Source organism: Hyperoodon ampullatus (genome assembly GCF_949752795.1).
Source record: "Hyperoodon ampullatus genome assembly, chromosome: 4".
Classification (NCBI taxonomy): Eukaryota; Metazoa; Chordata; class Mammalia; order Artiodactyla; family Ziphiidae; genus Hyperoodon; species Hyperoodon ampullatus.
In genome coordinates this window covers 65,465,354-65,537,104 of record NC_136917.1, presented here as the reverse complement: position 1 = coordinate 65,537,104, position 71,751 = coordinate 65,465,354, and the positions used below count along the sequence as shown (strand labels likewise).

At 46.8% G+C, this 71,751-nt stretch overlaps 2 protein-coding genes across 4 annotated transcripts in view; both read left to right on the top strand.

The window, feature by feature from the left end:
- PDLIM4 (PDZ and LIM domain 4) overlaps positions 1-7,224 on the top strand; it is a gene marked incomplete at its 5' end in the record, with an annotated part of 14,721 nt that extends 7,497 nt beyond the window's left edge. Inside the window, 5 exons of one of the 3 annotated variants that reach the window (XM_079702966.1) lie at positions 986-1,067; positions 5,771-5,952; positions 6,169-6,332; positions 6,657-6,774; positions 6,906-7,224. In XM_079702966.1, the coding sequence (XP_079559092.1) occupies positions 986-1,067; positions 5,771-5,952; positions 6,169-6,332; positions 6,657-6,774; positions 6,906-7,110 (751 nt within the window). In that variant the 3' untranslated portion in view covers positions 7,111-7,224. Of the gene's footprint in view, positions 1-985; positions 1,068-5,770; positions 5,956-6,168; positions 6,333-6,656; positions 6,775-6,905 lie in introns of all 3 variants that reach the window. The other 2 variants (XM_079702967.1, XM_079702968.1) reach the window with 2 other exon arrangements.
- Positions 7,225-23,430: 16,206 nt separating this feature from the next.
- SLC22A4 (solute carrier family 22 member 4) lies at positions 23,431-71,114 on the top strand (the record flags this gene model as incomplete). Its single annotated transcript, XM_079701867.1, has 10 exons — positions 23,431-23,823; positions 39,329-39,432; positions 40,855-41,009; positions 48,708-48,879; positions 52,713-52,839; positions 56,308-56,402; positions 65,105-65,319; positions 66,228-66,410; positions 68,060-68,195; positions 70,844-71,114. 10 exons carry the CDS (start codon positions 23,431-23,433, stop codon positions 70,917-70,919), a joined length of 1,656 nt encoding a protein of 551 aa, XP_079557993.1. The 3' UTR covers positions 70,920-71,114.
- Between the last annotated feature and the right edge of the window lie 637 nt (positions 71,115-71,751).

The following is a 71,751-nucleotide window of genomic DNA, read 5'->3' as shown; positions in this document are numbered from 1 at the left end:
AAGGCTGTGGAGAAGAGAGGTAGCCTGCAGGGGACCAAGGAATGGGCAATGGTGAGGAAGAGCAGAGTGAGTGTGGACTACACGGGTAATCAGATTGTTAAAATCCTCTGCTGAGTTGGGGGACGGGGGCAGGGTTGAGCTGCTAGCCCAGTGGTAAGACCCCTGAGAAGACCCAGGAGGCCCTGTGGGGCAGAGTGGGGACATTATTCCCCTTCGGTGTAACCAGCCTCACTCACACCCACCTGCCAGTCCGGGGTCCACACACCCTCCTGGCCTGCCTTCTCACTCAGTGGCAGGACTGGGCCCCAGGCCTGTAGCCTCTCGGCCCCCCCTGCCCCCACTTATGGCAGGTTTATGATGTTTTTCTCCCTCCTGAGTGGTGTTTGGCTTTTGGTTTCTATGGCGAAGCAGGAATTTCCTAATGGCCTGTTTCCCATCTGGGCTGGGCAGACATTGATGATGACTCTGCCAGCGGCAGCAGTAAGGGAGGTACACCCCTCAGAGCCTCCATTCCACTTTTCCTAGGCCCACGGATGCCTGACTCCCAGGCCCCGTCAGAGGCTGTGAATGGAAGCGGGATGAGTGGATGGGCTCCTAGCTGATCAACGTGTAAGGCCTGGCTTGCTCCGCCATGAGCTTGGCCCTCTTTATGCTGAGCTTCCATAGGCCACATTAAGGGTGAAAAGGGGGGGAAGCTTCAGGGCTTCCTTTCTAGGAACCAGACCAGAGGGGGAAGGAGCAGCTGGTGGAGAAGGGGCACACAGCCTACCCCAGGTGAGTGGCAGATCTAGAGTTGTGTCTCCTTGCCACGAAGGCCAGCATTCTAGCGCAGGGGAAAGAGTTGGGGTAGTATCCTTATCCATGCAGGGTACCTAGCCTGGTCCTGGGTGGCCCTGGGCCCAGACCCCAGCGCTTCTTGGTCCTAGTTCCCAGGCATGGTGGGCTAGTAAGCAGAGATTTCTGACCATCCTAATTCCTGCCACAGGCCTGAAGGCAGGAGCTGGCCCAATACCCCAGAGGACAGCAAGGCTCAGGCACACAGGATCCACATCGATCCCGAGGCCCAGGTATGTACATATACCACCTGGCCTGGCCTGGCCTGGCCTAGCTCAGAGCAAGCCCAGGGCAGAGAGGCCGGGCCTTGTCCACGGGTTTAACTGCATTGGATATCCTCACTGTGGTTCTCAGACGCCCAGGGCAGAGAGGCCGGGCCTTGTCCGCGGGTTTAACTGCATTGGATGTCCTCACTGTGGTTCTCAGATGCCCAGGGCAGAGAGGCCGGGCCTTGTCCGCGGGTTTAACTGCATTGGATGTCCTCACTGTGGTTCTCAGATGCCCAGGGCAGAGAGGCCGGGCCTTGTCCGCGGGTTTAACTGCATTGGATGTCCTCACTGTGGTTCTCAGATGCCCAGGGCAGAGAGGCCGGGCCTTGTCCGCGGGTTTAACTGCATTGGATGTCCTCACTGTGGTTCACAGATGCCCAGGTCAAAGACTGAAGCAGAAGGCTTCTCTGGGCTCTGTCCATGCCCCATCAGGGGCTCCCAAGGTGACGGATACCTGCTGTGGGCTCTGTCAGTACTCTAAGCAGTCCTGGATTCTGGGACAATAGTGCCTGTGGTGGGCAGGGACTGGGCCAGGCCTTGGCTCAGGGCTACCTCCTACCCAGCTGGGTTTCACTCTGTCGCCCAGTGTTGCCAGATCAGGAGGAAGTCACCAGGCTTGGGGGAGGGGTGGGGACAGGCGTAGGCTGTGAAGTGACCTCAGGCTATGGGGCACTCTTCTGTCTCATCCTAGCCTTGGGCACCTACCTGGCCAGAGCCAACCTTAGAATATAAGGCACTGCCTTGCCCTATCCAAGACTGAAGTTTTCTCCTGGCCATTCTGTGATTGCAGCTAGCAGACCTCAGGCTGCAGGCCTGTCTGCTCAGTCACCTTTCTGTGTATGACAAGAGTCACAGCTATAGTGCTGTCCTCAAGGAGCGTGAGGTGGAGCCAGGCTGCTTTAGGGCCTCATTTTGCCATGGGCTTGAGGGGTGGCCAAGTGGGCAAAGCTGAGGCATCCAGAGTGAACTCGTTATTTCTGGACCACTGAGTTTGGGCAAGGTGGAGACTCGACTGATCTAAGATGGAGCCAGAACTTGGGACCCAGCATGTGGGACCATGGCCCCCTGGGCCTGCTCATATCCACTGTCTCTCCACGGAGGCTTTGCTGTACCAGAGGGAATGATTTGCCATGGCCTCTCCCTCACCCCCTATCCCAGTCCCCATCTTTCTCTGACATTTGTTCCCTACCTTGCTTTTGCTGGCATCCCTGAGGCCAGGTGCTTACCATACGCAGGGAGTGCCCATTCTGGAAGGGGAGAGGCACCTAGCAGTTTTGGGATGGAAGAAGCCAGGGGTCAAAGGAGTCCAGAGTAGGTATATGACTCAAGGGGTCAGAGAGGGCTCCCTGGAAGAGGGGTATCCAAGCCAAGACCTGAAGGTCTGGAAGAATAAGGGAGGCAAAGGGGCATGGAGAGAAGTGTGCCACATACAAAGTGAAGCACATACAAAGGCCCAGAGGTGAGACTGTGCACCGTAGGTTCAGAGAAAAAAGTCCCAGGGGTGGCAGGGGACAGAGGTGAGGGCTGAGGGCACAGAGAGGCTCTCGGTTTCCTCTACCCAGGACCTCAGCTGTTCTTGAAGAGATTTGTGGCCACACCTGGGTCTCAGAAGCTTGCTCTGGTAGTTCCATGGACCCATGGGGACAGGGGCTGGGGGGCATAGACAAATCACCCAGACTTGACATGGGCAAAACGGGAATAGCGTAGTACAGGCCCCCAGCTCATGTGTGAGCCCAGCTCTCGTGTGTAAGCACCAAGATGGATAGGACAAGGGGACCTGAGCTTTGGAATATGAAGCTCAGGTCTGTTGAGTCCTCCAGGAGAGGCTCTGGGCCAGTGGGGCTTGGGGCTGGAGAACAGCTCCCTCTGTCCCACACTTTCCCTCACTGAACTCCTCAAGGGCCAGGCTGCGGGGCTCAGGCTGGAAGCAGGGGGATTTTCCACAAGCAACAGGGCAGCCCCTTAGCTGCTGCCCCCCTTTTGTACTTAAAAGGTCAAGAGCTCCATGGGGGGTGGGGACAGAAACACCCCCACCCAGCCCCTGTAGGGCCATGTCCTCAGGAACACAGATACAGGGCCCATTGTCTCCATACTGCTCCCACCCTCTCCCTGCAGGGGGGAGGGCGGTGGGCCCAGCTGGAGCCATCACAGGAGGGGAAGACCACAGCTGGCCCTAAGACCAGCACAAGGTACCCTGGCACTCACCAACTGGGGCTTCAGGCCCACCTTCCATATAGGGTCATTGGAGACTCCTTCTCTCAGCCCTCACGTGGGAACACAGCCCAGAGTGGAGGAAGGACGGTGATCAGGAAAGGTTTCCTGGAGAGGGTGGCATTTGAACTGAGAACCAGGTGATGGGTTAAGGCAAGCCAGGTGCAGCAGGCAGCGCAGAACTCAGCCTATCCTCTCCAGACCAGCAGGGAGCTGGAGCTTGGCCTCTGGGAGGTGCCACCTGCTCACCTGGATTTAGTGCCCACCTCTGTCTGAGTGTCCTAGATTCTGACCACAGTCATGCTGGAGCTGATGAGCAAACTAGAAGTTACCCCCATGCTGCTGACTAGCCCACTGAGACTTCAACAACCAAATCGGCAGCTGGCGGGTACTCAGACACGGGGAACACATGGTACCAGGCACACCATGGAGAAGGGAAATCCAGGAATGGGGGCTCAGGGATGCCCATGACAGCCATTCATCCAAAAATGGATGTGTGCCAGGCACTATGCTAAGTGCTTTGTATGCAACTGTCTCATTTTATCTCCACGAGGAACTTATGATATAGAAACCATCATCCCCATTTCACAGATAAAGAAACTGAGGTTCAGAGAGGTGATGAAACTTGCTCAGTGAGCAAGTGATAGAGCTGAGACTCAAACCAACACTGAGGTCACCACGTGTGTCCTAACCACTGAGTTCAGACCTAGAGAGGCTGCTGCATGGGTGGCCATGGGAGGGGCAGTGGCTCTGATGACCCTGCAATAAACTCCCACACCCTGCTGGGTGGGGGTCAGTGAGGGCTTCCTCCCTCCAGGTCCCTCCAGCTCCCCCTTCCTGTTGAAGCCTGTTCTGTACGGGGCCCAGCCCTGCCCCCACGGCCCATGGCCCATCTGGTCCCCATTAGAGGCCAGGCCAGCCCGGGCCTACCTGCCCTGAAGACACATGTGTGAGAGTGCTCAGGTTTCTCAGAGGCTAAGGCTAAAGGTTTTTCTGCTGCTGTTGCCTCGTTGATGGGGGCCCATCTGGGCAGTGAGAGACCCCCTCTCCTTTGTCTGTTGGGGTGGGAGAAGTTGGGACACCACCCCCATTCAGTCACTCAGCTGCTAGTCTGCCCATTCCTCACGCCCCTGTCCAGCTCAGAGCCTGTAGAAAGCAGCAGCTTGGGCAAAGTCCTGCAGGCTCAACTGTGCCCCAGCTGGAGGCTGACCGAGTCCAAGGCTTGCTCTTTCCCTCTAGGGTAGGCGTCCTTTCCTCCCCACCTAGCATCCCTGTTCACACTGTAGAAGGGAGGAAAAATTTACATGTCACCTCCCAGACTGAGGCTGAGAACACCTTCATGGCCTGGGCTCTTGGGCCCCACCCCAAAGTCAGGCTGCTCTGGCCACCAACTGTGTCATGGAGGTCACCATGGTCATCCCCAGCATGACCAGCACTGACTCCAAGTATATGTAACTGTGTCTGTGTGATTAGGTGTCTGTAGGTGGAGGACTGGCTGGTGCCTATGTGTTGCCTTCATGCATGGGTATGTCTGTAAATGTACTTGTGAAAGTGTGCATGCCTGTTAGCACACTGCTGAGGGCAGGCTTGCGTGCCTGCAAGCGAGGGGCAACATGGCCCTGCAGGGACAAAGATCTGAAGTCCCCATTCAGAAACCATGCCTGCAGAGATACTGATCTCTTCTCATGGACTGAGGAGGCATTTTCAGGGCATTCCTCCTCAAATGTTTCAGCCATGGGCATCAGGCTGGCTGTGGGGTGGTGGTGTGGGGAGCTTTGAGCCCTGGCCAAGCCTTTGCCCCTATCTGCTGTGTCTATAGAAGGCCACCTATTTTGGCCTGGGAAGCAGGAAATGGGGGAAAAAAATACAGGCCTGGAGGGGGCTGACCTCACAATGGTACCTTTAAACCTCAGCCTGCTCCCACTAAAGGGTCTTGGGACACAATGATTGATGACCCTTCCTGGCTGCAGAACAGGAATTCCTTTTTTGCATTCCCAGCCATGGGCCCATCCAGTACCCAGCACAGTTGTGACAGAGAAGAAGACTTGGTATCAGGACCACCTCTGCAAGGGAGCCACACACTCAGAACCAGACATGCTGGGCTTAATAAGCTTCTTGGGATGGTCCTGCCCCAACACTGTCCCCCATGGGCACTGGTAGTCAGAACCACCACAGGTCTCATGAGCCAACGTTGAGTCTCAGGGACTCAGGTTTTTGTGTCTGACTTTCCATGAGCATTTCTCATTTCTGCAGGGATTGAACCAGGCCCAAGGCTCAGTCTTTCCCCACAAACCCCCTCCCTGACCGGGAACCACAGCCAAGAGATGCCCGAGCAAGAGTAGCCAGCCAACACCCAAGAAGGCTTGGCATAGCAGGGCAGGGGTGGGTGTACAAGGAATGGCCAGAGGTCCTACCCCAGAGGGTCTCCCAGTGCCTCAGGGTCCTCTCTCTCCTAGGATGGCAGTCCAGCGACAAGCAGGTGGCCCTCAGCCACGGGGCTTGGGCCAGAAGATGGCAGGCCTGGCCTGGGATCTCCTTACGGGCAGTCACCTCGCCTCCCAGTCCCTCACAATGGCAGCAGCAGTGAGGCTACTTTACTGGCCCAGTTGGGCACCCTGCACGTGTCTCCACCCCACAGGTAGTACAGAGGCATAATCTTTGATGCCATACCCAGATCCCATCCTAATCCCCGAGCCCTTAAATCTCACACCAGGTCCCATCCTGACCCTTAACACTTGATCCTTGGGTCTCAGCTGATTGCCTTCTGACTCATGAAACCTCACCAGACCCTTGAGCTGGCAGAGTGAAGGCTGGTACTGCAACCCTGTCCCTTAGTGCATCTTCTTTCGCCCAGCACTGACCTGGCCAGAGGCCTTTCGCGGAGCCGCGACTGCGGAGTAGACCTGGGCTCAGAGGTGTACAGGATGCTTCGGGAGTCGGCCGAGCCGACGGCTGCGGAGCCCAAGCAGTCAGGCTCCTTCCGCTACTTGCAGGGCATGCTAGAGGCCGGCGAGGGCGGTAAGATTTTACCTCACCCGCCTTCCCACTCCCTGAGGTACCGAACTCCGCGCCCCCAACCAGCCCAAGCCACGCCTTTGCGACCCCACGTCCGGCCTCCCGGCCATTAGCCCCTCCCCCCGTGTCCTCAGCGCGCTCCCACACACCTCGCTGCGCCCGGGCTTTCTCGTTCCCACCCAACCCCTGTCGCCGTTCGAACCCCCATCCCAGTCTCTTTGCCGGTGGCTACGGAAGCCGGGCCCAGGCCCATACTCCGCAGAAATGAAGTTTTTCCCTTTTCTGACCTCCGCACCGGGCTCTTGCCAATCGTGCTCTGGCTTTCAGGGGAACGGCCCGGGCCTGGCGGCCCCCGGAACCTCAAGCCCACGGCGGGCAAGCTAGGCGCTCCGCTGAGCGGCCTGCAGGGGCTGCCGGAGTGCACGCGCTGCGGCCACGGCATCGTGTGAGTACCTCCCCTGTCTTCCCCACCCGCCCCCCACCCCCGTGGTCCCCTGACCCCGCCCGAGGCCCTTAGTGGGGGCGTGCTCTCGGATCGGTCAGCCCCTGACGCTGTCCTCTCCGATCACCCGTCAGGGGTACCATCGTCAAGGCGCGGGACAAGCTCTACCACCCCGAGTGCTTCATGTGCAGCGACTGCGGCCTGAACCTCAAGCAGCGCGGTTACTTCTTTCTGGACGACCGGCTCTACTGCGAAAGCCACGCCAAGGCGCGCGTCAAGCCGCCTGAGGGCTACGACGTGGTGGCGGTGTACCCCAATGCCAAGGTGGAACTCGTCTGAGCAGCTCCCGGAGCCTCCCGTCCCCGCCTCTGCTTTTTTTTTAATGTCCCCGCGCACCCGTGTAAATATGTTTGCGCCCTGCCTCTCTAATAAATTCCCTCTGCTTGGCCTCAACCGTGTCGGTGCCCTGGCCTGCCTCCCTCCAGCACAGGCCATGGCTCCCGAGTGCTACACCTGTTCAGGTGCCAAGCATTTTCTTAGGCACTGGGTGCAAGGGGGAGCAAGACAGGTACTGTGCTGCCCTCAAGGAAGCCACAGCCTGGGTGGATGGCAGACATGAATCACAAGGGCAGTCCTGTTAATAGGGAAGCGAGGTCTGAGGTGCTAGAAGAGGACGTCACGCCAAAGGGTTTGACCTGGATGGAGTCAGGGAAAGTGTCAGCTGAGAACTAAGGGATGAGGGAGGGAAGAGCTCTACAGCGTGAGGAACTGTGTGCAAAGATATGTCAAAGGCGAGCACAGGCAGCAAAGGCCCCGTATGGGCACCAGCGCGAGCGCGGGCGGCCCCTAGCAGCTGCGAGAGGGACTGCCCCGCGGGGGATAGGACTAGGGAGATCACCGGTTTGGTTGGGGGCGGTATCTGCCTCCCGGCAATCTCAGCATTTCTCTCTTCCGGGTTTCTTCCCGTCCTCTCCGATCCCCCCGCCCCCCCCCCCCCCCCCACTGTATTCTTTCCTTCTTTCTCCTTTCCCACTCTCCCCACCAGGGGCGCGCGTGTGTGTGTGTGTGTGTGTGTGTGTGTGTGTGTGTAAGATTTTAGTAGAAAGAAAAGAACACTCGCCTCCAGAGTACACGCCACTCCTTCTCCGAGGCCTGGCCTTTCACAGCTCGGTTGCACACTCCTGTAGAGACTCGCACTTTTAAAAAATATAAGTGATAGCAGAGTTGGTGAATTGTGGCTGTTCGCACTCGATGACGCATCCTGGACTCCGGGTCACGTGGATCTACCCTCTCCTTAGGTTGCTCGGAAGAGGAAGCAGCCTCATTTATTTAGTGAGCCCCGAGTAATGGACGGTTGTGCTATATTCAGTTTTGTACTATCACAGACCACAAAAGACTGTTACTGTTGCAGCAAAAATAGAAATGAGACTCTTCTGATAAACAAGGAAAATAAGAAACAATGAGCAGGCTGGGGAAACAGCATAAACAGGCCTGAAAGAATTAAGCAATCTTGGTTATACTTTAGCTGTTACTACTAACAAACACTTGTCCTTCACAAAGCTAAGCAAAACCAATTACTCTCTGATTCCATATGAATTGTACCCTGCACCTGGCACTTACTCTTGCTGCATTCTCTTGTAGCAAATCACCCCTCTTAGCTGTTTACATTTCAGAAAGAAGGTCGCAGGCCGATAACCCAGAGATGAACAGACCCAATTACCAGGCTGCCTGACGCCAGCAGTAACTTTTAAAATGTTGCAGGAAGAAGAATGCAAGACATTCACCACTTTGATCCTTTTCACTTACCCTGGACTGCGGGTTCCACCTATAAGACCCCCTGTAATTCCCCAGGACAGAGGGGCACAGTTCTTGAGACGCTGCCTGCTCTGTCTTCCCTTGCGCATGGAAGAAAAATAAAGCCATCTCTCTCTCTTCCTCCAAAATCTCTGTCTCTCTATTTCTGATCGGCACTGGTGCACAGGGAAGCCGATATTTCGGCAACATTACCAATTCACACTCTCACCATCAGCACATGACAGTGCTCATTTCCTCACGCTCTTGCAACACAGGGTATTACCAGGTTTTTATTTTTCATTTTTGCCAATCTGATAAGTAAAATGCGATATGTAGTCACTTTAATTGCATTTATCTGATTACCAGGGATGAGCATTCATTCAACAAACATTTGTTGTGTTTGCTGGTGGGTGCTGAATGAACATGGAACAGAATGGTCTTCTCCCTCCAAGAATTCCTCTAAACCCTTCACTCATTTTTCTGAGGATTAACTTCTTAATGATAGATAGGAACTTTTCATAGTTTTGCAAGAATCTTTGTTACTGGACCCTATTCCACTGAAATATTTTCTTATTATTGAAACTATCATATTGATTTAATTATTACCTCTTAAAGAGTTTAACGTGCTAATCTCTCCTCCTTGTTCTTCGTTTACAAACTTGCCAAGGTTATTCTCATACATTTCCAATTGTCCAGAGATTTAGACTCAGTATCAGGCTCTGGAAAAACAGACAACAAACCCCTTTGAACCGTGACTGGGGTTGCCCTGATTCTAGAGACTCACTTGGGGAGAACTGGCTAGAATCCTTTCCTCCCAGAGAATACTGTGATCTGTGCTTATTCTGCATTTATTCAGGTTAATGAAATAAAAATTCAGATTTTAAGGCAAGACCAAAAAATATTTAAACATAAAACTTTTCTCTGCCCTTTAGCCTCCTCCCTCCCCCTAGTGTGCACTGCGCAGCTGCCATGTGCGTTAACTAGACCTCCCCAATGGCAGAAATACCTCCTCAACCATAAACATCAATTTTTCTCCTGGTGCCAGCCATGTAACTCTTAGAAGGTAACATTCCTTTCTCAATCCTGTAAGGGGTCATGATGACACACCACCACTTGCCTTGTATGTGCCTACATCTTTGGTGAACTTTATGTACAATGCCAGTGTATAATTTCCCTTAAAGATAGTAATTGGTAAAGAATAGACTAGTCAGACGACCTGGGTAAATACTGGGCCACACCTAGTGGAAGTTCTTAGCTTAAATACTTACTTATGACCTTATTAATGTTACTCGATATATTTCTTATATTCTGCCTATTTTGCCAGATTATTGTTTCTTGCATTACCAAATGTGTGACTGAGCCTCAGATAAAATTAATGATGAGGCAACTTGAAATGACTGACCAAATATATAGATCTATAAGATCAATGAGTGTGATAGTGTAACTCTAGATATGTGAAGAAGCAACAAGAGGGAACCATTTCCTGGACCATAACAGACTAGTGAGATAGGCAGTCCAGAGGCCTTTGGTTACTGTTAACAGGGCCTAGTCCAGTAATAGCACATTGAGTCGCCTATCAATGAAATCCTCTACTGACCTGGGAATGAACATTCCTAGTGCCATGGGACAAATTGGTCATGAAATGGCCCCCAGACCTTGGTTGAAATTAAGACTGAAAGAGAAGGGATTGTAAAATAATGAATGTTGCCCACCATCCAGTTCTACAAGAATCAAGTCATTAGCCACTTCAGTCACTGACCTACAGTAGACCCTGAAAAGAATTCAAGGCAAATATCAGGATGAGGCACTCTGTGTTCTGGGTAAGGTGGTAGAACAGGCCTTCAGAGAGTTAGATATTTTCAGGAGAAATTTTTAAGAACCTTGATTCTTGCATCTTCCCATACTGAGAAAAGCACTAAAACCATTAACTAAGATGTCTGTTGCTCATGGCTAGCAGCAACCCTCTACTGAGATGTGAGCTGGATTGCTAGTATCCACTTAATCAAAATCACATAAATACTGACCTCCCCACCTACCTCTACGAACAGTTCTCAGAGCCCTCTCAGACTGTCTCCTGGGCTATAATCCTCAGTTTGGCTCAAATAAAATCTTTCATTTCTTTCTTAGGTTGACTATTGATTAACTTTTTTCATTGACAGAGTGTTGTGTAGTACTCTGGTATATTTTTATTTCCATTTTCTTCTTTTAGATCTTGTGTTCTTGCTTTAATTTGTTCCTAGGAATTTCTTCCAAGGATCCTCCTGCGGACCCCACCCCTCCCCTCCCTCAAGGAGCACAGGGCAGTGTGCAAGTGTCCTCTGAGAATTGAGTGGCTGGAGTCTTGCGCCCTGGTCCTGCAGGCCCGTGCAGTCTGCAGACAAGGTCAGGCACCACCCGCTCATACGGTGAGCAGAGGACTGGCCCGCAGAGGGGGAAGCTATTAGGCTCAGGATCTCCAGTGAAAAAATCCTGTAGCCTCAGGCACAGGCCCCCACCCCTCTCCCAGACTCAAACCTGCCGAAACCTGGCTCCCCACTCCCAGAAGCCGCCCTACTTGCCTTAATCCCACAGTCACCACCTCCCCACACAGGGCCTACCCACCCCAATTGAGGGGTCCTCCAGTTACCTAGGTACCATCAAGATCAAGATCAAGCAAAGCTGCGGCAACTGTTGCGGAGACTCAGCCTCTGTTCACCAGTGCTGAATAGAAACTCGGAAACAGAGTTTTGGGGTGAAGTAGAGAAGAATAGCTTTTATTGCTTTGCCAGGCAAAGGGGGCCACAGTGAGCTAATGCCCTCGAGACTGGGTGACCCACCTTGGAGGGGGTAGTGAGGAGTTTTATAGTGTTCAAGGAGCAGGGCATTATCAGCTTGTGGACAGTTCTCAGACTGGTTGGCATAAGGTGAAGTTTCAAGCATCATCAACCTTCTGGCTTTAACCAGTCTAGGGTCTATGTTCTTGGGGGTCAGCAGTTTTCATCTGGTGGGAGGGGGGCTGTTTCCTACAAAAACTGCTTAGTAATGTGTGTCAGGCCTTTATATCTTTCAGGGAACTGGGTGTTCGGTGATTCCGCCATGTGACAGATTTATAGTCTAATTTTTACCATTTCCCCAGCCCAACAGCTATTCTTTGTTTCTACATCTTCACATTTCCCAATCACTAACTCTTGAGTCAGCCTTTTACTTCAAAAGACAAGGACACAGGGGCTTGTACACGGTTTCACAACCAGATCAACCCTTGCCAAGGTAGGCATCCTGCGGGGAGGGGCGGGGGTGGGCAGTAGCCAAGAGGAGTGGTGCCAGAGCTGCCAATCTTCCCTGCTTCAAGGCCCAGTCTCTACCCAGTCCCCCAACTACCTTCTTTGCCCAGGAGCCCTGACTGACCCCAAATGTGCTGGACCATGAAAAGCTTGGGACAAGCTGTGGAACAAGGTCTTTGTGACCCAGGGTCCCAGTCCTGAGACGGGGCAGCCGAGTCTCCAGGAGGAGACACAGATCTAGGGTCCCCAGTTCAGAAATCCCAGCCCACCTGCCCCAGACCGACCCCTCGTTATTGTCCCGCAACCTGCCCCTCTCTCACGTCTTCACCTCAGCGGCCTTCAACCCAGAGGCTTGGTCATCATCCCCTACACCTTCTCCCCAGCCATCCCATCCTACCCATCACTGTGCCTGGGGTTCTGCCTCCTAAGCATTTCTGGAGCCCATTTCAGGACAGCTGGAGAATTCTCTTATTCCCTTGCTTCATGGACCCCCTCCCCTGGCCAACATGGCCCTAGGGCCTTCAGGATAGAGCCCCTGACTGATCAATTGTAGGCCTACCATTTAAGGCCTCTTGGACTGCAGGTTGCTGACCGACTGTGTGTCTTACTTCCTCTGCTACACAAGACTGTTCACCATTCTTTGAGCAATCCTGGCTTTTCATACCCTCAGACCTTTTCTCAAGCTTGAAATGTCTTTATTCTTTCTTCTTCATTCAGCAAACTCCTACTCACTTTTTAAGGCCCAGCTCCACTGTCCCCTCCCCTAGAGCAAAGCCTTGGCCGGCCCATCCCCAGGCAAAATCAGTAGTAGTTCCCATCCACATGCCCTCCATCCTACCCCTTCCATTCCTTCCTGGTGCTTCTAACACAGCCTGTTATCTCCTTGGTCAGAGCCTGGCCCAGACCTACCACCATCCTGCCCAGATCTCAGGTCAGGCATGGAGAGGTGCAGGGGCCCTGGGGCCAGCACCTACCCTCTCTTTCACACACACATACCTTGGGCCTCCCTGCCTCTTACCACTTTCCTCCTCACCTTGCTCTGCTAGTTTCTGCCGGCATACTGCCTAAACCCTCAAGAGGAGGTAAGGCCTAGAGGGCAACTGCCTCACTCCTGCATCCTCAACCTCAACCTCAACTCATTCATTCAACTAATTATTTACTAAGAATCTACTATGTTCCAGGCATTGTGCTACATACTATGAGACATTTTGAACAAACATATTTAAAAAGCACAGATGATAAGCAGTGTCTAATGGAAATAAATAGGATATTACAGTAGAAAATAAGGAGTAAGGGAGCATCTGTGTGAATATCTGGCAAACTGCATTTCAGACCAAGAGAACAGGGAACATAGAGGCCTTGGACGGGGCAGGGAGGAGGAGACATATGCTTGCCTGTTCTAAGAACAGCAAAGAAATGTCTGGAGTAGTGTAAGTGAGGTGCCAGTAGAAGTATATGAGCTCAGAGAGACGTGGGGGTGGGAAGACAGGCCACGTTGACCTTATAAGCTTCAGGAAGGACTTTGGCTTTTACTCGGAGAGGAGAAGCCAGAGGAGTGGCATGACCTGGGCTTTTATGTTTTAACCAGGATGACTGTGTCTGCTGTATGGAGAATAGACTGTAAGGGGCAAAGGTGGAAGCAAGGAGACCAGTTCGTAGGCATGACTGCATTCATCCCCGACTAATCCCTAACTAGCCCACTTCCCTCTGCCTCCATAGCTCCAAGCCCCAGTTCAGGCCCCTACATTCTCCTGCCTGGCCCCTGTAACAGCCTCCTGACTGGCCTTCCTGTCTCCCATCTGGCCCCTCAATCCTTTCTCCACCCAACGGCAAAGAGATTTTTTTTTTTTTTTTTTTTTTTTGGCGGTACGCGGGCCTCTCACTGTTGTGGCCTCTCCCGTTGCGGAGCACAGGCTCCGGACGTGCAGGCTCAGCGGCCATGGCTCACGGGCCCAGCTGCTCTGCAGCATGTGGGATCTTCCTGGACCGGGGCACGAACCCGTGTCCCCTGCATTGGCAGGCGGACTCTCAACTACTGCACCACCAGGGAAGCCCAAAGAGAGATTTTTAAAATGCAAATCTGACTATGCCACTCTTGTCTATTAAAGCTTCCATGGCTCCCCATTGCTCTTAGGACAAAGTCTAAACTCCTGAACCCAGCCCACAAGGTCCCATGAGGTGTCGTCCCTGCTGAAATTTGCTGACAGCCCTGCCTCAGGCCCCCATAATTGCAGTTGTGCTGATCTGTAAATTCAGCTTCCTCAAGATCTTTTTCCAGACTCTTACAGGCTTCCTTGACCCTCCAAGGAGCTAGAAATGAAAACTGAGTCCTTCTTTCTGGTTCTCTGTGTGATAAGCTTTATTCTCCCACCTTCTACCTTGAGAACCAAGGAAAGGGGTGAGGGCAGGAGAAACCCAGATGCTCCTTCAAGCCAGCCCTCCCTTCCTGGCCAAGGACTCAGCCCCTCTTGGTGGCACAGCAGCCTGGCCCTGGGGTAACAGCCCATGAACAGCTGAGTTAGGGGTGTTGTGACGTGCACTGTGATGCCCAGAAGACTGGGCTATGGGCCCAGAGAGTCCCTCTGACCACTCAGGGAGTGCCCTGCCCCCTCCTCCACCTGTGGGTCCCCCTGCCCAGTTTATCTGCACTGCAGCTCCATCCTGGGGTTCATTCTTACCCAGGGTAACAGCTTCTTGACTTTAGTCCCCACGCTAACCCCTGATTTGCTTTCTACAACTCTGGGTAATTTCCTGGTTTAACATTTTCTCACATAATTTTCAAAATTTTCCCACAAAATAGTCCTTAGCACCTCTGAAAAGAGGTGGAAGTCTAAAAAGAAATGAGGGTAGTAAAGGGGTCTGTAATAAGCAAGGACTGTCCTTCTGTGCCCCCTCTACCACAAGTAGGAAACTAGTTGGAAACCAAATTTTATCTTTGCTCCTGTCTGATGTGGACCATCTGTGGCTGAAGGCAGAGGCTAGAAATCCCAGGAAAGGCTGCCAGAGGCCTTACCTGTTCCTGCAGGGTCTGGGGTTGGCCTCAGCTATGTGGGCTCAGAGACCTGACTGACCAGCCCTGTGAGCAGGTCTGTCTCCCCAGTCTGACTGGGTTAGCGAAGCTCAGAGGCTGAAGCACCACGCCATACACCAGCTTCTTTACCAATATAGGCAGCAGTGGAAGGACACTCGGCTTCTCTCCAGGGTATTCTTGGCCTAAAGGCACATTTCATGGGAAGCCAGAGCAGTTACAGACTCAGAGGAAGTCTCAGAGGATGCAAATTGGGTAAGAAATATCATAGGAGCTAATATGTCCCAGGTTTTCATCTTCAAGTCCTTAGTGAACTGATATTACTCTTCTTTCATCTTCACATAAACCTGAAAGGAAGTACAGTTATTTTCCTCACTTCATGGATGAGCTTAGAAAGGTTGAGAAACTTGCCGAGGTCACACGCTGGTTAGCTGATCTCCATAGCAAGAACACCCAGGGCAATCACAAGTACGCATCCTCCCTGGAGAACATTGCCTGTCCTACCAATGGTAGTGACTCTTGCCAGGCCACTTCTGAAGGGTGCTGACCTACCTCTGCTTGTCAAGGTCCCTAGAACAGCCCACGGTGCAGCTCAGATGCACCAGCTCTTCACACAGGGCCAGGCTCCTCCATGGAGCATGGAATGGTGGAAGATGAGCTGAGTCAAGGCGACCCCTGAAGCTTTGGGTCTGGGTGTAGACAAGGCTGGTGCCCACAGCACCTGTTCATAAACTCTGGCTTGCACGAACCTACCCCCACACCTGTCTGACTTGGGCCTGGGGTCAGGTTCGGATCCCTGCGCTAAATAGGCTGTTCTGACTCCTCACCACCTCCCCCTCCCACTTCATGCAGTGCCTTCTCAGCCTGTGTTCCTGTCCACTCCCCGCCTGTCCCTGAGGCACCAGCCTCCTCAAGCTTCTGGCCCAGCTTCTCCTTTCTTCTCCAAATGCTCATTCTCAAGAGTGCCTTGGGTTGTTTGCGCTGCCTAATAGTAGATCCCTTCCAAACTGCCCCGCCCTCTTTTTGTAGTCTCACCCAGTCCCACTGGAATTAGTTTGGGAGGATAGAGCTCAGAGGCCCAGCCAAGGGATGGTTCTTCCCCTACGGGCTCAGTCTTAAGCTGACTGTCCTACTGTTGACTCCACTTAGGTTTGTACAGCACAGGAAACTATACTCAATATTTTGGAAAAACTTACAAGGGAAAAGAATCTGAAAAAATATATATATATAACTGAAATACATATATATTTTAAAATATAAATCTAAAAATATATAGTATATATATATATGGAGATATAGATATTTATGTATCTGGATCACCGTGCTGTACACCTGAAACTAACACAATATTGTAAATCAACTACACTTCAGTAAAAATTAATTAACTAATTAAATTTTTTTAATTAAGAATCTTTTAGGTCAAGTATGGTCTATCCTCTGCCAACCTTTGCAATCTCATCCGTCTGCCTTTCCCAACCACTGGTTTAGTGTTCACATGGCAGGTGTCTGGGTTGGAGCAGATTGCCTGGGTGCCAGGGGGTGACCCAGGGATCCACCTGCCCCACATAGTTGACTCCAGGCCCTTTTGGTCAGAAGAAGCAGAGGCAGGGTTTGAACCTATAAATGAGGCTGCCAGGGTCTAGCCTTCCTCATGTTCCTGGGCAGCACCCAGTGAAGGGCAGCACAGGCTGCATCCTCCGTAGTCATACATAAGTAGGATCACCACATAGGACTCCTCAAGCTCACAACTTCAGATATTCCAGGCACACTGTTTATAGCAACCAGCCACTGATATAGCAACCAGCTTCTCTGGGGTATCCCAATCTCAGCTGTGCTGCTTACTTCTCACTTTCTGCTCCCGGACTCCTCGGATGCTGAGGCATGGAACACATATAGAAACCTGCTCAACATGCATGGGTGTGCAATCTGGAAGTACTAGGGGGGGTTAACACCCAACAGGGCACACCTGAACCAAAGAAGGGTGGGAACCTATGGATTAATGTTGCCTACTTCTGAATCTTAGACATTTCTGAGACACATTCCCCCAGGTCCCCACAGCTGTAAACGACCCTACACTGTACCTTTGTACTTGCTTTTCTTCTTCTCTGTTTTACTCTCCACCATCCCTTACTCCTGTTCCCTTAGAGTCATTCCCAAATAGAAGGCAGTCTAGAAGGCAGACTTGCAAGGAAGGGACTCTAGAACTGGAACAGTCCCCTTTCAAACAGAGATAAGGACCCCATTACTGTTAGTAAGTAGGATGGTAATAATCCCAGCATGCAGTCGCATCATTTACCAGAACTCCTATGATTAGAGATTAGAAAGAGATGCAAGGGGAAAGTGAAGCATTGGCTTGTGTCAGTGCTTTTCAATCAGGGGCTATTTTACCCCCCAGGGGACATTTAGCAATGTCTGGAGACATTGCTAAATGTCTGGTACCGCTAGGAGATGTACTATGGCATCTAATAGGTAGAGGCCAGAGATGCTGCTAAACATCCTAAAATACATAGGACAGCCCCTCACAAGAAAGAATAATCTGGCTCAGAATTTCAATAGTGCCAAGATTGAGAAACCCTGGTTATGGCACATAGAACATATGAGGACAATGGTGATTATATGGATGATGGCCTTGACTGGCTTTTGCTAAGTGCTTTAGAAGCCTTGAAAAAAGAAAATGATAGTCCCAGGTCAGCCAACTCTAACTCAAGGTACACTGTGAAAGCTAGGAGGCCTCCATAGAAGCTTTTAAAGAGATCTTTATCTCCTGCAGCCACAGGACAGACTGTGTTGGAAATCAAATCCAGGGCTTATTTAATTGATTTAACTATAAGGGTAAGAGAGCCACAACAAAAGGCTGCATGCACAGCTTTGTTAGGTCTATGACAAAGTCATGGCCCTGATACAAAATACACGGAACCCTGGAACATGGAACAGGGACATTTGGGTCAGTTAATTGAGAATTTTTAATTCCTGGATTCCCCCAAACCTTCAAGGCCAGCAGCAGCAGCTCTCTTCCCCATACTACAGGAGAGTAGCCTCTCCTTGCCTGGAATCCCTGCCAAGACTCCTCCTAAGGCAAGTGGCTCCAGAGGTGACACCTATCCTCCTCCCTACCTCCCCTCATGGTCTCTATACTAGAGTTAGGTTTCAGCATAGCCTAAGTGGGGAAGTACAGTCCCTGATCCACAAGGAAATAGCATATATATTGAAAAAATGACAGGACCTATGTTCTGGTAGGAACAGGGGTAACATGTGTGGGAATTTATTAACCTGGAAGCATTCTCTCATTACGCTGGGTTTAACATCCAAGCAAGGATACATAAAACCATCTTCATATGCTTCTGAGATGGCTCTTCAGTACTTGGATACAATTATGGCCTATGGAAATGAGGTGGAAATGCCAGAACTTTCTTGACAGTATCAAAGGAGTCAGAACGCCCAGGGGAGTGAGAATGTTAGATTGTTTTTAACACGCAAGACCAGAGAACCTATCACCAGATTATATTCCCAAGCCAAGTTCATCAGACACTCCCTTCACTAAGGCAACACAAAATGCACAGGTGAGGATCTCTAGTGTTAGTGGGGATGGTAGGATTCTAGAATAGCAGAGGCTGGATGGTGACACTTAAACAACAAAGGCAGGGTGGATGTAATTACAGACCAAAGGGGCAACCAGAGGGCTTCAACCCATGGGATCTGTGGTGATGGCTAATACACCATGCTTTTCCTAGGAGTTAAATAAATGGTCAGATGACTATTACTTGACTTGTATAACAACCTCACCCCCAAAAGGAAGAGCTAGTGATCAGAAGGCTGATGACAACTGTTACAATGGAAAATAGTATTTCCTCATAAATTTCCCAGATCCAGGCCAGTTCACGAGCTCAGAGCCTATTAATTGAAAAGGAGTCCAAGTCTCTTTAAGGAAGAACCCTCCTATACTGCTAAAAGTATTTATGATAATTACTTCCCCAATCTTTCCCTGTAAGGGATCTGTGGCTATCTCAGACTACTCAGGCTGCTATAACAAAATACCACAGACTGGGTGGCTTAAACAATAGAAATTTATTTCTCACAATTCTGAAGGCTGGAAAGTCCAAGATCAAGTGCTGGCCAATTCAGTTACTGGTGAGAGTCTTTTTCCTGGCTTGTAGGTATCTCTCTGGTGTCCCTTCTCATAAGGGCACTATCCCATCATGAAAACCCCACCCTCATGATTTTATCTAAACCTAATTATCTCCCAAAGGCCCCATCTCCAACCATACTTCCACACTGGAGGTTAGGGCTTTAACATATGAATTTGGCGGGGGACGCAATTCAGTCCATAGCAGTGGCCTTTAACCCGAGTAACTCTGGCCTGAGGAAAGAGAAAGACCCAGAGCTGTCAAGAGCTATTGGATACAGAGTATGAGCTGGCTCTGATACCAATGGACAGGAAGCACCATTAGGGTCCCCCAGTTATACTGGGGGCTCATGAAAGCCAGGTGGTAAATGGAGTTCTCCTGCAAGCAAGTCTAATGGATTTAAAGATCCACACTGGATCTTTAGTAGTTCCCTGGTCCCTAAGTGCATAACTAGGAGAGATACACTTAGCAGCTGGCAAGACCCTAACATTTACTCCCTGTCCTATTAAATAAGAGCAATTATGGTAGGAAGGACCAAACAGAAGCCTCTAACATACCCACATTTTTGACCAATTTATTACATCAGAAGTAAAACCACCTCCTTGGAGGAATTACAGAGATTAGCACCAACATCAAAGGTTTTCTTCTTTATATCCCTCAGTATGGAGGATCAAAAGCTGTTTGTGGGCTTCCCTGGTGGCGCAGTGGTTGAGAGTCCGCCTGCCGATGCAGGGGACACGAGTTTGTGCCCCGGTCCAGGAAGATCCCACATGCCGTGGAGTGGCTGGGCCCGTGAGCCATGGCCGCTGAGCCTGCGCGTCCGGAGCCTGTGCTCCACAACGGGAGAGGCCACGACAATGAGAGGCCCGTGTACCACAAAAAAAAAAAAAAAAAAATGCTGTTTGTTTTTATGTGGGATGAATAGCAGTACATATCACTGTCTTACCCTTAGGTTATGTTAATTCTCCGGCTCTCTGTCACAATATGTATTTAGTGACTTTGTCTTGATATTCCGTAGAACATCATGATGGTCCACTGTACTGATGACATAATGCTAATATATCATAACCTAGTGAGCAGATGTCCTAGTAAGACACGTTCATACCAGAAGATGGGATATAAAAAGTATGATTGAGGGCCTTCCATGCTGGTGAAGGTTTTTTGTTCCAGAGTGAGTTAAATGTATATAAAAGTTGACAAAGTAGTAAAATGAACCCCTAGGACCAATATTATGGCCAATCTTATTTCATCTATATCCTCACCCACTTCTTTCATTCCGTATTATTTTGAAGCCAACTGGTGAAGTTATTAGGGATCCAGTAGTCTGAAGCATGCCAGGCCATCCTCTGTAAGGTAAAGGCAAGTTGTTGTACCCTGTACCCTCCACCACTAATAAAAAGACATAGTGCTTGGTGAGAATACTACTCTAACCCATTTAATGGGTGCCTTGGAAGGCTCCCACCTTTGAGTGAAGCCCAGAGCAAGAGAGAGCTCTACAGTGTGTCCAACTATAGTACAAGGTTCCCTGCCATTTGGTCCACATGACCCAGCAGAATCAATGCTGCTAGAGATGTTCATGGTGATAAGGATGCTGGGTAGAGTCTCTGATAAGCCATAATAAAAGAGTTTCAGTAAAATTTCTAGAGTGCCAGAGCAAGGTCATGCCTTCTGTAGCAGGGAGCTATTTGCCTTTTGAAAAGCAGCTATTTGGCTATACCTGACAATGGGACATCAAGGGTCTATGCAACTAGAAATATCCAGTAAGAGCTAGGTATTGTCAAATTCTATCAAGTCATAAGATTTAGCAGGCACATAAGCAATCCATCATATAATAGAAATGGTAGAGTCAGGATCAGGATTGAGCAGGTCCATACAGTTCAGGTAAGTTAATGAACAGGTGGCTCAGATTCCATGACACCTACACCTCAGCTATACCAACATTTCTCCCTCAACTCAAACCTATGGTCTTATGGGGGTGGTTCTCTATAACCAACTGATAGAGGGAAAAAAACACTCAGCCCTGTCTCACAGGTGCTATCAGCCAAAAAATGGATTGTTTACTGCAACATAGCCCCACTTAGGAGTGGCTCTAAAGGACAATGGTGAAGGGAAATCCTCCCAATGGTCCAGCTATAAGCAGTGTACTTGGGCATTCATTTTGTATGGCAGGCGAAGTGGTTCAAGGTATGGACTTACATATACTCATGGGCTATGGCAAACAGTTTTGTGAAGTGGTACCTGCTGGCTCTCACACATGTACACCCTGAAAGTGCAGGGGAGTCGACCAGTGGAGCCAGAACTAGTAAACAAATGCCTCTTCATTCTCTAAGGCTCTTTAGAAGGTCCCAGCTGGATCAAATCCCAATTACCCACAGCAATTAGGGTTGGGAAAAAGCTAAGGCAAGTGAAAAGAGTGAGGCACTTGCCTCAGGTGCAAAATTTAAGGAGGTGCCAAGAAATTCAATAATCAAGATAAATAATATTTTAACATAGTATTTTTAAAAATCAAAACCAATATAAAAATCCATGAAGAACAAAACATCAAAATTTTAAGATACGATCAGTTATTACTAATTTTTTCCTTTGGTCTCAAGCTCTAATGTCACAGCACATCACTGTCACTGATCCTGGTCAGTAGCAATGACCAGCTCAGTTACACAGTCTTGTGTCGGCCTTACCTCCTTCCGTGTTCACTCTCCGTAGTCCTTCACTCTCTTCCTTGGGATCACTACTATAAATAAATGATCTCTACATAAATTCTTATCTCAGGCTTTGATGTTTTACTGGCGGACAGGGGAGGCTGAAATCTAAGCTAAGTAGGACAATGACCACAGGAAATATTGTTCAAAGAAGGATTCTTGTGAAAGGAAAGGGAAACGCTATTAACAATTCTACTGGACTAATAGGCATAAATCACAGCTGTCCTGGCACATCTAGACATATGGTCTTATTACACATAAGGAAACTGATGTTCCAAGGGGGTAGGAAGCCCCTCTCCCTGTAGACTGGAGGCTACAAAAAATGAGGCAGAAACGTCTCCCACCTCTTAACCAGGGCCTGGAGAAGCAAACACACTTGTACAAAATCTCCAAAGAGATGGGCCCTTCAGCCTGTCAATCACATCTGCCTCAGGAACCCCAGGACTCCCACTGCAGGCCCAGGCTAGCAGATGGGCCTTAAGCCTGGACACGAGCAGACTGGTCCCTGCTCTGGTTACCCTGCCAGAACTGGGCGGCAAACTGGACCTTCTCCTCCTCCCTTCCTCCCTCCCTCTGTTACCGGACCATGGACTGCCCCTTCTGCAAACTTGAGGCCTCCAGTCCAAGAAGACTCTGGCAGCCAGCCTCGATGAAGAGCCCCAGGGGATCAAAATCAGAGCCCAGGAGTGGTGACAGCTGGGCCTCCGTTACCGTGCTCTCACAAAGGACCAAGCTCCGTGTAGTGTGTTCTCCAGAGGCCCCAACAGGATCCTGGGACGACCCGGTAGTCCTTGCTCCCCACCTCCCCTCAGTCCGAGCTTGTCTCTGACGCACCGCGATCTTGATCAGCCCTGTTTCCCCCTTTTCAAGGCGAGGCTCCGGGCTGTCCCGAAGCCGCCGGCAGGTGACTGAATCCAGCTTGGGGGTTAGTGAGCACCGGGTGGGCGGGCGCCGGCCATTTGCGCTGCGGCGGGCCAGAGGAGAGGGCGCGCTCCTGTCGCCCCTGCGCCCGCAGAGCGCCAACCCCACGCACTCGCCCGTCAGCGCCCCGCCCGAGGCCCCCTTCAGGCTGGAAGCGGCAGAGGAGAGACCCCTGCCCAGGACGAGGTCTGTGGCGGCGCCGACAGAGAGGGTCGAGGCCCGACCTCTCAAAGACCTTGCTCTGCAGCCTCGACTCTTCCCATTCTCCCGCTCGGCAGTGAGGCCCTACCCGGCAGCCTGGGGCTGGGCGCTCAGCACCTAGGGGGCGCGGGGGCCGGGGATGGGGCGCGGGAACTGGGCCTCTTTTCTTTTCTTTTTTTTTATTAGTTTCTGCTTTATAACAAAGTGAATCAGTCATACATATACATCTGCTCCCACATCCCTTTGGGCCTCTTTTCTGTACGGAGGCGGCACCGCTGACCTCCTAGCCTCGGCGGGGTGTCTGGCGGGGTCGCCGGGGGCTAGGAGCAGAAAACGGGCGGAGCCGCCCCGGAGCCCCACCCCAGCCAGCCCGCTGCCTCGCCCTGCCCCGCCCCAGCCGGGATCGGGGTGTGGTCCCGAGTTTCTACCGTGGCTTCCAGCTTTGCGTCGCTCCCAGGAACCTTCCAACGCCCTCAGCCCGTTTCCTGGGAACGGTGCAGGCCGTGCGCCTCGCTTTCCCTCAGCCGGCCTGGCCCGCGAGAACGTTCTGACGACCCCGGCGAACGCCCTCCACCGTCCGGGGAACGCTCTTATCATCCCTGGTTGCCAACTGCAGAGCAGCGGCGGGGAGCATGAGGGACTACGACGAGGTGACCGCCTTCCTGGGCGAGTGGGGGCTCTTCCAGCGCCTCATCTTCTTCCTGCTCAGCGCCAGCATCATCCCCAACGGCTTCAACGGTATGTCAGTCGTGTTCCTGGCGGGGACCCCGGAGCACCACTGCCGGGTGCCGGAAACAGCGAACCTGAGCAGCGTGTGGCGCAACCACAGTCTCCCGCTGCAGCTGCAGGACGGCCGCGAGGTGCCTCACAGCTGCCGCCGCTACCGGCTCGCGACGATCGTCAACTTCTCGGCGCTCGGTCTGGAGCCGGGGCGCGACGTGGACCTGGACCAGCTGGAGCAAGAGGGCTGCCTGGATGGCTGGGAGTTCAACCAGGACATCTACCTGTCCACCATCGTGACTGAGGTGGGTATGTGAGCGACCCAGTATCTGCATCAGTCCCCCTCGAGACTGGCAGTGCCTGGGTCAGCCTCCCCCACTCCTCATCAAACCTGGCCAGCAGTCACCTGGGTTATACTTCCAACACAGGTGTGCAGCCCAAGAGAGCAGGACTCAGGCTCATTCCCCATGGGTTTGTCTCGTAGGGAGGGGATGAAGAAGGGAGAAGGGAAGCAGTTGTCAACTGCCTTTTCCTCTGGCAGTTTCACAAAAGACGAAGTTGTTTCCCAAGAGCCTAGATACCAACAACCCCAGGCTCCCCAGATGGACAGCCTGAGTCAAGTTCCTGCCGTAGGCATGAGGAGGGGGTGTGGGGGATGCTGCTGAGCCACCTGTAGACACAAAGAAGAGTGTTGCTGCTGGGCAGGGCATGGGCAGGTATGGTCTGTTCCCTGGCCACAGGCTTCTGGAAGCATCACGGGGTCTCCTGTTCTGCCATACAACTATGGTAAGGCTTGGGTCCTGTCCTGAGCCTCCAGTTTCTCTAAAAAGGAGCAGAAGGCCTCCTGATACTGGTGGAGTACAGGGAACTAGAGGAGGCATAACCCTGGCCCCAGGGCACTCATGAAGGGACAGACTCACAGAGACCGTCTGAGCATAGGGCCCAGTGGTGGACAGAGGCTCCGGCTTATGCCATTAGCCCCTTAGCATCCTGAGTGGTTTGGTGGCAGGATTTCTAAGTTTCAGCAGTCAGAATACACACGTACTTTGTCCTCTGCATTTCCTGCTTTGCATCTGGTAAGGGCCAGGAGATGCTACGTCAGGGCACATCTCCTTCTGAGGAGGGTATCCTCACAGACTACTTTCCTGCTATTAATCAGGCAGATAGGATTCCCAGTTTCTGGCCCATCCTCTGCGCTATGTGAAAACCTGAGCATGGCCTCTGCTAGTCTTTTATCCCCTTCCCCAGCACAATGTGGCAATAATTAGACACCATGTCTGGCCTTGTGCTGAACACCAGGCTATACACATCTGGGGTGTGGGGTCTGCTTTTGAAGCTCAGATACCCACGGGGACACTGGCTGTGTTAGAGAGAGCTAACATCAAACCTGGTTAATAACAGGGTTCTGGAACCTGAATTCAAATACTGACTGGCTTGTTGTGTGACCTGGGGCAAAAAAACGGCCCTCTCTGTGGGGATAGCAGGGTGAGGAACTACTCTAAGAAGGGATGATAAATTTGAAGTGAGTCTGGAAATATGAGCAGGACTTGTCCAGGCAAAGAACATGGAAGATTCTGGGAATGAGATTTCATAGATCAGGGTGGCTTGGAGTTCAACGGATGGCAGGTGAGGCTAGAAATGCCTACAGGGGCCTGTCCACAGTGGGCCTTGTAGGAATGTTGAAGAGTTGAGTATATTCTGAGGACAGCAAGGAAATAGTAAGGGTTCCAAGGAAGGGGTAACATGGTCAGATTTGTGTTTTTAGAAAGAACTGTGTCAAGCTGCTATGAAAATCAAGAAGACCAGTGAGGAAGCTGTGGGAGTTGCCTTGGCAAGAGATGGGTGGTCAGCTGGGAGTGGTGGCTCTTGAGTCTATAAGACCTGTAGAAAGTGGGCTCAGCCTATGGAGCGCCTCTGGATTCCCCCAGCATTGGTTCCATGCCTACCTTGGGCCCTGAGGTGGCCGTGCTTCTCTGGCTTTGATCCCCTAGCAGGGGCTCCTAGTGCTTACCCACCCTCTGCCCACAGCCTGATCCTGAGGGATCCAAAAGTAGGGGCCAGCTCACCCCACCTCTGTTCCTGGAAGTGTGGTCAGCACCTGAGTTGGAGCTGGCCCTACTGGCTGCAGCCCTCCTTGACAGCTGGGTTGACCTGTCTCTTTCCCCTTCTTTACTGGTTTTGTTCACCTCAGGGTGTGAGGGGTAGGTAGCTGCTGGCTTACAAGTCCATAACTACCCCTGTTGTACCCTGCTTACAAGGGCCTGTGGACACCTCTGGGGATGCACATCATCACATACTCACACACATGCACCAGGATTTGCTTTTTTCAGCAGCCTTTCCCTTCCTTGCTTCCTGTTTAGGTGCTGGGAGTAAAATAAAAGGCAAAGGAGCACTAGTGGTTGGGAGGAAGGAGGGGAGAAGCATGGAAGTGAGTAGGGTGGGTGGTTCTGCCTAGAAAGGTGGCACAAGGAGGAGCTCTGGAGTCAGACAGGTGGGTCCGTTCTGACCCCACCCCCAAGCACTGGGCTGACTTCAACAGGTTGCATCACTGCTCAATCAATGCCTCAATTTCCTTATCTATAAAAGGGGACACAAGCAAATGGAAAGATGCTCAACATCATTAATCATTAAGGAAATGTGAATCAAAACCACAATGAGATGTCACCTCACATCCATTAGGTTGGCTGCTATTAAAAACAAAAACAAAACAGAAAAATAACAAACAAAGATGTGGAGAAGTTGGAACCCTCATGCACAAAAATGTAAAATGGTGCAGCCACCATAGAAAACAGTGTGGCAGACTCAATAAATTAAAAATAGAATTATCGTATGATCCAGCAATATCACTTCTGGGTGTATATTCAAAAGAATTGAAAGCAGGATCTTGAAATATTTGTATACCCATGTGCGTGGCAGTATTATTCACAATAGCCAAAGAGGTAAAAGCAACTCAAATGTCCAGCAACAGATGAATGGATAAATAAAATGTGGTATATACATACAGTGGAATAGTATTCAGCCTTAAAAAGGAAGGAAATGCTGACACAATGCTACAACATGAATGAAACTTGAGAACATTATGCCAGGTGAAATAAGCCAGACACAAAAAGACAGAAACTGCGGCTTCCCTGGTGGCGCAGTGGTTGAGAGTCCACCTGCTGATGCAGGGGACATGGGTTCATGCCCCGGTCCAGGAAGATCCCACATGCCGTGGAGCGGGTGTGCCCGTGAGCCATGGCCGCTGAGCCTGTGCGTCCGGAGCCTGTGCTCCGCAATGGGAGAGGCCACAACAGTGAGAGACCCACGTACTGCAAAAAAAAAAAAAAAAAAAAAAAAGACAGAAACTGTATGATTTCACTTATATGAGATATGAAGAGTAGTCAAACTCATAGAAACAGAAAGTAGAATGGTAGTTGCCAAGGGCTGGGAGGAGAGGGAAACAGGGAGTTATTTAATAGATATAGAGTTTCATTTTGCAAGATGAAGAGAGTTCTGGAGATTGGTTGCACGATAATGTGAATATATTTAACTCTACTGAACTGTACACTTAAAAATCGTTGAGATGGTATATTTTATGTTGTGTGAATTTTATTACAGTTGTTAAAAATGAGAATCATAAGAATGTCCAGCTTATCCAAGTTGTTGGGAGGATTCGATGAGATCATGTGCCATGCTATATCCCATAGCACCAGCAAAATGGGCATCATGGGTGGATGAGGAGTGGAAAGGGAAAGACCTCATCACCTCTGGCTGGGCACCATGGGCATTGTGGGAGCTGTTCTGAAGTCCAGGTTGCAGCCAGTGTAATGGGTGATGAGACTCGCTGGAGGCAGAGCCCCTTTCCCAGGGTGGAATTCTAGGGCCCAGAGAATAGGACACAGGTCTGAATCTACTGTGCCAGGGGGAGAAAGGGCCTCAGCTCCCCAACAAGATCAAGCCCAGGGGCCCTGAGTAAGTTCTCTGCATCTCTCTGACACCATACAGGTAGAGGGACCACCCTCAGATTGTCTCTGCTTTATACCTCTGAAGGGGTCTCCTGATGGGCATACCCTCTGGGACAGAGAAGCCCACCTGAGCCAACCCCCTGACACTTTCACAGGGAAGACGGGTCAGCCAGGGGCCCAAGGATGGCATGTTCTGCTGTGGAAATGCCTTTTAGAGAATGCCAGGAGGCGGAAACCTGGTGTCTGAGTTGGGAACTGTGTGGGTGCGTCTGCCTATGTGTATAGGTGTATAAGGTAGTTTCCTTCCTCTAGGAACTCATGGGTGGAGCTGCAAGCAGCTATGCCCTTCACCATGATAGAACGTCCAACAAAGGGCCTGGGCCTCTGGAGGCACTAGCCTTGTGCTGTCTTTCTTGGGACCTGGGGTCAGGGCTTGGACAGAACAAGACACACTGATTCTCCACCCACAGCCCAAAGGTATGAAATAGGAACAAGGGAGCCTTATCCTCTGCTAACAGGGTGCTTATGGGGGGCACTAGGAGCAGCGAAGGCGGGAACGATGAGACAGACTGAGCCTGGCATCTGACTGACAACTACATGGGACTCCATGTGGCAGCTTATAGGGTTGTACCCCTTTTGGGGCCTGGGTGGGCTCTGCCAAAGGTGAAGAGTTTAGGCTGTTATCTTTCCATCAGGCCTGCAGGCTGCCTTGGAATACTGCTGGCTAGTGTGAGACTGGCAACTTGGCTGTTGGGACAGCCTGAATATTAACCAAGTTCACAACCCAGACCTGCCCTCTGGCAGATTCCAAAGGGGATAAAGTGGGGACCTCTGCCTCCAGCCAGTACCAACAGACTTATTTCCAGTCAGTGCTTCAGAAAGAGAACAAATAAAGGAGACTGAGGGGCTTTCCCTAGCTCTGGCCTGAATTTGCTTCCCTGTTTGTTTATCAGCTGCCTCACGCCAAACAGTTTGCCTGTTGCCTCTAAGCTCTGTTCCTCTGACAAACGCCACCAGGATCTCAGAATGTGCCTTTGTTTCGAGGCTGCTTCACCCAAACCTCCTGCCAAGTTTCTGGACAAACAGATTTTGTCCATCTCTCCTGGTGGGCAGCAGAGCCCTCACACTTTGTCCAAGAGGTAGGGTGGTGCGTTGACAAAAACAAGACTTGGCAGAGCTGGTCAGAAGAGCTTCAGGTGCCTCGGGCTTTGGAAGGGACTGTTATTTCTTCTTTGTGACAGGATATTCGATTTATATTCAAGGCTAACACAGGCCTGCCTTGTTATCTGAAGCCTTGGTATCGTTTTAAGCATGTCTGTAGAGTCCAAAAAAAAAGGCAGGGATCCCCATTTGAAGCAGAGAGAATGGAGGCTCTGGGGAAAGGCTTGGCTGACTCACATGCCCTAGCAATTGGCACAGACAGTCCAGGGCTGGTGGCTCCTGCTCTGTGTTTGCAGGACTGGAAGGCAGGTTCATAGTGGCACCTTCCAGAGTTGCCCCTTGGTGCTATGTGGCTGGCACAGACCCCATCCTATTTGCTCTCATTCCCAGAGTGGAGCCTGGTAGAGCTGTGCTGGATCTAATGTCAGGATGCAAGTGGGAGAGCCAGGTCCCTGAGTGCCCCTTCTTCCCTCAGGCCCCTCCATTCCCATCCCCACCATCCCATTTAAACTACCTGGGTCTTCTGCTTTGGCTCCACCTCTGATGACCACAGAACTGAGGCCTCTCCACCTATGGGTGCTTTTTCTTTACATCTAATATAAAGAAAAAAAGATACTGAGAACATTTTAGGATTTAGCCTCCCTCCATCTCCTGAGCTCCAAGTTGCAGAGGCTAATTCCTGGTGAGTGCAGCCAGGAGACTGGGGGATCCCATCCTCCACTCAGCCCACATTAATATAGTGGCGCCTCTACTCCAGGTTCCACAGGCTGAGAATATTGAGGCCCTGGTTGCCCTTGTCCCAGCTTATTGTAGAATGGAGATTCCATGCCAGGAGAGGCAAGCCAAAAAGAGGGATGCTACCACCTCCAACCAGCCTCTAACTTATAAGGCAGGGGGTGTCATTCTGTGGGCACTTTCCCTTCCCCCCAGTCCTGGAGCAGGGACTCAGAGATTTTCCCCAGGGGAAAAGTAGTCCATAACAACAGAGGGCTCTGAAGCTGTCCCCACAGGAAATAACTTCATTTGAAACAAGATGTGCAGAAGTTGAAGCCTAAGCGTGCTCTTTAAAACAATGGAGACTGTGGTAGTAAACAAGAGGAGACTGGTAGCTCTGTTTGAGCAACAAGCTAACCCACAGGGCAACTAGATTACCAGAGAGAACCAGAAAAAGAGACAGCTCAGAGCAGTCAGAACAAACCTCAAAGATTTGCCTCAAAACTACTCCTTCAAAGGGGCTTGAATTTAATTGAACTAGACTATAGAATGATTTGTGCCCCAGGGCATTGTTGAAAACAATAAAGGAATGAACCAGTAATTGGTGGAGCCTAACAGCTAGGTGTGATATCAGCAGAGGCAAACAGCTTAATAGAAAAACTGGGGAAAGAGAGAGTCAAAAAGAGCCCTGCTAAAACCGTTGTCATCCCAGGGTGACTGTGTACATGCCCAAGGCTGTGCCCTCTGAGGAGCAACATCAGAGGCTTCACACTGCAAGGGAAATAGTCTTCACTAAGGGTGCAGCCAAGTCATTAAACAAATAAACAAACAAACAAAAACAAAGACAAGCACCCCCAGGGTTGGGAGGGCTGTTCAATGCCCAGAGTTTCCACAATATATTTCCTGAAATGTCCAGTTTTTAACCAAAAATTACAATACATGCAAAGAAACAGGAAAATATGACCCAAACTCAGGGGGAAAAAAGCAGGAAATAGAAATTGCCTGAAAGGGCTTAGATGTCAGAGCTAACAAAAACTTCAAAGAAGCCATTATAAATATGTTCAAGGAACTAAAGGAATTCATGCTTTAAAAAGTAAAAGAGGGGCTTCCGTGGTGGTGCAGTGGTTAAGAATCCACCTGCCAATGCAGAGGACATGGGTTCAAGCCCTGGTCCAGGAAGATCCCACATGCTGCGGAGCAACTAAGCCCGTGCGCCACAACTACTGAGCCTGCGCTCTAGAGCCTGTGAGCCACAACTACTGAAGCCCACGAGCCTAGAGCCTGTGCTCTGCAACAAGAGAAGCCCATGCACCGCAACTAGAGAAAGCAGGCACACAGCAACAAAGACTCAACACAGCCAAAAATAAATAAATTAATTTATTTTTAAAAGAGCAATAAAAAAATAAAAGAAGGTATGATAACAATGTCCCATCAAATACAGAATACCAATTAAGATATAAAAATAAAAGTTATAGGGCTCCCCTGGTGGCGCAGTGGTTGAGAGTCCGCCTGCCAATACAGGGGACGCGGGTTCGTGCCCCCGTCTGGGAAGATCCCACATGCCACGGAGTGGCTGGGTCCATGAGCCATGGCTGCTGAGCCTGCGCGTCCGAAGCCTGTGCTCCGCAACGGGAGAGGCCACAACAGTGAGAGGCCCGCATACCATAAATAAATAAATAAATAAATAAATAAAAGCTATAAAAAAAAGAATCAAATAGAAGTTCTGGAGTTGAAATATACAGTAACTGAAAGTTAAAAATTCACTAGAGAGCCTTAATAGTAGATTTGAACAGACAGAAGAAAGAATCAGCAAATTTGAAGACAGAGCAATGTAAATTATATAACCCAAAAAACAGAAAAAGGAATGAAGAAAAATGAACAGGGTCTTAGAGAAATGTGGAACACTATTAACCAGACCAACATGTGCATAATGGGAACACTAGAAGAAGAGGAGAGGAAGGAGCAGAAAAAAAAATAGTGAAAGAAATAATGGCTGAAAACTTCCAAAATTTGATGAAAAACATTAACCCTCACAGCTCAGCAGCTCAACTCCAAATAGAAGAAACAAAAAGAGTTTTACACACAGACACATCATGGTAAAGTTATTTACAGTTAAACACCAAGGGAAATTTTTAAAACAGCAAGAAAAATAGGACACATACAAGGAAACCCCAATAAGATTTATATTTGGCTTTTCATAAGAAACAAGAGAGACCAAAAGGCAGTGGGATAACATATCCAAAGTGCTGAAAGAAAAAACACATCAACCAAAAATGTTGTATCTAGCAAAACTATCTCTTAAAAATGAAATAAAGACATTCGCACACACAGACACACGCACGCATGCACACACAAACCTGAGAGAATTTCTTGCTGCCTTACAAGAAATACTAAAGGAAGTTTTTCAGGAATAATTTTTTTTAATTCACAACTTATTCTCTGAAAACTACAAGGCATCTTTGAAAGAAATTAAAGATGTAAATACAGTAAGTCCCCTACATACGAACCTTCAAGTTGTGAACTTTCAAAGATGTGAATGTACGTTCACGTGTCCAATCACATAAGGCGTGAGTGAAACTGCAGCTTGCCCTCTGTCTCGCATTGCTGATGATCTTTCAGCTCTACCATCTCCCACCTCCTCTCCTTCCTCCAGTCAGTAACTCTTCTTGCCTGTTCACTCCATGCCAGCCCCTGTATGCCAGCTGTTGTACTGTACTACTGTACTTTTCAAGGTACTGTACTGTAAGATTAAAAATGTTTTCTTTATTTTTTGTGTTTGTTATGTATTGTTTGTGTGGAAAGTATTATAACCCTATTACAGTACAGTACTATATAGCCGATTGTGTTAGTTGGGTACCTAGGCTAACTTTGTTGGACTTACGAACAAATTGGACTTACAAATGTGCTCTCAGAACAGAACTCGTTTGTATGTAGGGGACTTACTGTAAATGGAAAGACATCTCACGTTCTGTTCATGAAGCAGAAGACAATATTGTTAAGATGGCAAAACTCCTCAGATTGATCTACAGATTCAATACAAAAGGTGTTCAATATCATTAGTCATTAGGGAAATGCAAGTCAAAGCCACAAGGAGATACATCTTAACACCCCTGGGATGGTTAAAATTAAAAAGACACACAATAGGGACTTCCCTGGTGGCGCAGTGGTTAAGAATCTGCCTGCCAATGCAGGGGACATGGGTTCGATTCCTGGTCCAGGAAGATCCCACATGTCGCGGAGCAACTAAGCCTGTGCGCCACAACTACTGAGCCTGCACTCTAGAGCCTGTGAGCCACAGTGACTGAGCCCACGAGCCACAACTACTGAAGCCCACACACCTAGAGCCGGTGCTCCACAACAAGCGAAGCCACCGCAATGAGAAGCCCGCACACCGCAACGAAGAGTAGCCTCCCCTCACCGCAACTAGAGAAAGCCCACATGCAGCAACAAAGACCCAACTCAGCCAAAAAAAAAAAAAAAAGACACACAATAACAAGTGTTAACAGGAATATGGAAAAATTAAAACCCTCGTTCATTGCTGTTGGGATTGTACAATGATGGAGCCACTTTAGAAAACATTTTTCAAGTTTCTCAAAAGGTTAAACATAGATTTATCATATGACTCAGCAATTCTACTCTTCATATATACCCAAGAGAAATGAGAACATACGCACTTGCAAAGTCTTGTACACAAAAGTTTATAGCAGCTTTATTCATAGTAGCCGAAAAGTGGAAACAATCCAAATGTCTATCAACTGATAAATGGCTAAATAAAAGGTGGTATATCCATACAATGGTATATTTTTCAACCATAGAAAGGAATGAAGTACTGATATTTGGTACAACAACATGGATGAACCTTGAAAACATTATGCTAAGTGAAAGAAGCCAGTCACAAAAGACTATATATTGTATGATTCCACTTATATCAAATGTCCAGAATAGGCAGATTCATAAGTATATTAGTGATTGCCACAGGCTGAGGAAAGAGAATGGGAAGTGACTACTAATGGGCATGGGGTTTCTTTCAGGGGTGATGAAACCATTCTAAAATTAGATAGTGCTGATGATTGCACAATTCTGTGAATATAGTAAAAACCACTGAATTGTAAACATAAGAATGAATTTTATGGTGTGTAAATTATACCTCACTAAAGACCTTATAAACAAAAAGAATTAAGTAGCCAGCTTTTTCCCCCCAATGGTCAGGAAGTTTCCAGTTTTAAGTCTGCAACTAAGTTATAAAGAAGAAATTGTGGGTGGATATATATACTATTATTAACTAACTACTACTTCCTCTTCTTCCCCCCAAATGAAAAATATAACTATAAGAGAACACATAGAAATCCATTCTTAAATGAACTATTGCTAGTTTTTCATTCACAACTGTCTCTGAGATTGAAGTCCATTTATAAAGGGATTTTACACCTTGTGGTAAAAGCTTTTCTGGTTTTTAGTCATTGAATAGAAAGTTCTCTTTTCTAACAATCTCTTCTGCCTAGTCAGGTTTAAGTATAACCTGCTTTGCTTATTCATTAATGCTGTTTGTTATAAGTCATGGTTTTGGTTAGGACAAAGGCATGAGATCAGTAGAAAGGGAACTACCATTTAATGAGGCCTGTAATGTGTCACTGTCAGACACACTACTTACATTTCCCGTCCAATGCTCATAACGACCTCAAGAGGGAGTAGTATTGTCACCTCTTTGAAGAGGAGAAAACAGGCTAATGGAGGTGAATGAGTGGCCCAAAGCCACACAGCTGGAAGTGGTAGAACCCAAGAGAGCCTGTGCTCTTTGCTCAACATCAGGCTGCCTTCCAGAGTTCTCAGTTCTATGCAGGTCACAGGGATACACTTATCTTTATGGTCCTTTATGGCTTTGGTAAAGGCTAAAATTGCTAGACTTTGGTTACTTGGAGAGTTCAAGGTTGAGGGTGATTTTCAAAGGACAGTGTGTGAGGGACTTCCCTGGTGACGCAGTGGTTAAAAATCTGCCTGCCAATGCAGAGGACACAGGTTCAAGCCCTGGTCCGGGAAGATCCCACATGCTGTGGAGCAACTAAGCCCGTGCGCCACAACTACTGAGCCTGTGCTCTAGAGCCCGTGAACTACAACTACTGAGCCCGCATGCCACAACTACTGAAGCCCACCTTCCTAGAGCCCGTGCTCTGCAATAAGAGAAGCCACAGCAATGAGAAGCCCTCACACTGGGACGAAGAGTAGCCCCTGTTCGCTGCAACTAGAGAAAGCCCGCGCGCAGCAACAAAGACCCAACGCAGCCAAAAATAAATAAATAAATGTAACTTTTTTAAAAAGACAGTGTGTGATACCACACATTTCCAAACTAATTTTCCATTACTCCTAATTGTTCAACATTCATTCATCGACAATTTGTTAAGCATCTACCACGTGCCTAGCCTGGTACATGCATTAGTTATCTAGAATGATTATATGAATGTGTTCAGGTTTTAGAACTCTGTCCATCTGGAGAAGGTTGAGCAGGGGGTGCCTCTTTTCCTCTCTAGCCAGAGAGCACAGTGGCCCAGAACAAAGCCCACCCCACCGCAGACGGCTGGGCTCATGCACGCACATGTGCACACCTGGTCTGTCCTGGTAAGTATGCTTGACCTTGAGCTTTGTGGAGGCAGTGACCATGTCTGCTTTGTGCCCCATACACAGTCTGGCCCAGAGCATGTGCTCAGTGATGGTTGAATAAATGGCTAAGCAATTCCTTTTATCAATCCACTAGAACTCAGGCTAGTCACTTCATTGCCCTATGCCTTCATTAACTCATTTGTAAAATGGGGATAAAGAGAATACCCATTTCACATGGCAACTTTGAGATCCCATGAGTAATACAAGGCACACAGTGAGCACACAATACACTGTACTTGTCCTTCCTATTATTATTACTGTTGAGGGCATGAGACACATATTCTTCTAGGCCAAGAGTGACCTCACATCCCCTATTACCTTGTGATGTGGTTTTTTGTTTTTTAAAGCAGAGCTGAAGGCTAGATGGCCCAGCCAAATGGAGCTTACTCTGCTCTGTTAGAGAACATTGGTCTAAGACCTTGAGGATGAGACAGACACAGTAATCCTGTGAGAGCACATCCAGTGCCTCAACCCGGCACAGTTTGGGACATTCTACTCTTTGTCTATGGTGTGTGTGGGAATGTGGGTTATGTTTCAGTAATGGTAGTATTTGACCTTAAAGCACAGCTCCAGAGCGATGCCAGGCAGTTCCTCACCAGGCCATCAGCCATTAGCCTCTGAGCTGACTGTGTGTATGTATGTATGTTTGTATGTGCATGTGTGTACACACATGTGCAGAGACCCACGGGACAGTTCTGTCTCATCAAGGAAAAGACTGTCTCCCACTGGTCCTGCCATGTCATTGTTAACCACAGGGAGTTCCCTGGGACCTGGCTATTGAGGCCCCAAGATACAGCCCTAGAAACCCCAAGGGACTGGGGCAGGCAGGGCCTGGCCTCCTTAAGAATAGCCCCGTGGAGAAAACAGCACCCCCTACAGGCTGGCAGCTGATTTATTGGACCCCAGTTCCATGAGCCGCAGCCAAAACTTTATCTGCCAATCTTGTCGTATTACCAGGTCTCTTGCAGCTTTTGAAAAGACTCTCTGGGTACAGTAATTCCCCAAGAGGGAACCCAGCCCTGGAACCAACCATAAGTAGCCATGAGGTGCAGCTGCCTTCCCCTGCCAGGTGTGAACAGGATCTCCCTGATGGTGTTGACAGGGCTCCTTGGGCCCCTCTTCGGGGAAGGAAGGGGGACCTAGAACCATGGCCTCATGGCCTCCAGTAGGAGAGCAATGGGGAGCTGGCCCTCACCTCACCTTTCTCAGCACCCAATTCAGAACTCCTTTCCTTGCTCCATTCCCCAAAGAGACTAGGCTTGACCCAATACCAGGGCCAGCTTCATGGTCATCAACCCATGCAGTCACACAGGACCCCACACTTGGTTTTAATGCTCTGCTATTGACGTCTTGAAATTTTTTTTTAATAAATTTATTTATTTATTTTTGGCTGTGTTGGGTCTTCGTTGCTGTGCACGGGCTTTCTCTGGTTGCAGCGACCGGGGGCTACTCTTTGTTGCGGTGCACGGGCTTCTCATTGCAGTGGCTTCTCTCGTTGCGGAGCACGGGCTCTAGGCACGTGGGCTTCAGTAGTTGCAGCACGTGGGCTCTAGAGCGCAGGCTCAGTAGCTGTGGCACATGGACTTAGCTGCTCCGCGGCATGTGGGATCTTCCCGGACCAGGGCTCGAACCCGTGTCCCCTGCACTGGGAGACGGATTCTTAACCACTGCGCCACCAGGGAAGTCCTGACGTCTTGAAATTCTTAATCATTTTTGAACAAGGGGTCCTGCATTTTCAGTTTGCACTGGGCCTGCAAATTAGGTAGCCAGTCCTGTTTACTACCTTTGCTCATGCAATGCCTGGCTCCACATCTAACAGCCTTCCTCTCTCCTTTCTTTCTCTAAGTGCTATCTATCCTGCCCAAAGGCAATGTCCTGACAGAAAAATATTTTTAAAAACACAAAGGAGAGCACATTATCTTTGGAAGAGCTTTTCTGCTTGACTGCAGATGGAATGGTGATGGTTGATAATGGACACGTTAACACCCCTACCAAACTTGGGATTTTCTTGGCTCTGTCCATGTCTAAAGGCTGTGGTGTGGGGGAGATCTTCTGCCCCTAGTCCTGGTGTCACATTCCTTGAAGAAGTGTAGGGCGTAATAAACTCGTTTTGTCTGGCCTTTGGAGTTCTTGTCCAAAGCGGGACATGGGTACAAGGTTAAGTTCTGAGGCCCAAGTTGGTATTTACTTGCTATGACTTCAAGCAAACACCAGTCTCAGAGCCTAAGTTTACTCTTCTGCAAAATGGGTTATGCTCCACATCATGAGGCGCTGGGGCCGCAATCACTAACCTCTTTGTGTGTTGGGGCAGATCCCAAGATCTTTTCTGACACTTCGGCGAGTGATGTTTTTTTTTTTTTTTTTTTTTTTTTTTTTTTTTTTGTGGTACGCGGGCCTCTCACTGTTGTGGCCTCTCCCGTTGCGGAGCACAGGCTCCGGATGCACAGGCTCAGCAGCCATGGCTCACGGGCCCAGCCGCTCCGCGGCATATGGGATCCTCCCAGACCGGGGCACGAACCCGTATCCCCTGCATCGGCAGGCGGACTCTCAACCACTGCGCCACCAGGGAGGCCCGCGAGTGATGTTTTAGAAGTGGGTGGTCATTGATTCAGGTACGTGTCTTGTCTACCCCTTCTGACCTGTGGCCTGGCAGGGCACATGAATCTGGCCATACAGTTTTGGAGGGTTTGTGCCCTTTCCACTGAAGCTTATTCAGGTACCCCAGTTGAAGCAACACTACTCTGGGTGTGGTTTCAGACTTATCCTCAGTTGTGCCTGAGGGGTAGAGAGCAGAGTTTCTGGTCCACGTTGTTTTTCTTCTGCAGAGCTGTGCTTGGGCGTCCCACCTGTAACCAGCATCATGAGAACAAGCAGAGGCAGATTTATGAATCTTGTTATTGTCTCCAGGATGGGGGTGTTCTCAAAGACATTATCCTCAACATCACAGAGTGGCCCCTTTGTGGAAGGAAGTATATAGGAGAGTCTTCTCTCAGGTCTCAGGACTCAGAAAAACTGAGCTTTTGCAGAATGAGTTTATCACTTTGCACACCGTGATCCTGAGAGCTGAGATGCTGGGATATTCAAAGCCAGATTTCAGGGCTTCCCTGGCAAGCAGACAGGCCTTTGGGCAGGACAGCCAGAGGTCAGTCTTACCCCTGGCTTGGTTATTTTGTAACCCCTCCTCCCCTGAGATTTTCATTTGCCCGGATTCCCTTAGCTTTTTGTTGTACACATTTCTCTTGTATGTATCCTTATAAATGGCCTCTCTCTGCTGCAGATGGGACATGATATAAATATGTGAACTCATTTATAAATCTATTTCAGGGAAGTTGTGAGGATTAAGATCTAAATTGCTTTGGGAATGTCATGGGAGCAGCACCACTGCTGAGTGGGGCTGGGATTGGGTGGGAGGCAGGGGATTTTTCCTATAGTCTGGATCATCTTGCCACACACGGCAACACCATGACCACAGCCCCGAAATACTTATTGGCACCACCTGCTTGTTTTTTAATTAATGAAAGCTCACTGAACACACTGAAATTTCTGCAGCCTCCCCTTGAGATTTTGCTGAATTGACTTAAGAGCTGGAAACTGAAACTCTGCCTCAGACTCTCATTCTATGGGTCCACAAGCAGGGACTTGCTAGGGCTACCAGAGCCCACGGGCCCTGGGGAATGGGAGGGACGCACTTCTGTGAGGGCTGCATGGGAAGGAGGGTGGAGGAGTGCAGAGGGGAGATAAGGAGCACTGGAGAGGGGTGGGAACCCCACCCCTAGCACAGTGGAGCCCCGGATCAGGCCCTAAGTGTGGCCTACGGTATAAGTGGACCAGGGAGCACAGGGTTCTCTGGAGGATTCTGTTCAGAAAATATAATCACAGGCCCCTGGGGACCACGTGCACTTTTCAACAAAGTAGAGGAATCTTTTACAACTGGATCGTGTGACCATGCCCTCTACCCTGCCCTGCAGGCATTTCAAACACCTTCCCTCCATGCAGGGATGCCTTCTGAAGCAGAAATGGCCTCTTTGCTTCATACCGCTTCACAGCTGAGGGGTAGCCAGTCAAAGCCATGCCTCAGCTCACTTCTCAATACACGATGTAAGCAGGGCCAGAGGTATCACCCTCCCTTTCGGAAGAGGAGGGTGAGCCTCAGGCAGGACAGTGACTTGCCCCAGTAAATGGTAGCGTCAGGAGTCAACCCCAGGGCTGCGAGGCCTATGCCCTTTGCATAAAAGTGACAGCCTGGCACAGGGGAGGAGAGCCTGCCTGGCTGCCATGCTATGCCCTTGGAGCTGGGCTGGAGCACTGGGCTCACACTTCACGTTCTCCCTGGCAGTGGAGTCTGGTGTGTGAGGATGATTGGAAGACGCCCCTTACTACCTCCCTGTTCTTCGTAGGCGTGCTCCTCGGCTCCTTTGTGTCTGGGCAGCTGTCAGACAGGTAAGGGTACTGGGCGGGAGGAAGGGTGATTGTCAATTCACTGCCTGTCTTGGGGTTGGACTGAATTTAGGGTATTTTCACCCAGAGAAAGGGAGGCCCCTTAGGCCACCAAGTGAGTGATAGGAGGAACCATGATGTCCCCTCTGTCCTCTGCCCTCAGCCCCTTGCGGGGACCCATTGAAAAGTGGAGCCCTTATATCACCAAACTCCTCGAAAATATACACTGCTGCCTCCCCACTGCCTCCCCACCCCGCCTCCCCACCCCGCCCCTAGCTCTTGGATGCCTTGTGATCTATCCACAACCAGCCATAAGCCAGAGTCAGGGCCAGACTCGGGGAGTACCCTTCCCTAACAGTGCACCCACCTCTGCTGTGGGTTAGGCCCCTGGCTGGACAATGGGGCCACAGAGCTGACCCAGGCTGCTTCTGGGCCTTCTGGGGCACACAGTCAGGAGGAGACAGCATCGCAGCTCTGGGAGATATGCCCTCACTGGCCCTTGAACATTCTTGGGTACCAGAGCAGGGAGGTGGGAGTGCTCAATGGCAGTGCTAGGGAAGGCTTCCCAGAGGAGTGGCTGCCCCTCCCCCAGTCATGAAGCCCAATGGGACCCCAGACCCAACAGACTGAGAACTGAGTTTGGAAGATGGGGTGGGAGACTGTTCTGCTCATACCTGTGTTCCCTTCTAGCCATTGGACACTATCAGAAAGTCAAATTAAAACGCTTATAAAAAAAAAAAAAGACTTAAGCCAACTATAGTGTCATTAATGGACGTTGCTGGAAGCTACACTTTCCATAGAGCAGTGGTTCCCAATTTGGGATGCACAGTAGAGTCACCTGGGAAATATTTTTAAGTCCCAATACCCAAACTGCATCCAATTGTCTACATCCAGACGATAAGCATGTTGGAAGGCAGGTGCTGGCACCGGTATTTTTTAAAGCTCTCTTGATTCCGGGAGCAGCCAAGGTTGGAAACCACTGACATAGAAGGACTCTTGGTTCTGGATTGATAGAATTCTCATGTTGTTGATATTAGATGTATCTGCAATCTGTATTGTACTCACATTCCAGAAATATGGTGGCAGCTTCTACCTATGACTCCTTCTAAAGAGTAGATTTCCACATGGTCCTTGGCATAAGCTGCTCTGTGCTTTTGAGATATGGTGCCTCTACAGGAGGCTCAGAATCTCATAAGTTACCTCCTGGGCAGATGGATGCCTGAGGCCTCACCAAGGAAGAACCTGGGAGGATGTGACAGGAAGAAAGCCTGTCACAGCCCTGAGAAAAACAAAGTAGAAAGCCTGTCACAGCCCTGAGAAAAACAAAGTCTGCAGCAATGCCTGACTCAGAGTTTCCACATGCCCTGATGACAGTGCTGCTGTGAACTTCATGGGCCATGTCTTGTCCTGTGCTGTACTCTACAGGTTTGGCAGAAAGACCATCCTCTTCGCAACCATGGCTGTGCAGACTGGCTTCAGCTTCCTGCAGATTTTTTCCATCAACTGGGAGATGTTCACCATGTTATTTGTCATCGTCGGCATGGGCCAGATCTCCAACTATGTGGTGGCCTTCATACTAGGTAGGAATGGCTTCTGACCCACAGGACTCCTTACAACCCTCTGAGAGGCCTAGGAAGAGGGGACCACTGGAGAGGGCACAGGCAGTGCTCTTAGCACAGAAGGAAGCACCTCATCTCATGGGCTGTGCTTCCAAAATGTGATCAGCCTCGGGGATATATGTGCTGGTGGTGGAGGCTCTAGCCACAGGTGCTTTGATGCGTCACAGGCAAGACAGGCACGCACAGGGAGCCAGCTCTGTGCTGGGCCCTGAAATGTGACAATGAAGAAGAGCTGCAGCTGGTAAGAACCAGCCAGGTGATAACTGAGACACATTTCAGGAGCACAGGGCTCGTGAGAGGGACAGAGGAGGAGATCTTGAGGGAGAGACAGCCTAGGGGTGTCTTTGATCTGAGCTATGAAAGCTTGAGGTTTCTGCCTGGGCTGGGGCTAAAGAGTGTTCCTGGCAGCTGGGCGTGGCCCATGGAGGTACTTAGGGTAGTTGATGTGCCCAGTACACAGGTGGAGGAGGCACGTGCAGACAGGAGTCCAGTGCCAGCCAGCCATCGTTGGGCAGATCTGGCCTCACCCCTAAGTCAGAGCCCACCCCCAGAGCATATCAGCTGCATGCAGGACAAGCCTTACTGCTGAGAGCAGTCCTATCTCCTAGCAGCACCCTTGCTTCTGGAATATCAGGCTGCATGAGGGGGACTCACAAGCTAAAGGTCGTGAGGAGGCCCCCAGGGCCTTTACCAGCTTTTCCTGGGAGGCAGCAGGGTGAGCTCTGGGCAGGTTGATAAGGGTCATCCGCCGGAGTGAGAGTCCCCAGCAGGCTCTCTGAGCCTACCTGCTCCCTCTGAGCAGGTGAGAGAAAGGGAGATGGGGGCACATCTGGGATAATAGACACCAATTCCCATAATCTCCAGTGTGATCATATTTCCTTGTTGTCTGTCCCAGTTTGTCCCTATTGTCACAGTGTAATTACCAATAGTGCCCCTTTAATGTAAGTCTAATGATTCTTCTTGTCTCAAAAGTCTGAATCTAGTAAGATGATTCTGGTCACGTTTGAGATTCTGGATGACTCATTGGCTTTTGAGATCCTGTGTTCTCTTAGTTGAGGATGTGTACACCCTGTCACGTTGCCAAGATGGAGCTGTTCAAATTCCACTCCTTTAATCATTTGTAAAGAGCCCCTCTCCACAGGCCCAGCCTCAGTGTCTGAAGAGGGAGGAGGGGAGGGTATGCTGAAGCCACAGGGCCCCAGCGGAAGCACCCTCTTCAGCAGGCCACAACAGGATGGGGCCTCTCTCCTCCCTGCAGAGGGAAGGAGGGGAGCAAGATTTTCTTAAAGAGGGTCATTTGAGGAGAGGACCCAGAAAGCTTCCAGCCAGTGGTACTGGAAACTGGAGATGCGAGGAATTCAGGACAGAAGTTATACCTCCTGATGCCTGATGGCCCCAAGGACACAGGGCTCTTGGACACAGCAGAGCCTGTTGTTCTCATGGTTTAAACCCTGCAGATTCCATGTTCCTTTTGATGACCACCCTATACCTGGAAAGCCCAATGGGTAGCTTTGCTTGGGCCAGAACATACCAGAGACTAAACAGAGGAATCTGCCTGACGCCAGCAGAGCCCTTTAGGAGGACCTAAAGAATCACCTGAAATGGAAGGGCACAAGGTAATAGTGAAGCCAGAGAAGCCCTGTCATTGGAATCAGGAGCCAGGTGGCGTCTGTGCCATGCACGGCATCCCCCAGGTCCTGCTGAATGGCAGCATTGAGACCTGCCTTTCCAGGGGCAAAGGGTGCTTCTGGAGCCATGGAGCCTCCCCAGTGTGAGTGGATGCGGCCAGGAGAGCCCACCCCAGGCCTCCTGCAAGAAAGTCCCTGCCCAGCTGACCTTGCCACTACAACCAACTTCCCTCCCTACTCCCCGTGATGAGACGAGTGAGAAAGCCAAGGGGAAAGTAAGATCTGTAAGATCAGTCAGAGCCTAGATGTACAAGCCAGATCAGTGGGTGGGACACTGGGTATAGCAGGCTCCCCATCAGCCTGGTCCAGGGCTGTGGTAGGGTGCTCTGGGAGCCTCCCTGGCTATAGTGTTACTCTACTGGGCTCTGCAGGAAACTGCTGACTTTTGTGCACTGGTATGAGCCTCCTTATACTGGGCTCTCAGGCCTGAATGTTTCAGAGTGTCACTGAGAACCAACCTGCCCCCTGGAGCAGCCAGACTTGCTCGTCAGCGCCTGGGGTAGGGTGGGGTGGGGCAGACTCGGCGGAGGCTGACTTCTGGCAGTACAGCAGTGCTCTCTGGTGTTCCAGGACTAGCATAGTCAAATTCTGGGTTTTATTTAACCAAAAGAAACCTAAGCTTTGGATCCGGTCTGCGTTCTGTCTGGGCCTTCCCTTTTGCCCTCTGGCTCTAGGGAAGGGCTGGCAAGAGTCTGTGGTGATAATCTCCCGTTTTAGGGGTCTTAACATTAATTCAGGAAGCTGAATTACTCCCACTCTCAAAGCAATGCGAAAATGGATCCTCTCCTTGCTCTGCTTTTTAACAATTATAAAGCCTGCCAGAGTAAAAGGAGACAAGAAAAAGAAAGGAAGGAATGGTGCTACTTAAAGGAACAGAACGCGGATACACCTGGAAGTGAGGGAGCTGCCAGAATGAGGCTTGTTCAGGAGGAACTGACCACTCAGGACCAAGGCCACTGGCCCTACCCACAGTCTAGCTCCCCCTCACAATCTCCTACTGTTTCCCAGAAATAACGCCTTTGACCTGTCCACAGCCTCTGGGTGAAATGCCAGCGGCATCCTCCTTTATCTCTCATAACCAGCTGCTTGAATTTATTTTGTCTCCTCCTGATCCATTAATTCAGTATTTTCCCAGTATTTCTAACATCAACCTCCTCTGCAATATTTGTTCCAGCATGCTGAACTGTTTAAAGTTCTGCTTCCTCTGAGGTCTAAATGTATTCTTCCTTTTGATAAGTACATAACTGATGGCATCTTCCTTTATAACTTTGGCTACCCGGAAGCTCAGGCTGTATCAACTATGCAGCCTTTATCAGCCACACAGGTTTTTTTTTTTTTTTTGTGGTACGAGAGCCTCTCACTGTTGCGGCCTCTCCCATTGTGGAGCACAGGCTCTGGACGCGCAGGCTCAGCGGCCATGGCTCACAGGCCCAGCCGCTCTGCGGCATGTGGGATCTTCCCGGACAGGGGCACGAACCCGTGTCCCCTGCATCGGCAGGCGGACTCTCAACCACTGTGCCACCAGGGAAGCCCAGCCACACAGTTTTTTAATGGAGATATCATTTGAATACCATAATGTTAACTCTTTAAAGGTGTATAATTCAGTGGTTATCAGTGTATTCACACAGTTGTACAATCATCAACTCTACCAAACTCCAGAACACTGTCATCACCTGCCATTAGCAGTCACTCCCCCACACTCCTCTCTCCCCAGCCCCTGGCAACCACTAATCTACTTTCTGTCTGTGTGGATTTGTCTATTCTGGATGTTTCTGATAAACAGAATCATACAATATGTGGCCTTTGTGACTGACTTCCTTCACTTAATGTTTTCAAGGTTGGTCCATGTTGTAGCATGACTCAGTATTCCATTGTATGGAGATGCCACATTTTGTTCATCTCTTCATCAGCTGATGGACAACTGGGTTGTTTCCACTCTCTGACCAATTTGGAGAATGTTGCTATCAACATTTGAGTACAAGTTTTTTGTGGATCTGTTTTCAGTTCTCTTGGGTATGTACCTAGGAGTGGACTTGCTGGGTCAGGTGGGAATTTTATGTTTTACCATTTAAGGAACTGCCAGACCGTTTTCCAAAGTGATCCATTAAATATTTTTGTTCTTTTCTCCAAGGCATAGCTTTTCACCTTTCTTTGTATTTTACTTTAACGTTACCATTATTTTATTTTTTTCAAATTATAAGCTACCTCAAAACCTTCAAGGGATGAGGTGGGATATAAATACATTAAAAAGATGCTGAAATTTGCCGGCAGCCCTTGTTTGCACTGGACTGTGTGAGGGAAGAACCGGGGGGACCCAGGGAGGAGGAAGGACTCACTCCTGTCTGTCCTCAAGGGGCTCACATCTGGTCGGCAGAGGCAGCCATTGCAGTTGTTATAGAGAACGTGGGTCATGGCCTAGGAGTGTTGGGAGGAGCTCCTATAAATTTTCTGGGCATATGCAGAAATAGGAAAGGTTACTTTTAACTAGAATGATCTGTGAAAGTTTGTAGAGGAGAGAGAGGAAGCAAGGGAATGTCTGCTGTTTTGATGAGAATTCGGAGTATTTTCCTGGGAGCAAAGAGAGGTTCTGCTGTCTTCCACCAGGTCTCTTGGTCAAAGGCACTGTACTTTCCAACATTCCCCTGACATCTGGCACATGTCAACTGTTTGACCAGGATGAAAGAATTAATTATTCCTGAGTACCTACCACATGCCAGACACTTGGCTAGGCCCTTTATCTACATTATCTCAGGCCTCATAATAATAGCTCCATGAAGTAGGACTTATCAAAGTCACTCTAGTAGCAAATGAGCATCAGGGAGCCCAGGCTCTGCACATGACTAATGGAGGCCACTCCTATCCTAGGGCCCTTGGGTCCTACCCCATATCCTGGCAACTGCACCACAGTCTTGTTTCTTTTTTTTTTTTTTTTTTGCAGTATGCGGGCCTCTCACTGTTGTGGCCTCTCCCATTGAGGAGCACAGGCTCCGGACGCGCAGGCTCAGCGGCCACGGCTCACGGGCCCAGCCGCTCCGCGGCATGTGGGATCTTCCCAAACCGGGGCACGAACCCGCATCCCCTGCATCGGCAGGCGGACTCTCAACCACTGCGCCACCAGGGAAGCCCCACAGTCTTGTTTCTTGAGCTGGGGTCTGCAGACCTCTGTTGGTCATTCATGGAGTGGCAGGTCCTGCCTCCAAGTGAAATGGATCCAGTGGTTCCTGGGCTGACTACCACAGAAGGGCCCTGATCAACATGGTAGTAAGCCTGGCACTCTCTGAGTCACTCCCTCTTGGAGAAAGTGCTCAGATTCTGGTGGTGGTGACAGGCAGTGGGCAAACACTCCTGGCCAAGACATGCCTCTTTGGCTTAGATGTCAGAGTCTCACTCCCAAGTGATACTCAGAGGCCCAACCAGACCAAGACCAAGTGGGCTTTGTCCTAGGAGTAAAAACCTAGGGGGTAAAGGAGGCCAGGACAAGGATCCCCAGTCAGCGGAGCCAGAAATCACCAGTCGCCTATCTCACTGCCAGCTGAACACATGGAGTTTCTGGCACCTGCAGGCCGTGAAACGTCTTCAGGAAACAGGACTCCTCTCCCAGTGTCCCTCAGAGGGGTCTGGTTGGCCTCTAGTGAGTTCAAAAACCAGCCCAGGTGGGGAAAACACAAATCCTAACTTCTAAAAGTCAGGTGTGGCCTCAGCCATCTCCCACATGTCTCCACTAGGACCTCAGTTGAAGGACTGCTTGACAGGGCCAAGGCTTTGCTCCCAGGTAATTTTTTTTCCTGGACAGTATCCACAGGTCATACTGATCAGGCTTAAAACCTGGCTGTCCCACTTAGTACATATGTGTGAATTTAGGCAGTTTGCTTCAACTCTTTAAGTCTCAGCTGATAATGTGTAAAATAGAAGTAATATTAGTTCTTATATATAATTGTTGTGAAGATTCAAAGAGATAATATATGTAAACACTCAGTCTGGAACCTGGCTCGAAGTGCCTACTCAAAACACTGCTAGCTATGAAGATGATGATGAAGATGATGATGATGGTGTTCAAGGCAGGGTGATTGTCTAAAAGGTCAGTGAGCAGGAAGTCGTGCTAACAAGGAGCTATTCAGGTTTGTGCCATCTGTGTTGCTCCACAGAAAGGCAGAGGGGTAGATTTATGAAGCTTCTGTCCCCCATGGGTACTCTGCAAAGTTAGAACAACTCTGTTCTGGCCTGAGATCCAAGCTTAGAGAGGGAGATTATCCAAGAATCCAGTGGTGTAACTTCTCTCTCTTCTCTCATCAGGGTCATGGAAGTGTGAGGGAGCTCCCTTGGCCTCATGAGTCTACAAGATTCTCACTTGGTCCTGGGCACTTTCTCTTTTCCACAGTCACATCCTCTGCTGCTTCACCTCTGGATCTCTGCTTAGGAATAAATCACCCCCTATTCATTCTCATGTAATAATAATCACAGCCGAAGTGTTTAGAAACCATGGCATGGTGAGTCTTCTTATGGAGTGGTAGGAAGGTCATTAATGAGGTAAGAAAAGATCTGGAAACAACACTCCCGATCCTGAAAGAAGTCTGGCCCTATTCCTGGAAATGAGCTTAGAGGCTGAGAAATGCCCTGGGTGGTTAGGGCTGTTGTCTGCAGTCCAGGTTATGAGGGGTACACAATCCTGGCCATTTCTATCAGTCTGGCTTTTAGAAATGGCTGTTCAAGAGGGAACCACTGGCACATCTTCAGTTATGCTGAGTGAAGAAGAAGAGAGGTGAGGACAGGAATAGGTAGGAGGTGAGAAAGGAAAACCAACAGAAGTAGTAATTTTACTGCTTCTCTAGAATTAGCCCTTAATTCCTTAGCCTGGGTTCAGGGCATCTAAACACGATTGAAAAACTCTCTCTTGAAAGCCAAGCCTGAATGACCTTCGAATGATCTATTTTGTAATTTCTGGGCTACTTCTCGGTAGTGGTGGGCAGATCTCAAACAAAAGACGGAGCTGTTGCCATTGGCCAGATCTCCGCCCTGGGGCAGAAGACCAAGAGTGAACTCTGGGTAAAGGGCCTGGAGTTTTGTGACAACAGAAGGAGCTTGTTCTTGGACTCCCTGTCTCAAACCAAGCACTCCAAGGAGCAGGCAACATCTCTGGAAGAAGTGGGGCTGAGCGATCCAGTGTGGTGCTGAGCAGAGCAGGAGCCTTTCCCAGAACAGGGCCGGATGCCAAGCAGTCTTGGACCTTTGTGGTGTTCTGGGAAAGCTCTGTGAGCTCCTTCTGTGCGTGGACAGCTCCAGGGCTGCCTCCTGCCAGGCGGGAAGAGCAGCTTCTTCTTGTCTTTCATTGGGCTGTATGGACTGTGACTGCCTGGGCACAGTGTAGCTGCAGCAGAATTCAGTCCTGGGTGCTGGGGCTCTGCTCTGTGCACCTCCAGAGCCAGCTGGATCCTTTTTATCATTTCTCAGGGCTCAAGGGTTGCTAAAGGTGTCCTAACACAACTCAGTAACTGAACTCTCCACTGTTTCCGAGAGACCCGTGTCTGCTTATTTACAGTGGAGAATTGTGGGAAAGGCTGAATGCCCCATAATCCACTCGCCCTCAGAAGAGCCCCCCCACCCCCCGCCCTGGTCTCCTGGGACACCCTTTCTGCTCCTTACCCCAGGGCTCTTACTTTGGAAATGTGGCATCCTCAGAAGAGTTTACCTCTTAGGGCTGGGTGTGATGTTCCTATGACATGAGGAAGCCTTTAAAAAAGAAAATCTGTGGCTCCTTTAAAATCTCATGAAAACTCATCCTTCTATGAGGTGGTAAGTCTTGGGTCACGTCCCACCTTCCTCCACCCTGACCACTCCTGCTCTGGGCCATGAGGCAAACACCTTTTCCCTTTTCTAAGTGGTTATGTTTTAAACTCTAACTGCCAGGTAATGATGTAAAAAGCAAATATTAAAGTGAGTTAAAATGCTAATACTCCTCCCTTGTTTTGAACAGGAACAGAAATTCTTGGCAAGTCAGTTCGTATTATATTCTCTACGTTAGGCGTGTGCACATTTTTTGCAGTTGGCTACATGCTGCTGCCGCTGTTTGCTTACTTCATCAGAGACTGGCGGATGCTTCTGCTGGCGCTGACGGTGCCGGGGGTGCTGTGCTTCCCGCTGTGGTGGTGAGTGTGGCTCCATCCCAGACAGCCCCCTGCTGCGGGCCAGCAGCCTGGAGCCCAGAGCCTGGGGCTGACCATGGCGTGGGCTTGCTGATCTCACTGGAACGGGCTGGGGCCTTGAAGCCCAGAGACCGTTTGGCTCTTTGGGGTGGGCCTACGTGCTGGGGTTTGATTCCCCACCGTCCCACAAAGCACCATTCTCAGGAAACCCAGTCCCCCTGAGGCTCTCCCCCCGCTTATCTGTTACTGGTGGTGATTGTTTGTGGAGATGGTCTGTTGGGTTTTGTTATTTTTAACTCTGCCCCCCTGCTCTTCTGACACTTTTCTCTTGCTAGGAAATCTTGTTCTCCTCATGGCTACAACTAATGTAACTTCCTCAAACTTCCCTGTCGCGTGATGATTTGCGTCTGAGTGTCACTGTTTATCTGCTTTGTCTTGAAGCGCGAGAGAACTCCTTCTGTTTAATGAGTTGTTAGAGAAAATGGTCTCTTCTCTCCTCTCACTACCCTTCAACCAAATTTTGGCACGTCAGTGTGGGAATAACAAAGTGTTGAGACACTGGCCCCAGTTTCACCCAGTATGGCTATGGGGAAGATTTTAGGTGAGAGAACAGATTAAGAATGATGGAATAAGGTCACAGCCATACCCTTTTTGGGGAGGGATTCCCCATTTCTTTGATTTTTCCATATTTAAGCAAAAGGAAAGGGGATTTTTCCCATTATTGGGTCTGGCGCTCTCTCTCTCTCTCTCTCTCTCTCTCTCTCTCTCTCTCTCTCTCATTAATTAGTCCTGGTTTGGTTTCATGATGTCAAAATCAAATCTCCCAGCAGTGACTGGTTTTACTGAACTGCTTTATCTCTACTGGCTCACACACAATGAAAGTTTCTCTGATCATTTTTTAGAGCTCAGAGGTTAGACTAGCCCTCGTGGTTGCCCTGTCCTGTGGACACACTGCCTGAGGAAATTTCCTAGAAGGGCCTTCATCTTGCTGCAACTGTTAGGCAGCTGTAGAGGCTGACAGGTAGTACATCTTGACCTTGTTGGACCAGATGGCTCTTGTTAGACCACTCCAAACTACTGTCCTTTTATGACCTCTAAGACTGCTATGATTTACCAGTGCAGATTCTTGGCATGGGTGTGTATGGGGGAGAGAGAACACTTTTTTTTCTTACTTCCCTAGAATTTGAGAGACAGTGTGTTAGAGGTTAGATACTATTCTGATTTCCTGACCCAGTCTGAGAGCAGGGCAATTTTCTGGAATGAGAATCATCAGCAGCTGCAGCATCATCATCATTATCATCATCATACCCTCTGTCCCTCTCTCCACAACCCCCCTGCTAACTGAATTTATTTTAAAAGATGTCTTGTCCTGAGTCTCTCAAGACACAAGACAAGATTATTCAAAGGTTAGTTTCTGCCTCTTCAAATGAATGATTTTAGTAATCTGTGTTCTTTGGCTTTAGTTGTCCCTTTGGCATAAGAGACCAGTACTTTAAAAATATGTTATAGTCAACTTTATTACTGTATGATTCTACCAGAGAGAGAGAGAGAAAGAACAAAAATAGAAGGGCCCTGACTGACCGTAAGGGATTAGTAGGGATTTTAGTTTGTGGGGCTTGGATCTTTGCCTCAGAACCAAATATCACAGCAAGGAACAGCTCTGATAGGTCAGCCTCTTGAGTTTCTAGAACGGAAGGTCCATCCCACAAGGAGCTGCCTTACTCTTGCCCTGAGAAGAGTTGTTCCTCTATTGCCCATGGGCTAGTTGGTAAGTGTTCCTAGCTGTGGGCACATTGTACCAGGGACAGGACTGCCCCAGACAGAGGGCAGCCCGGGGCCAGGACAAAGATGCTGAGTGCTTGTCCTAAAAGTTTAACAACAGTTTTACCATTTTCCTATAAAAATAAAATAGCTTTCTTTTGAACATCTTGTCCTTGAAGGTGGGACTTCCTGAAGCAATGCCCGTCCATCCGGGTGGGCTGGGATGATATGGGGATTGCTTTGAGCTACTGTGACCTCTGCTGCCTACTTAATATGTAATATAGACTCTCCAGCAACACCCTTCCCCTGTTCAATTTGAATTAAATCTACCAAGAGGCTATAGTGTACAACCTTATTTGGCCCTCCACTAACTTGGAATGATCAGCTAGACTTAATTCTTTATGCACCAAGAAACCATGGCAATTCAAAAGTAGAGATCACAGCAATCCTGAGTACAGAGGGCTGAAAATGGAGCCACTGCAGGTTGTTTGGGGATTTTTTATGTCCCAAATTTCCTTTAAAAGGCTTGGCAGTAAGTGATCACAGGTACAAATGGACTATGTGTGTAGTGGGTGGGGAAGGAGCCCATAGGTGCAACATGGGGAAAGCTTTACAATATCTAGCTGACTAAACGTTAGGAACCTGAGACCAGTGATGGCACTCAGAGCTTGTAGTAAGAAAGGTAGGATATTTCTAAGAACAACCTGGTTGGGGAAAGATACCTCTCAGAAGTAGAAGTGCCCATGCTGTATATAGTGGCTGTGGGGTAAGACCTCTAATTCTTCACTAATACAGTTGCCAGTAGCCACATGCAATGATTTAAATTAAAATTAATTAAAAGTAAATAAAATATGAAATTAGTTTCTTCAGTCACACTAGTCACACCAGCTCAATAACCACATGTGGTTAACGGTTGCTGTATTGGATAGCGCAGATACAGAACACCAGTGAAAGTTCTTTTGGACAGCACAGCTCTAATTACTGAACCTGAGTGGCCTAACATCATCACAGTTGCTACAGGGACCAACCAAGGGATATATTCCAAAAAATGCAGACTGGGTTCATTTTTCAACCCATGTGCTTGTAGTAGGCTAGGGACGGAAGCTGGGGGTTGGCTATTCGATATGTTGTGTTTTGCTCTGAGATAATTCCTGTTGAGGCTTTGGAGAGGCCTATTAATTATAGGAGGACTATATCTGCTACATATAATTTATTTTCTAGGATAACTTAATACTGATGAATAAGTAAGGAAAACAAGAGCTGGCAGAAGATGGGCTAAGCAATTCTGAGAAATAAAGATTAGGAAAGAATAGAAAAATTAAATAAAGTATAATAAAAATAAATAGAAATAGAAAAATTAGGAAAGAATAGAAGTCAACCATGTTTGAGCATCAGTTAAAAATGTGGATAGATTGTGTAATAAAAAAATATGTTTCTAACTAACACAACATTGTTAGTCAACTATACTCCAATATAAAAAAATTTTTTAAATGTTTCTAGGCATTAAAAAAATAAGACCACATTGGCTGTGGTCTGGTTTGGGTACTCACTGAGCTGAGAATCTGTTGAGAGCCATGCGGCAGCCCACAGGAACGTGTCAGTGCACTTACCTCCTCCTCTGACTGCAGGAAAAGCCCGAGAAACACAGGTGCCCTCTTTTACCCAATAAACTTGTGAGCATCACCAGCTGGGCACCAGGGATTCTCCTAGGGATAGACACACTGAAAAGATACTAGACTGTGTTTCTTTTATGAGCCACACCATCTATGAAGTTGTGGATGGTGTTCTCCAGGTGCCCTGGCTTAAACATACTCAGTTAATGTTACCCCTTATAGTGTGGCTCTGGCTTCAAGTACAACTAATGATCTGTCTTTTGATTTGATCATAACTTTGAAACTTGAAGGTGCTTTTATTTATTCCTACAAATAATGGAAATCTTTGAGGCCTCCCTCTTGATGTTCTTTAAAAAGACAAACTAGAATTTTACAAAATAAAAATTATTCGGGGGCAACTTACAGTTGATAGCATCAACCTTGCTACTGTGAAAAATTATAAAACATTCAAATGAATTTTAGGTTTATTCCTGAATCTCCCCGGTGGCTGATATCCCAGAGAAGATTTAGAGAAGCTGAAGATATCATCCAAAAAGCTGCAAAAATGAACAATGTAGCTGCCCCAGTGGTGGTTTTTGATCCTGTGGAGGTAAGGATTTGCAAATGTTTCCTCCTGAGATCAGTTATGCATTCTTTTTTTTTCAAAGTCTTCTTTATGTATTTTTTTTTTTTTTTTTTCCTGTGGTATGTGGGCCTCTCACTGTTGTGGCCTCTCCCGTTGCGGAGCACAGGCTCCGGACGCACAGGCCCAGCGGCCATGGCTCACGGGCCCAGCCGCTCCGCGGCATGTGGGATCTTCCCAGACCGGGGCACGAACCCGTTTCCCCTGCATCGGCAGGCGGACTCTCAACCACTGCGCCACCAGGGAAGCCCTATGTATTTTTTTAATTAATTAATTTATTTGTTTGTTTTTGGCTGCATTGGGTCTTCGTTGCTGCGCACAGGCTTTCTCTAGTTGCAGAGAGTGCGGGCTACTCTTCGTTGCAGTGCGTGGGCTTCTCATTGCAGTGGCTTCTCCTGTTGCAGAGCACGGGCTCTAGGCACGCGGGCTTCAGTAGTTGTGGCACATGGGCTCAGTAGTTGTGGCTCGCGGGCTCTAGAGCGCAGGCGCAGTAGTTGTGGTGCACGGGCTTAGTTGCTCCGTGGCATGTGGGATCTTCCCAGACCAGGGCTCAAACCCATGTCACGTGCATTGGCAGGCAATTCTTAACCACTGCACTACCAGGGAAGCCCCAGTTATGCATTCTTGATTATGGAATTTAATTTGATTCAATAGGTTTTGAGTGCCTATTATGTACCAGGCACTGTTCAAGGCCTTAGAGACACAGTGATGATGAAGTTCTGAGCCCTCCTCAAAGGGCTGTGGACCAATTAAGTGCAATAACATATGTAAACTGCTTAGCATGTAGCAAGTGTTGATTAAATATTAGTTCCCTTCCCTTTTGCAAGTTTATCTCCAACTTTTTATTGGTCTTGCTCCACACCATTGATGCAGCTACATACTGGCGATTTTTGAATGTCCAGATTAAGAGGGAAAAATGTGTTTGAGGGGTATTCCACCCATGGGCTCCCCACTGTACTCTGAATCTTACCAAGGTCTGCTGGGGAAGCTGTACATGTCTTTAGTCTTGCTATGTTGTCTCTAGAATCTTAAGGCCTGAGAGCACAGGCTGGAGGATTCACCCCTGTAGGCAGGAGGCCATGAGGAAAAGCAGATATTCAGTGGAAGCAGATTCTCTTCCTGCCAGTCAGTGAGGATTCACAGTGTCCTTGGCCATGCCTCGTGCCAGCTCCTAGAGAAAACAAGAAAAATTAGACACATAAGGAGCATAGAATGTAACCAAGAGTGTTAAGAGGATTAGATGGAAGGTAAGTGATGACATGAAGGAGGAAGTCCCCAAGGAGTGGACACTGTGAGCCAGCAGAGAAAGAGAGTAGAGTGTCTCAGGGCTGAAGAGGCAGGTCCAAACCAGGGAGGACACTTAGATGGATGGAGAGGATGGGGCAATGGCACTCCTGGCCAGAGGGTCAGGAACTGTTCAGGACACCTCAAGAAAACTATATGCTTCTTAGTCTTTATGCTTGCCCCACCCTCACATCTGTGCTCCTGGCCACCCCAGGACTTTGGAGGGTGGCAAGCACGCCAGTGCTCCACCCTGAGGGCTTCCTCCATTCCTGGCCTTTGCGACCTCTGACAGAAACAGATACCCTGGTGATGGCTGGAGGATTAATTACAGTGGCTATGAGCCCAAGCTCTCAGAGGGCTGCCAGGACAAATACGTCTTAATCCTTTGCTCTTCAGATCAAGAATTCCATTCCCAGCCTTGGTCAATATAACTGGATGCCTGATCCACAGGTCCTGTCTGTGCCTGGTACCACTCCCAGAACCTTCCAGGAGGACTGCTAGTTCCCAGTAGTTTATGCAGGGGCTTTCTTTGTTGGGATAACAGGGTTATACTGCCAGGGGCATGTTCTAGAGTTGTACACTCCACGTAGTGCAGAAGCAAAAAGGTAACATGGCTGTGAGCTGAATGAGGAGGTGTCTGTTTTCGGAAAGAAGGATGCTAATATTTGGGAAGCACCTGCTACAAGGGCAGGTCTGGCACTCTTTCTTCCTTTGTAGTAAAAATTCCTTCCTCAGCCTCTTACTGAACGCACATCATAGGGCCACAGAGTCATTGTACTTTATCCTGAGGAGATAAAAGGCTCCACCTCAGAGCCTTGTAACTTTTTAGTTTCAATTCTTTTTTTTAAATTGAAGCATAGTTGATTTACAATATTGTGTTAGTTTCAGGTGTACAGGAAAGTGATTCAGTTATATATACATATATTTTTTCAGATTATTTTCCACTATAGGTTATTAAAAGTTATTGACTATAGTTCCCTATGCTATATAGTAAATCCTTGTTGCTTACCTATTTCATGTATAGTAGTTTGTATCTGTTAATCCCATAACTCCTAATTTATCCCTTCCACCCTCCGTCCTTTTGCCGTTGGTAATCATAAGTTTGTTTTCTATGTCTGTGAGTCTGTTTCTGTTTTGTATGTAGATTTATTTGTATTATTTTTTTGATTCCACGTATAAGTTATATCATATAATATTTGTCTTCTCTGTTTGACTTATTTCACTAAATGTCATATTCTCTAGATCCATCCATGTTGCTGCATATGGCAATATTTCATTCTTTCTCATGACTAATATTCCATTGTACATATATACCATATCATCTTGAGCCAGTCGTCTGTTAATGGGCACTTGAGTTGTCTCCGTGTCTTGGCTATTGTAAATAGTGTATTGATAGTTTCAATTCTAATAAGCTTGATTATCTAGATTCCTAACACATGGCAAGTTAACGTCAGTAAAGTAAAAGTAAAAGAAGGAAGCCCATCAACAGCAGTATGAAATTGCCACCAACCACTGATAGCTCATATCTTTTCCTCAATGGTGCAGTAATTATAGTAATAGTTAAAATGTATGGGGCATCTACCATGGTTAAAGTACTATGCTAAGATTTATATATATGATCTCATTTAATCTTCTCAACTCTTGATTATGATACCCATTTTACAGAGAGGTAAACTGAGGCTCATAGAGGATAAATAGTAACTTGCCCAAGGTCCCCTAGTTAACCCATGTGTGTTCTGACACTGAGACAACAACAGGAAAAGTATTAAAAGCAGATATGGACCTCAAGGCAGTTTGGGGCTATATGGCGCTACCCACTCAACAGGCCCTAAGGCTCAGTGTGATTAAGGTCACCCATAATGATGCCCATGAGTCAAGGCAAGGCTATGTTAGCAGTCAGGCTTTATATAAAGAGACAGTGAAGCCAATGTTATATATTTTAAAGACTTCTGTCTAAAATGGGCCACAAACATTTTTAAATGTTATAATAAGCATCATATATTTAGATGCCCTTATTCCCTGCAAATTCCAGACTTCTGAGCATGTTCAAAGTGATGTGAGACTTACATGCATAAGAATATACTGTCATAGCCAAAGATACTTCCTCACCACCTCTTAATCTCATGGTTGTGTGCATTACTTTAACAACAGGAGCTAACCGCCATGAAACAGCAGAAAGTTTTCATTCTGGACCTATTCAGGACTCGGAATATTGGCACAATAACAATTATGTCCTTGCTGCTATGGTAAGTAATAAGAGATCTGGAAATACGACATACAGAATGTAAATATACAGCTGATTTTCTTTAATTCAGGGGACAAGGTCAAGGCCTGGGTCTTCCTGAGGCAAAATTAAAATTTTAGAATTCTAAGTTATTTGGAAAGGCTTCAATTTAATTCATGGAACTGGATACTGAAAAAAGTATCACAGGGAACAATATTTAGGTCTGCAATACTGTGACCCACAGGGAAATGGTTCCCTGCTCCTCCTAGAGTTACTGGGATTAAAACTAATGATGTCCCTGATGCCTGAAGCTGAGACGCTAATTCAGCTCCTGCTTCCAAAAGCTATACTGAAAATCAGTGAAGTTAGAATACCCTGAATCCCCACTGCCTGCTTTGGAGTTTTGATAAGCTTTTTATACTTGCTCATAGGAATCTACCGAGTGATTTTAAGGCCTAGAAATAACGAACTGACTTTGTAGGCAAGATTTAATAATGTATCTGCCAAGAAATTAGGAAGAAGACAAAAAGAACATGCCTACCCCATGATGGCAGCACAAAAAATGATGGTAATCAGAACAGGTAGAAGATGGTGGTGTGGAAGGATGCAGAGTTCGTGTCTCCTCACAACTAGGGCATCTGCCGGATGCTGGTGGGGGACCCCAACGCCCAAGGAGATGGGAAGAACCCCCAAGTGCACTGGTAGAACATGGGAGGACTGAGGGGTGGAAGGAGAAGTGGAGGCCGGACAGGACTGGTACCCCTGAGGGGTGGCTCAGAGTGGGGGAGAGGTTCCCATGCCTGAAGGCACCCTCGGGGGCTTGGATCAGGGGGAGCACACCCAGCGTTTCCCCTGCCGAATCGGCTGGGGAAGTCTGCCCAGCTCTCAGTCCAGGTCCTATGCTCTCAGAGGTCCCCTCCAGGCCGGGTTGGTCCTGGGGGTGTAGGAGGGAGGCTGGAAGAGAACAGGAGAGGCAGGTGGGAGGGACCCTCCAAGATGGGAGGAGCAAGAGAGGAGCAGAGGGTATTTGTCCTACCCACTCGAGCCCAGGAAGCCTGCTGGGCTCCCAGGTGGGTTCCCCCAACCTCTGAGACCAGAGGCGATGATCTGAGCCCCTTCTGCTCTGTTGAGCCTAAGCCCCACCCCAAGTGCCCCCCAGGGCCTTTTCCAGCTCTGTGGGTCCTAAGCATAGGCCCTGCCCACTGCCCAAACCTTGCCCCTGCTTAGGCCCCGCCCTCCACAGCCAAGGCCTTTTCCACTGTTTTTTTTTCCTCCATCTCTTTTTTTTTTTTTTTTTTTTTTTTTTTTTTTTTTTTTCCGGTACGCGGGCCTCTCACTGTTGTGGCCTCTCCCGTTGCGGAGCACAGGCTCCGGATGCGCAGGCTCCGGATGCGCAGGCTCAGCGGCCATGGCTCACGGGCCCAGCCGCTCCGCGGCATATGGGATCCTCCCGGACCGGGGCACGAACCCGTATCCCCTGCATTGGCAGGCGGACTCTCAACCACTGCGCCACCAGGGAGGCCCTCTCCATCTCTTTTTTAATATCATGGTTCTGTTTTACCTTCCAGTTGTTGTTGTTTCATCTATATTTTTATTTTTATATTTTTTCTAACATATCTGTCAGTTTCCTAGTCTAATTTTATTTTCTACTTTGTTATTGTTCTCCTTTTTTTTTTTTTTTTTTTTTGCCACATCACGCAGCTTGCGGGATCTTGGTTCATGACCCAGGGGTCAGGACGAAGCTCCTGTGGTGGGAGCTCCAAGTCCGAACACTGGACAAACAGAGAACCTCAGACCCCAGGGTATACTCATTGCAGTGAGGTCTCCTGGAGGTCCTCATCTCAGCACCAAGGCCCAGTTCTACCCAACAGCCTACAAACTCCAGTGTTGGAAGCCTCAGGCCAAACAAACAGTGAGACAGGAACACAGGGCTTCCCTGATGGCGCAGTGGTTGAGAGTCCGCCTGCCAATGCAGGGGACATGGGTTCATGCCCCAGTCCAGGAAGATCCCACATGCCGTGGAGCGGCTGGGCCCATGAGCCATGGCCACTGAGTCTGTGCCTCCGGAGCCTGTGCTCCGCAACGGGAGAGGCCACAACAGTGAGAGGCCTGCGTAATGCAAAAAAAAAAAAAAACAGGAACACAATCCCACTCATAAAAAAAAAGGGGAAAAAAATGACAGCAAAAAAATATGTCACAGACGAAGGAGCAAGGTAAAAACCTACAAGACCAAATAAATGAAGAGGAAACAGGCAATCTACCTGAAAGAGAATTCAGAGTAATGATAGTAAAGATGATTCAGAATCTCGGAAATAGAATGGAGGCACAGATTGAGAAAATACAAGGAATGTTTAACAAAGATCTAGAAGAACTAAAGAACAAACAAACAGAGATGGGCAACACAATAACTGAAATGAAAAATACACTAGAAGGAATCAATAGCAGAATAACTGAGGCAGAAGAACGAATAAGTGAGCTGGAAGACAAAATGGTGGAAGTTACTGCTGAGAAGCAGAATAAAGAAAAAAGAATGAAAAGAATTGAAGACAATCAAAGAGACCTCTGGGACAACACTAAATGCACCAACATTCGAATTATAGGGGTCCCAGAAGAAGAAGAGAAAAAGAAAGGATTTGAGAAAATATTTGAAGAGATTATAGTGGAAAACTTCCCTATAATATAGTCACCCGAGTCCAGGAAGTACAGAGAGTCCCATACAGGATAAACGCTAGGAGAAACACACCAAGACACATATTAATCAAACTAACAAAAATTAAATTCAAAGAAAAAATATTAAAAGCATGGGAAAAACAAAAAATAACATACAAAGGAATCCCCATAAGGTTATCAACTGATTTTTCAGCAGAAACTGCAGGTCAGAAGGGAGTGGCAGGATATACTTAATGTGATGAAAGAGAAAAACCTACAACCAAGATTACTGTATCTGGCAAGGATCTCATTCAGATTCGACAGAGAAATCAAAAGCTTTTCAGACAAGCAAAAGCTAAGAGAATTCAGCACCACCAAACCAGCTTTTGTTGTAACAAATTTGTTGTAACAAATGCTAAAGAAACTTTTCTAGGCAGGAAGCACAGCGAAGAAAAAGACCCACAAAAACAAACTCAAAACAATTAAGAAAATGGTAATAAGAACATGCATATCGATAATAACCTTGAATGTAAATGGATTAAATGCCCCAACCAAAAGACACAGACTGGCTGAATGGATACAAAAACAAGACCCATATATAAGCTGTCTACAAGAGACCCACTTCAGACCTAGGGACACATAAAGGCTGAAAGCGAAGGGATGGAAAAAGATATTCCATGCAAATGGAAATCAAAAGAAAGCTGGAGTAGCAACACTCATATCAGATAAAATAGACTTTAAAATAGACTGTTACAAGAGATAAGGAAGGACACTACATAATGATAAAGGGATCAATCCAAGAAGAAGATATAAAAATTTTAAATGTTTATGCACCCAACATAGGATCACCTCAATACATAAGGCAAATGCTAACAACTATGAAAGGGGAAATCGACTGTAACACAATCATAGTAGGGGACTTTAACACCCCATTTACACCAATGGATAGATCATCCAAACAGAAAATAAATAAGGAAACACAAGCTTTAAAGGACACAATAGACCAGATAGATTTAATTGATACTTATCGAACATTCAACCCAAAAGTGGCAGAATACACTTTCTTCTCAAGAGCACATGGAACATTCTCCAGGGTAGATCACATCTTGGGTCACAAATCAAGCCTTGGAAAATTTAGGAAAACTGAAATCGTATCAAGCATCTTTTCTGACCACAATGCTATGACATTGAAAATCAATTACAGGAAAAAAAACTGAAAAAAACCACAAATACATGGAGGCTAAACAGTATGCTACTAAATGACCAAGAGATCACTGAAGAAATCAAAGAAGAAATAAAAATATACATAGAAACAAATGTCAGTGAAAACACAACGACCCAAAACCTATGGGACGCAGCAAAAGCAGTTCTAAGAGGGAAGTTTATAGCAATTCAATCTCACCTCAAGAAACAAGAAAAATCTCAAATAAACAATCTAACCCTACACCTAAAGCAACTAGAGAAAGAAGAACAAAGAAAATGCAAAGTCATTGGAAGGACAGAAATCATAAAGATCACAGCAGAAATAAATAGAAACGAAGAAAACAATAGCAAAGATCAATAAAACTAAAAGCTGGTTCTTTGAGAAGATAAACAAAATTGATTTGGGTAGTATAGTCATTTTCCATTAGCCAGCCTCATCAAGAAAAAAAGGGAGAGGACACAAATCAATAAAATTAGAAATGAAAAAGGAGAAATCACAACTGACACCACACAAATACAAAGGATTATAAGAGACTACTACAAACAACTATATGCCAATAAAATGGACAACCACAAAGGAATGGACAAATTCTTGGAAAGGTACAATTTTCCAAGACTGAACCAGGAAGAATTAGAAAATATACACAGACCTTTTACAAGTAATGAAATTGAAACTATAATTTAAAATCTTCCAACAAACAAAAGTCCAGGACCAGATGGCTTCACAGGTGAATTCTATTAAACATTTAGAGAAGAGCTAACACCAATCCTTCTCAAACTCTTCCAAAAAATTGTAGAGGGAAGAACACTCCCAAATTCATTCTACGTAGCCACCATACCCTGATACCAAAACCAGAAAAAGATATCACAAAAAAAGAAAATTATAGACCAATATCACTGATGAACATAGATGCAAAAATCCTGAACAAAATACTATCAAACAGGATCCAACAACATATTAAAAGGATCATACACCATGATCAAGTGGGATTTATCCCAGGGATGCAAGGATTCTTCAATATATGCAAATCAATCAATGTGATACACCATATCAACAAATTAAGGAGTAAAAACCATATGATCATCTCAACAGATGCAGAAAAAGCTTTTGACAAAATTCAACACCCATTTATGACAAAAACTCTCCAGAAAATGGGCATAGAGGGAACCTACCTCAACATAATAAAGGCCACATATGTCAAACCCACAGCAAACATCATACTCCATGGTGAAAAATTGAAAGCTTTCCACTAAGATCAGGAACAAGACAAGGATGTCCACTCTCACCACTCTTATTCAACATGGTTTTGGAAGTCCTAGCCATGGCAAGAGAAGAAAAAGAAATAAAAGGAATACAAATTGGAAAAGAAGAAGTAAAACTGTCACTGTTTGCAGATGACATGATACTATACATAGAAAATCCTAAAGATGTCACCAGAAAACTACTAGTGCTAATCAATGAATTTGGTAACGTTGCAGGATACAAAATTAATTCACAGAAATCTCTGGCATTCCTATATACTAACAATGAAAAATCAGAAAGAGAAATTAAGGAAACAATCCCATTTACCATCACAACAAAAAGAATAAAATACCTAGGAATAAACCTGCCTAAGGAGGTGAAAGACTTGTACTTAGAAAACTATAAAACTCTGGTGAAAGAAATCAAAGATGACATAAACAGATGGAGAAATATACCATGTTCTTGGATTGGAAGAATGAATATTATGAAAATGACTATGGTACCCAAAGCAATCTACAGATTCAATGAAATCCCTATCAAACTACCAATGGCATTCTTCACAGAATTAGAGCAAAAATTTTACAATTCGTATGGAAACACAAAAGACCCTGAATAGCCAAAGCAATCTTGAGAAAGAAAAACAGAGCTGGAGGAATCAGGCTCCCTGACTTCAAACTATACTACAAAGCTACAGTAATCAAGGCAGTATGGTACTGGCACAAAAACAGAAGTATAGATCAATGGTACAGGATAGAAAGCCCAGAGATAAACCCATGCACATATGGTCACCTAATTTACAACAAAGGCAGCAAGAACATAAAATGGAGAAAGACAGCCTCTTCAATAAGTGGTGCTGGGAAAACTGGACAAGTATATGTAAAGGAATGAAATTAGAACACTACCTGACACCATACACAAAAATAAACTCCAAATGGATTAAAGACCTAAATGTAAGACCAGACACTATAAAACCCTTAGTGGAAAACATAGGAAAAACACTCTTTGACATAAACCATAGCAAAATCTTTTTTGATCCACCTCCTAGAGTAATGGAATGAAAAACAAAAATAAACAGATGGGACCTAATGAAACTTAAAAGCCTTTGCACAGCAAAGGAAACCATAAACAAGATGAAAAGACAACCCTCAGAATGGGAGAAAATATTTGCAAATTAAATGACGGACAAAGGATTAATCTCCAATATATACAAACAGCTTATGGAGCTCAATATCAAAAAAACAAACAACCCAATTAAAAAATGGACAGAAGACCTAAATAGACATTTCACCAAAGAAGACATACAGATGGCCAAGAGGCACGTGAAAAGATGCTCAACATCACTAATTATTAGAGAAATGCAAATCAAAACTGCAATGAGTTATCACCTCACACCAGTCAGAATGGCCATCATCAAAAAATCTAGAAACAATAAATGCTGGAAAGGATGTGGTGAAAAGGGAACCCTCCTACACTGTTGGTGGGAATGTAAACTGATACAACCACTATGGAGAATAGTATGGAGGTTCTGTAAAAATCTAAAAATAGAACTACCATACGACCCAGCAATCCCACTACTGGGCATATACCCTGAGAAAACCATAATTCAAAAAGAGACATGCACCACAATGTTCATTGAAGCACTATTTACAATATCCAGGACATGGAACCAACCTAAATGTCCATCGACAGATGAATGGATAAAGAAGATGTGGCACATATATACAGTGGGATATTACTCAGCCATAAAAAGAAACGAAGTTGAGTTATTTGTAGTGAGGTGGATGGACGTAGAGTCTGTCGTACAGAGTGAAGTAAGTCAGAAAGAGAAAAACGAATACCATATGCTAACACATATATATGGAATCTAAAAAAAAAAAATGGTACTGATGAACCTAATGGCAGGGCAGGAATAACGATGTAGACATGGAGAATGGACTTAAGGACATGGGGTGGGGAGGGGGAAGCTGGGGAGAAGTGAGAGTAGCATCAACATATATACACTACCGAATGTAAAATATGTAGCTAGTGGGAAACAGCAGCATAGCACAGGGAGATCAGCTCCATGCTTTGCGATAACCTAGAGGAGTGAGATAGGGAGGGTGGGAGGGAGGCTCAAGAGGGAGGGGATATGGGGATATATGTATGCATATGGCTGATTCACTTTGTTGTACAACAGAAACTAACACAGTATTGTGAAGCAATTATACTCCAGTAAAGATCTATTTTAAAAAAAAAGATTACATAACATTAAAAAAAAAAAAAAAGAACTAGTAGGCTCCTGCTGCAGCTAGTCTAATTTTAGAGCCATCTTGTATTGCAATTAGAAGTCATCAATGACAGAGCTTATGCCCCTGAATTAAGCAAGTGTGTCCTGGGCATGTGGCTTTCCTCACAGTAGATCTCCTTAGTTCTTACATGTCAGCAGGTATCACTGATGCAAATGTACCTTGAGCAGTGGCACTACTGAGCCAATAATAAACTAATCACTAGTTTTATCTAAGCTGCTCTTATTACCAAATGTGGAAAATCACTAAGATCCCAGAGCAATAAAGTTTCATTTTTTGTTTTGTTTTGGATTAGCCCTTGTGCTACCCAACCTAGTAGAGTATGTGTAAAAAGATCCGACATTGTTCCTGAAAATATTTTTCAGGTGTCCTCTGCTTTTCAGTCATGTTGATAATAAGTGCATTTCTGCACAGAGTTTGCATAGTGTAGTGTTTTTTCCACAGAGAAACTTTTATGTGGATGTTAACTATAATGACAGGATATGCAGTGTGCACTCTGTGATACCTTTTATGGGACTTTCACTTTCTTCCCTACTAAAGTGAGTTTTACTAAATCAATTGGAATTTACTATAAGTGGATCCCACAGTATTACCTATATTTCTTCTTCTCCTCCTCCTCCTCCCCCTCTCCTTCGCCTTCCTCTCCTTCTCCTTCTTATTCTTTGGGGGGGAAAATGACATATAGATTTTATGTTCACTGATGTGACTGACATTCTTTCTTCAAATAATAGCTCTGAAGGAATGAGAATATACAAACTCTCCTATTGAAACTTGAAATTAACTAGATTAGGATAGGTATTCTTGAATATTGGTATATCTAGACTAGTGCTGTCCAATAGAACTTTCTGCAATGATGAAAATGTTTTATATCTTTTTTGTCCCTTATGGTAGCCACTAGCTGCATGTGGCCACTAAACAATTGAAGTGTGGCTAGTGCCGAAGTGAGGGACAAAATTTTAAATTTTATTTAATTTTAATTTATTTACTTTTTCTTCTTTTGTTTTTTTTTTTTGGCCATGCTGGGTCTTAGTTGCAGCACGCAGGATCTTTGTTGCTGTGTGCGGGATCTTTAGTTGCAGCATGTGGGCTCTTAGTTGTGGCATGAGGGCTCTTAGTTGCAGCATTCGGTATCTAGTTCCCTGACCAGGGATCGAACCCGGGCCCCCTGCATTGAGAGCACAGGGTCTTAACCACTGGGCCACCAGGGAAGTCCCTAATTTATTTACTTTTAAATAGCCATATGTGGCTATTTGTAAGACAGCAACATCTAGACAATTTCCTGACCATCATGAAATTTTAAAGAGACTCAAGCCATCCTTTTGTCTTTTTTCTTTTGTCTTTCAGGATGCTAACCTCAGTGGGTTACTTTGCTCTGTCTCTCAACACTCCTAATTTACATGGAGATGCCTACCTGAACTGTTTCTTCTCTGCCTTGATTGAAGTTCCAGCTTACATTACAGCCTGGCTGCTACTTCGAACCCTACCCAGGCGTTATGTCATAGCTGGAGTACTGTTCTTGGCAGGAGGTGTGCTTCTCTTAATTCAATTGGTACCTGCAGGTAAGAAGTTATCCAATATTAACAGCTTACCAGGAAAGATCCACACCTTGACCGGGCTAATTATTAGTCCCTGTTCCCTATTTATGTAGCCTTTACATCATAAGTCATTCTTAAGTCAGTTATACAAGTGATAACTAACTCTGTGATTTCCCATGTTCAAAATTACTACCTTCAAATAGAAGAGTTAACCTTAGAGAATCAGAAATCACCACCTGAGAAGGAAGAGTAATGCTCCCAGTCATCCCCTTCACAGAAACATTCACCTAAACCCTAAAACCTCTTCCTCTGAGTCATAATCCCGATTCCCAATTTCTTGGTACTTTCTTGGTATTTTCAAACCTTCTCTCTGATGTGTATATTCAAGTGTTAGAGTTGGTAGTACATGCCAGTTCCAGTATAAATTCAGTGATTTTTATGGTCTGTAATCTTTAAGTAGTTAGAGAGCACATGAAAAGATATATGCTTCTCTTTTCCCCTTATGTCTAACTTTCTCATATTGTTAAAATGTTAAGTCAACAGATTTTTTATATATAGTACTATGCATAGAAATATATAATTCTTAATAATAATAAACAGGATAAAAATGATTGGTCCTTCTCTTCAAAGATTAAACTTAACTGTATTAACATGCTAACAACTGACTATGAAACTGTTGTAATAAATAAAGGTGGACAAGGTCACAGAATGCATAAATGATCTAGAATAACAGAAGAGCGAAGCTCAAAGCAACCCTTCACGCTCCATCTTTGTCCATGTCCAATTAGTAAGGCTTTGAAGAGACTGTATAATTTGGGGAATATCTTTATATTATAAAACATTCCTATACAAGCGAAAAGGACAATACAAGCAACTGTTAAGAAAGTATCACTTCTAAAAGCAACTCTGTTTACACTGGGTCTCTTTTCCAGATTACAACTTCTTGTCCATTGGTCTGGCCATGTTAGGAAAATTCGGGATCACCTCTGCCTTCTCCATGCTGTACGTCTTCACTGCAGAGCTCTACCCAACCCTGGTCAGGAACATGGCTGTGGGGGTCACATCCATGGCCTCCAGAGTGGGCAGCATCATTGCTCCCTACTTTGTTTACCTTGGTGAGATGCTTCTTATCAGTCTATTCTTTTTTTAAATATAAAAGTAATAGGTTTTCATTATGAAAAATGCAAACAGCATAGAAAGTACTGGAAAAAGTACAAGTTCACCTCTACTCTCTTAGTTCCCCAAATCATAGCCCTCAGAGGAACTACTATTAACAGTTTGGTGAGTAGCCCTTCAGACATTTCATTTTGCACAACATATATATATATATATATATATATATATATATATTTTTTTTTTCCCAATACGCGGGCCTCTCACTGTTGTGGCCTCTCCTGTTGCGGAGCACAGGCTCCAGACACGCAGACTCAGTGGCCATGGCTCATGGGCCCAGCCGCTCTGCGGCATGTGGGATCTTCCCGGACCAGGGCACGAACCCGTGTCCCCTGCATCGGCAGGCGGACTCTCAACCACTGCGCCATCAGGGAAGCCCAATTTTAGCTTTTATATTATCGAATTTATCAATCTGGAATAACACCACAGAGGGGCTTTAGTGGGATGTTCAGTGGATCTAGGATCTGGCACTCCAAGCTAAACCTCATCAAGAACTCTACTGGCGAGAGATGTAGACACAGCTCCTTATTCTTCCTAGTCATCCATTGGTTACCTACTGGTTCAAACACACATACATACACATCTCCAAAGACATATGTGAATGCTCAGAAAAGGTATACTCTAAATCCTTACAGAGAAAGAGAGACATTTTCCACACAGCTGCCCTGAACACCTGAGAAAGTACATTATTATATAGAATGGTGTTGTTTCCCCTTTGTTCTTCCCTATACTTTCAAACCATGCTCATATGGTCTAATGGTGGACCTCTGGTAAATAAGAAATGGAGGAGTCTGAGAAAGAACTTTGTATTCCACAGTAGTGGCTCCTGTTGGTGACACAGAGGCCTCAGAGAAGCTTCAAGATTGATATTTTTTTGTCAAATAAAATTCTTGGGTGTGTTATTCCTCTGTAATCTCTGTATGCAGAAGGGAAGCAAGATGAGGATCTATTATTCCCCTGTCTGAGTAACACCACATAAAGAAGAGGTGGAGTGGTTCTTCCAATTACATGTAAAACCAAGACATATAAATGCTGCAAAAAGAAACCACAGTGCCTGACATTTATTGATTTAAATTGGATTGAATATATAATTAGTTCTTTTAAGAGTCTCACAGCTCTGTGGACCAAGATTTCCACAGCAGCCTACTGGTTTGGGCAAAAGCAAAGGTCATATCAGTCATAACAGCCAGTAGCTGTCCCTGCAACATCCTGGTCAACCTCTTTCCCCTTGGTGGCCTCCCACCCCCCCCATCTCCAGTGACCTCTACCTTAAGAGGAGAACTTTGGCAGGAAAAAATTTCTATCAAAGGAACATTTATCACACATGATTAAGTAGTAGCTTAGAGAATGCCAGTTGACATGAAAGACCTTAAGATAATGCAAAATTGAGTAGGTGAATGATTATGGAAATTCAGAGGCAATGACATCTGCCAAACAGAAACTGTGGTATTTTGCACACTTTTTTTCTTCTGTAAATATTCAGGTTTAAAACTGCTCTCAAATACTGTTTGCCACCTTTACAAAATGATTCTCAAGAGCATCTGGAGAAACCCTGTATATAATTGATGTTCTTATGTCCTGTGCCTTACAGGTGCTTACAACAGAGTTCTGCCCTACATCCTCATGGGCAGCCTGACCGTCCTGATTGGAATCATCACTCTTCTCTTCCCCGAAAGTTATGGAATGACTCTACCAGAGACCTTAGAGCAGATGCAGAAAATGAAAGGGTAAGTGGAACTTTAAAAAATGATATCAGAATTCCTCAGAAAGAATAAACATGAAAGAATAAATAGGAAAATTCTGAAAATGTGTAATAAGTGGAAAGTAGCTCTATCAGATAATAAAGCATATTATTAAGCAATGGTAATTAAAACAGTATGATGGTGGTAGAAGAAAAGAAATCACTGGAATGGAATAGAGTTCAGAATTAAATGAAGAAAATATGAGAATTCAGTGTGTGATAACAAGTAGCAATTCAAAATCAGTGGGGAAAATTTAGATTATTCAGTAAAAGGTGTTAGAACATTCAACTAGCCATTTTGGCTAAATAAAAAGCTTAAATCTTACTTCAAAATATATCAGGATAAATTCCAGAAAGATTAAAAATTGAGAACTGAAAATATAAAGTGATAAATGTACCAGAAGAAAACATAAATATTTTTATAACCTTAGAGAAGGCCTTTCTGAGCATATTATGAAAAGCAAAGAGCCATAAAGGAGAAGATTGATATATCTGATTATGTAATTTTAGAAATTGTTGGTACAGCAAAAACGAAACCATAAATTAGAACAAAGGTCAACAAACCAGGGGGAAAATATTTGCAACACACAATATAGACATAGAGTTAATAAATTTAAGATGCAAGAAGGTCTTAGAGATCAGTGGGAAAAAGACAGACAACTCAGAAAGAAAACGGCAAAGGTCATGAACAAACAGTTTATAGAAAAGGAAATTTCAGTGGCAAATATATACATATAAAAGAAATACTTGTCCATATTAATTAAAGCATAAAAAATGTCAATGTCATTTTTGGCCTATGAGATTGTGCAAGGGTTTTCCTCCTGATATCAACCAATTCTGACACCAAATAGGTGTCCTATAATTTCATCCAGTTATGACTCTAATTACTCAGGGCTAGCATCAGACTCTACAGGTTAAAAGCTCACTCCCACAAGACAGCTTTCTCTTCAGATACCAGCCACAAGTAATGGTTCCCCAAGGTTATCCACATTTCTGGCTATTGGGGAGGGGGAAATTTACCCTTTTACCCCTTTAAGGTCTTTTGGCTAAACTAATCATAAAATTGACACCAGTCAACAGGAGAAAAATAAACAAATTTTAATTCATTACACAGAGATCTCTCAGAAATAGGACCTAAGAAATGGCCAAAGCAGGAAGCTTTTACACTTTTTAGACAAAGAAACAATAAATTTGAGAGGAATTGACAGGACAAAGAAACTTAGGTTTGAGTGCTTAATTAGTAAGGAATTTAAGCAAAGTTCGGGCTTGTGTAGTAAATTAGTAAAGAAGTAACAAGGTTTGTTTATAGAGATTTCTTGGCCCAGCCCTGAAATTCCCTGTCTTTGGTAATAAGGGTGTCCTTCTACCTCCATATGCAGGGATTGCACCTTTCACATGAGGGATTTATTCCCTGCTTTCAGGGGCACAGAGGAGGCCAGAGTTTCCCTTTGCATCAGCTGCTTCACAAGCAACTTCAATTCAAAATAATCAATATGCCATTGTGGCAAATTTTGGGGCAGCCTGCCCTGAGCTCCAACATGTCCAACTTGGCTACAAAGTCTGGTATTTCCACAGCCCTCCTCTTCACATTCAGGAATTTGCTAGAATGACTCACAGAACTCAGGAAAACATTTTACTTACTATTACTGGTTTGTTCTAAACAACATAAATGAACAGCCAGGGGGAGATGTACACAGGGTGAGGTCCAGAAGGGTCCAGAGCACAGGAGTCTCCATTCCTGTGGAGTTGGGGAGCATCGCCATCCTGGCCAATGGATGTGTTGGCCAATTCAGAAGCTCTCTGAACCCCAGTGTTTAGGGGATTTTATAGAAGTTTCATCACATAGGCATGATCAATATTGATTTGACCTCAGTCCCTCTCCCCTCCCTGGATACTGGAGGATGGGCTTCTAGTCAAGGCTTGGTCTTTCTAGCAACCAGCCTCCATCGTGAAGCTATCTAGGGACCCACTGAGTCACCTCATTAGAATAAGAGGCAAGACACTATTACCCTTGTCACTCAGAAAATTACAAGGGATTTAGAAGCTCTATGTCAGGAGCCAGGGACAAAAATCAAACATCTTTCATGACATCATAGATTGGCAAACATTTAAAAGACTAATGGTATGGTAGGAGAAGTTTAGATTCTAGAGTGAAACTGCCTGGCCTCAAATCCCAAATCTACTGAATAAACTTGGGAAATTTGCTTACTTTTCACTAACCTTAGTATTCCCATCTGTTACATGGAAATAGTTCATATGGCTTTTGTGATGTTATATAAGATAAAGTGTTTTTAGTGTGTAGCCATGATAAAAGTCTATATGTGAGTGGATTCTGATCCCAAACTGAACATGTATAGTGAAAGATGCCCATTTTTTATAAGTTGTTTCTTCTAATGATAAAACTACTTCAATATCAACTTTAACTTAACCAAGAACTTCATGCTTACCACTCTATTCTTTCCTCAGGAAAACTATAAAATCATAGAATACTAGCTCTAGACTCATGAGGTTCTTATTAGAGTTAAAATAATTACCTGTTCATTGACTGGAGAAATGTTTTTCAGTGTCAGTTAGGCATTTTGAGGAGAGGAGTCTTAAATATTTAATTTTCTTTAGCACTTATCTTATTTTCAGGTTTGGATATAGGAAAAAAACAAAAGATTCAATGGAGAAAGAAGAAAATCCCGAAGTTCTAATAACTTCATTCTGATAAAATTCCCACCCTATTTGGTGAACTGAAAAACAGATCCTGACTATGAAGACACTAAAGCCTTTCCTGATGAAATGGACTGACTATGAAGATTAACACTAAAATGGACCTTGCTATTAAGAAATGCTTGTCATATGGCAAACTCTGGACCACACTTACAGATAAGCTCCTTATTTTAAAAAACAAACCATTTCCAGAAAGTCCTCCGTACTAATTAATTCGATAAAATGGGTTTGTAGGATTTTTACAAAACGTGTTGGTCAAGGACTGGTAAATCCATATAAAGATTAACATGCATTTCCAAATACAAATACTATCCAAATTTCTTAAAAAGTCATTGAATTAACACAACTATCAGGCTTGGGGGTGTGTGTGTGAGTGAGTAAACCAGCATGTTCAAAATTACAGTAGTTTTTGAAGTGAACTCATACACTACTGTAGCCAAATGATTATAAGGAGTATTCCTGTCCAGGAAATTTTATATACTCCTTTGAGAGGAATTGATGGAAGATATTAATAGCATTTTACAAGTGAAATACAGCAAGAGATCAAGTAGCCTGGCTCAGATGGCCTGTCAGCCTTTAAGAAGGGAACCAAGGCAGTTCCTAGCTACAATTTCAGCAGCTATGGCTCACAGCCTACTGAATGGTCCACATTTGTTGTGCTCTCTGTGAACACTTGACTAAGCTTTCAGTTCACTAAGACTGACTTAAGAGACCTTTTTTTGGTAAATAGAGAATCAGGAAAGCTGCAAACTAGTTAGATTGGTAGAGGTGGTTTGTGTGCCCCATAGCCAAGAGGGGTCAGCACCCAGGAAGAAGGCTGTCCAAGC